At 34.0% G+C, this 52,500-nt stretch overlaps 3 protein-coding genes across 3 annotated transcripts in view; 1 reads left to right on the top strand and 2 right to left on the bottom strand.

Annotated features, from left to right (window-relative positions):
• LOC130220202 (cytohesin-2-like) overlaps positions 1–5,329 on the top strand; it is an 8,812-nt gene extending 3,483 nt beyond the window's left edge. The window contains exons 5-8 of the mRNA XM_056452579.1: positions 129–205; positions 1,080–1,151; positions 1,418–1,572; positions 4,599–5,329. Coding sequence (XP_056308554.1) covers positions 129–205; positions 1,080–1,151; positions 1,418–1,572; positions 4,599–4,683 — 389 coding nt within the window. The 3' untranslated portion in view covers positions 4,684–5,329. The remainder of the gene's footprint in view (positions 1–128; positions 206–1,079; positions 1,152–1,417; positions 1,573–4,598) is intronic.
• Positions 5,330–11,702: 6,373 nt separating this feature from the next.
• Positions 11,703–28,135, bottom strand: LOC130220204 (protein FAM83F-like). The gene is made up of 5 exons (XM_056452581.1): positions 27,593–28,135; positions 21,458–21,625; positions 15,329–15,450; positions 14,382–15,247; positions 11,703–12,271 (listed from the first exon to the last, which is right to left on the bottom strand). Exons 1-5 carry the CDS (start codon positions 28,052–28,054, stop codon positions 12,222–12,224), a joined length of 1,668 nt encoding a protein of 555 aa, XP_056308556.1. The 5' UTR covers positions 28,055–28,135; the 3' UTR covers positions 11,703–12,221.
• A 352-nt stretch (positions 28,136–28,487) lies between these two features.
• LOC130220203 (GRB2-related adapter protein-like) lies at positions 28,488–51,970 on the bottom strand. The gene is made up of 9 exons (XM_056452580.1): positions 51,920–51,970; positions 43,458–43,532; positions 39,512–39,624; positions 35,496–35,587; positions 35,250–35,369; positions 30,879–31,062; positions 30,515–30,619; positions 29,579–29,677; positions 28,488–29,343 (listed from the first exon to the last, which is right to left on the bottom strand). The coding sequence occupies exons 3-9, from the start codon at positions 39,587–39,589 to the stop codon at positions 29,167–29,169; spliced, it is 855 nt and encodes a 284-aa protein (XP_056308555.1). The 5' UTR covers positions 39,590–39,624; positions 43,458–43,532; positions 51,920–51,970; the 3' UTR covers positions 28,488–29,166.
• Positions 51,971–52,500: the final 530 nt, after the last annotated feature.

Below are 52,500 nucleotides of genomic sequence, written 5' to 3'. Positions count from 1 at the left end.
ATAACATTTCAAACAGTAAAACAGTCCAGTGCAGCTTGACCAATCAGATCAACTGACTGGAACTGCTGTATAGCTTTTATGCCATCTTTGTTTTTCTGAATGTTACTAAAATTCTGGTTAATCCACAGGTGGCAGAATAAAGACCTGGAAGAGGAGGTGGTTCATTCTGACTGATGGCTGCCTCTACTATTTCCAATACACCACTGTTAGTACTCTACAACATTTTCTAAATGGCTTTTACAAAAATGTCAATTTTAAAGACAACAAAAACAAAAAAAACTTTTTGACAATGCAGACAAAAACCAACTATTTGCTAATTTTTTGGTTCTTTGTGGTGTTTTTGTAAAATACATTTTAAAGTGTTTTTTGTTCACCCCATATCAATTTGTGTCTGTAAATTTCAATTACAATGCATATTTTAAGCTTCATATTTATATCTACATTGTTATATGATATGAATATACATATTTTGTCTGATTAAATGCAACATTTTATTCACAAATTTTCTTTTAAATTTTTATTTATTTATCTGACTGTTTACAGTATTTTCTAATAAACAAATAGATTGTAATCTATTTACAAGACTCTAATAAAACAAACTACTCAAACAATCAATTTTAACCTGACTTCATCCAATGTCTACACTGTTAAAAAGTCCTGGTTGCCTTTAATTTTAAACTGAATTAAATTAATCTTATGAGTCCATTGAACTTATATTATGTAAACCGACTTAAAACAGTTTGTTTAACTTATAAAATTAAGTTAGAACATAGTTTGATAAGTTACAAAGACCTAAAAACATTTGCTGTCAAGATTGAGCATATTTTTAACAGTGTATTTTTGCACAAATGAACAACAAATGAAAGCATATTTCAATTTTAAAAAGTGATTCATTTGAATATTTATAGGATTTTCTAATTAAATATAATAATAATAAATAAATAATAATATAATAATAAATAAATTTGTAATACAAAAAGTTAATTATTAACTTAATTAAAAAATGTTTTTCCCCCCATTTAAACTCTATTCGGCTGCAGTGTCTTTCCTTAAAGCATTTTTTTCAATTGAATCCTTAGGATAAAGAACCAAAAGGAATCATTCCCCTGGAGAACTTGTGTGTAAAAGAGGTGGATGATCCACATAAACAGGTACTTATCTCATGTTTTATTTCCATTCAACATCATCCAGTTGATAGTGTGACTCATAACCCCTTCACACCTGTGCGATGACAGCCATGAGTTATTTTGCTTATCATAGCTGAGTGATAACTACTTAGCTTTGCCCACAAAACTCTGATTTCTGTTTTCGAGTCACTTTGAATGTTTGCGATGTAACGCTCTCTTGTAACTATGGAATGTGACCTTTTGAAAATGACAGCATATGCGCTCTTCCTCTTTGCTGTGTGTGCGTTCAGTTCTGTCTGGAGGTGTATAGTCTTCATCAAAAAGGAGAGACGATAAAGGCCTGCAAGACAGAGACAGATGGCAGAGTCGTGATGGGCAAACATCACTCCTACAAACTCAGCACAGCTTCAGAAGAGGAACGTGCAGAATGGATACAAGCCATCAGGTACCACAGCCGACTACATCATACAGCAGATTCATGCTGTTCAACCTTAACAAAACACACTCGATTTATGTTCAGCGAAGCAGTGCATATGACACAACCCTACAAGATTTTGTCGTTTTTGATGACTTATGTTTAAAAAACAGATCAAATCAAAACTGTGTATGACTGGCAATGCTGGAGCGCGCTGTAGCTGTGATGCCGTTTTAGCTCAAGTTTGCCTTCTATAGGCTTTGGTGTGTGCAATGTTTTCTACTAGTGTTTATAAAGTGATATCGCCAACTACTGGCATGCCATGCACAATGCAGGGGATTTTTCACAAAACGCAAAAGGGAGGATTATCCTTTTTTAGTACATTGTTGATTTGTGAACCTACACTGAAGCACAATGCATGCATTTTAAAAGGTTAAATTGCGTTTAATGTGTAAATCAACAGCAGAAAGTATTCAAAGTTTGGCTCTTTTATGGTCCAATGAAATTAAAATAAAGTTGTTGTTTTTTTTAGATGTCAGTATCAGTATGTTAGTCTTCAAGGAACCTGTATCTATAAGCTACTGTGGTACAAAACAATGACAAAATTTGCATTCACAAGATATAAAACTGATTTAAACATGTAAAGCTTGCAGTTTGTCACTTCAGCCTAAATGTATCAACGTTTTTTTTTTTTCATGTCACCTCATACTTTCTCATTGAATCTTTACCAATCAAATGCTCTCTAGTGTCTGACATGCCCCGCCCCTTCAAGATTCTTTCTATTTGCTTCTCTTTTGATGTGTATTAGCTCAACCACTCTGACTGGCAGAGCTTTGATGAAAACTATATGCTATTGGCTGCTTTTTTTTTTTAAAGGGGAGGAGCTACACTATGTCCCACCCTCTCTTATTTTTCAGTTGAGATTGTCATTTTTAAATACGCTTACAGTGACTGTGGAAAATCATCATACCCTGTGAAAATCTATACCTTTACTCACATTACACCCTGCTTTCAGTAGACCTTCAGCATAAAGTTGTAGAAGGCTACAAAAACATTTTATAGGCTGGAGAAGTTATTGGGAATGCGATTTGATTTCAGGCTGTATGACGAATAAAGTCATTATTTCAAAGGGGTATACAGTATGATGATTTTCTATAGGCACTGTAACTTCAAATACATTTACTTGAGAAGCAGAATTACATGTTTTTTGTTGTTGTTCTTTAAATAAATAAATATCTGGCAATACGGCAAAAATCAAAAATCTGTTTGAACTGAAAGAACTGAAAGAAGGAAAAAAACAACAACAACATCAACAACAATAAAAATATAAAAAGATAAAAAAGTAAGAAAAATAACCTTTTTTCCCTTCCATTTATTTTTAAAACAAAATGGCATATATTGGCATATATTCTTTTATTAAATTTAAAGTTGATCAACTATTCTTAAAATTCTAGTTTTAAATATAAAGTTACTTCATTTTGGATAAATTATTATTATTATTTCAGAAAACAAGACTTTTATTTATGGCATGTTGCTTAACAACATGTACTGTAGGGCTGAACAATATATCGTTTGTGATAACGCAATGGATGCATCTACAATAGTCACATCACAGGATTAGATTATTTGATGAAGATTAAAAGACATTATTAAATATTATTGCATAAAATGATTTATTCAACGATGACCATGTTATTTTATGATTGATTGTTCAATTTCTATATTTGAATACTGTTAAGACTCCTCAGAAAACCATAAAGCACTGTTTATTTAAGTTTTATTTTCGCTGTATTTATATATGCTTGTAATTTATTATATTTTATGTAAATGCACTACATAGAAAAAAAATGTGATCATCCTAAATTAAAGAAATAACTGACAATAAAGCTCTATTCAAATCGTCTGATAAAAATTAATGTCCATATCTCAATATATATCACAGCAATTCAAAAAATCACGATGTCAAATTTTTCCAATTTCACGCAGCCATAATGTACTGTATTTTAAAGAACACTTAAATGTTCCTTCTGCTAAAATAAAAAAAGGGAAAAAGGCGTTTTTCCAGCATTTAAACGCATGAAACCCACTGGTCCTACTAAACCCAAACCGATCTGAGCTGGGATCGAACCGGCGATTCTTTGTATGGCAGGTGGTTGCACTAACAAGGAGGCTAAAGACCATAGCCTCTAGCATCTATACCTAGAGCACCTTTAGAAATCAGAGTGAGGTTTACCTGCACAGCCCTTCCCTAGCTGGCCTCCGTTACACTTACCCCTTATAAACCTCACTCCCATCCCGGACGAGCCCCCACATGTAACCCACCGGTCGTACTGCACCCAACCTGATCTGAGCTGGGATTGAACCGGCGATTCTTTGTATGGGAGCTGGTTGCTCTAACAAGGAGGCTAAAAACCATAGCCTCTACTTCTTCGCTAGCTGGAAAAAATTAACATGACTTTCAGGCTTACATACAGTATATGAGGTTGTTATAAGATTTAAAACCTTAGCTAATTTTTTTTCATCATTTGGGACATCACTCTTATATGTAACAACACTAAGTGCAATGCTGTCTGAATGGTATCTCTTTTTAAAGTAGTGAACAAGTTCACAAGTCAACACTTCAAACCTCTTTCAATTGAAAAGAGACAACATTTCCTGTTCTCTGCCTTATTAATGCATGCATTGATAGCTACGGATGTCAGCAATATGATTTACATAAACTATATCTTAAACTAATTATGAAAACATTCGAAGAAGAAATGATCAAAATTGAGCATTGAACACAAAACTGGAGTTGTCAGTGGACTAGATTTGGTCATTAAAAAAAAAAAAAAAAAAAAAACAGCTCTTGGTCTAGATTTTATCAAACAAATCATTTTCAAGAGTTCAGTGATGTATAGGTCATGGGAAAGAAGAAGTCAGTTATGTTTAGAAATGTTCACACATGCACTCATAAATATAAATAAATAAATATATATATATTAGCTTTAAGAGAGGAAGTGAAAGCAAACTGTGCCTCTGAGTGTAACTGTTTCCTCTCTCTCTCTCTTTTGTAGAGCCTGTATCACAAAAGACCCTTTCTATGACCTGGTCTCTGCACGCAAAAAGAAAATTACCAACCACAATGAACCCCACGACTGAGTTTACAAACTCTCATCTAATCTTTCTAAATCACCTGCACACAGACTGAAGAACCAGTGGGATGTTGGTGGGACTCTGGAAATGTTGTATGTGGTTTTCAAGGTGCTTATTCTCAGCATACAGGGGTCATCACAACTAACTGGAGGTGTTGTGGTCAAAAGCTTAAAGAATCGCTAAATGAACAGCTTCCTATTTATTTAAAGCTTGTGAGAGACCACACGCTATAAAAAAAGCCATGAAATGATTGTGACTTTATTTGTAAAATATTGTGGAATAGACATTAGTTGAAATGGTTTGTACTGTGGGATTGTTTTTAGTTTATTGACAATTAAAATAATTTCAATCGAAAGCTACATTTCAAAACCTTTACGTTTTTAAGTAGTCTTTGTGTAGTTCTCCATTTGACTAACTTTAAGTAGTATTCAGAAGTAAATCTAATGAATGTGTCTTGTAAATAGTCTTGTAAATATTCTAATAGCCCGTTAGCATTAATGCTTAGCAGGTTGACATTGTCCATATTTTGTACAAATGAAAGGATCTATTTAAAGAATGTATCGTTATTTAGTTATAAGCTTTCTTTACACTGAATAATCAAATAAACTTGTGAATATGTTAAGAGCATGTTGTTCAAACGATGACTGACTGTACCTAAGCTTTTCTGATTGGTAATCTGTACTAAATGAGCCCCATTTAAAAAAAGTGATGAGCAGATTTGTGCAGAAGAGGGCACTGTTGTGTGTATTTTGTTTTTTTCACGATTATATTAACAGTCGATGAAGGTACTTATTTTTTTTATTGTCTTTTTCTCTCTTACTTTCTTTCTTTCATTTGAACTCTGTGATGCTTCCTTTACTGCACTTGTGGTCTACATAAGCGGCAACTATATCCTCTTCCGGTGTATCATTTCCTTTATCTCTTGAGTCATGTGCAAGCACAGCTGAAAACTAACGTATTGCATGCCCTGTAAAATATAATAATGTTGAATATAAGATAATTCCCCAAGTGCTGTTTAATAGAGTCAGCACATATTTAAACTTAAAAGTTTTGAATAACTAATTTCTAACAACTATTTCTTTTTGTCTGTGCTATGTTAATAGTAGTATTTGACATAATACTTGTCTTTTTTTTTTTTTTGCAAGATGCTAGTAGAGTTTAAAGTGCAGTTTAACCCTTTAACTGCCCCACCAACAACAACAAAAAATTGGATTGCATTTCTTAACTCCTAATGTCGCTTATTAAAACACTCAAAGCCTTTTTTCAACACATCCAATAATTTTTTAAAATATCAACCATTTGGTTGAAGTTTAAGACCAATTTATTTTTTTAAATATTCAAAATAAAACATTTTTGAATACTAAATCATCTCTATTTTTTTAAATATGCCATAAAATATTTCAGATTCTCATTTAACATGTTTTCTTGATTTTCTTTTATGATAAAACCAAAATCAAGTGTAGTAGTGCAACAGGAATATGTTTATTTGATTTATTTTTTTGTAAAGCAACAATGGTGTGTGCGTTAAGCATTATTTACAACAGTCATTCTTTAAATGACTGGAATCTTAAGGGGGTATTCTTAAAATAATTGTTTAAAAAAATTAATTCTTTAAAAAATTACATTACAAAATAATCATTAAAAATATCTCTTGTGAAATAGGTTAACAAAGAATTAAAATGTTACATGTTATATGTGTTTTTTTTAAGTCTCTTGACCAAGCCTGTTTTCATTTGTTAAGCAAAAACAATACAATTTTTAAATGTTTTTTCCATTTGGATTAACTACTTTCATATATTATGAAATCTCATTTATTCCACTGATTTCAATGATGGATTTTTGTTTATGATTTCATCTTTACTCCAGTCATATGATTTTTCAAACCATCCTATTAAAATATTTTGCTGCTCAAAAACATTATTATGTTGAATACAGCCTTTAAAAACAATTGTATGACTAGGAAGTTAAAAAGAATTGCATTTATTCAAAATAGATTATTTTGTTTTAATTTTACTGTTATACTACAACAGTACAATATACTGTATTATATAATATATTCTCTATATAAACACGCACACACAAACTTTATATGTACTTATATAAGTGGTGATCAACAATATTTGAATGTGTGGTATTTAAAGTTTTTCAGTTGTGTGTTGAATTGGCAAGTACAGTGCCCATAAAACAAATATAGCTAGTAAAAGGAGATTTAGGCAAAAAGAAAAAAAAAAGCTAGGCCTATATCGCTGTCTAATGTCACACACTGTAATCAGATTCCTTCACAGAATTCAAAGGAAAGCCTCTGGTTTCAGTTGCAGAAGGAATGTGGGGGAATATTGAAATTCTCAGGAAATATTTGACACTGTGACTGCAGCTGTAAATAAATACAGCAAAGGAGAAATTACCAAATATTAATATCTATATACATTTACTTTACTGAAATTGTCATTATTTATGTTGTTCCATTTTTGCTTTGGATTTTGTCAGTTACTTAAAAAAAATAATAATAATAATTATATATATATATATATATATATATATATATATATATATATATATATATATATATATACATATATATATATATATATATATATATATATATATATATATATATATATATATATATATATATATATATATATGAATTCAGAATTATTAAACCCCCTTTGAATTTTATTTTTTAAATATTTCCCAAATTATGTTTAACAGAGCAAGTAAATGTTCACAGTATGTCTAATAATATTTTTTCTTCTTGAGAAAGTCTTATTTGTTTTATTTCGGCTAGAATAAAAGCAGTTTTTAATTTTTAAAAGCCATTTTAAGCACAAATTATTAGCCCCATTAAGCTACATATTTTTTCGACTGTCTACAGAACAAACCATCATTATACAATGACCTGCTTAATTACCCTAACCTGCCTAGTTAACCTAGTTAAGCCTTTAAATGTCAGTATAGCTGTATAAAAGTGTACTGAAAAACATCTAGTCAAATATTATTTACTGTCATCATAGCAAAGATAAAATAAATCAGTTATTAGAAATGAGTTATTAAAACTATTATGTTTAGAAATGTTATATTTAGAAAAAAATCTCTGTTAAACAGAAATTGGGGGAAAAATAAACAGGGGGGCTAATAATTCAGGGGGGTTAATAATTCTGACTTTAACTGTATATAAAATGAAATAATAGAAATTAGATTAACTACATAATGTACAAAACAGTTGATCTATAATTAGTATAATAAAACGTGTATAAATATTACTTCTTAACATAAAACTACATTTGTGCATACATATGCAACTCAAAAACATCACAATAATTGTAATAGATTCAACTGCATGCTATCCATAATAATGGTGCTGCTGTGTAGCAGACCTTATAGCCTGTAGTAGGTTCTAGCCTTGGCCTACAACTTTAATTTTATAACAGCATAACATTATTTATAAACCGATATCATGACATTAAAACTTGTATTAGAAAACAACCCGCGCCAAAAATGTGTTCACACAAACTAGCCAAATGCGGTTAGACATATGAACGCACCACAACCAAAAACATCTCAGCATGCATTCGTAAAAGGAACAGAGACCCCAGCCTACCTGTGTTTCCACGTCATAGTCGTATAATGTTCCACATCTACGGACGCAGGCGTCGAAAACGCGCCTTCTTGTAACAGATCTTCATTTTTGTGAGAAGCTTCCTTGTGAGACGGAATTCCTGAGGGCGTTTTGACTCTTTAAAGCATTTAGAAACTTTTTTGGAATTCCCATCTGATGCCAAACAAAGACCCCACACTCATTGGGCCAACACATACATTAGAAGAAGCCCTGTAAACTTGCGCAGCATGCAAAATATAGGCTTACGTCATAAAAGCCATTTATCTTACGGTAGGTCTAAAAATGACAGGGTGAATCTAAAGTGAACCAGGTCTTCTTTTTTGGTCTGGAACATGCTAATACAAACTGACAGAAATCAGAGATGGATTTTTGTCTGATCTCAGCTGACTAAACCGAGAAACGATGACATTTATTAAGAGCTGCTTGTGGTGCTGCTACACATTCTCAAACATGCTAATAGGACTTTTAATTTGCCAGTAACCTGGGTTAATCGTTTCCGGTGATGTGTATGCCAATGCAAAATCGGCGCGTTTAAGGTCTGTTTTCTTTAAAAATCAGTGATCTCCACTGGCTGAGTGATATCCGATATAAATTGGGTCTCAGTTTGTACAAGAAGCACTGCATTAAATTACATTTTCCCCCGCCATGTTTATAATATGAGCATTTATTTTACCCCAGTATAATCAATGGAGCTTCTGCGCTAGCCTGCCGATTCTGACGGGCTCGTGCGAGCAAATGGGTTTTTGTCTCGTTTTACGCTTGAGCAACTAAAAGAATGCCAAAGTCTGTTTAACTGATTGTATTTGAATTACATTACAACATCGATGCCGTAAAATGAACCGTATAAAAAAAAAAAACTTACAATAACCGGTCACCGGAAGTTTATCAGTATGGGAAACACACTAGCTCGGCCCTACTTATTTAAAAAAGGTCAACTGAGCACTATTTGGTTTCCCACAAAGACTGGCGCAAGTTAAAAACGATTTAACTCATGCTTTCGCAACACACACAATACCATTAACAAACAAGAGAAGACAAATTTCACACCCATGTTAGCCTAACTCTGTTGACGTAGCTATCGATGCTGTTTGTATATGGCCGGTTAATGAGGACGTCACTGTAAGCACGCCGACACAGCTGTGTTTCTGCCGTTTTAGGATGTCTTCTAATTTGTATTATCTGTCACCTCAATCTGTACAAAACAACCAACCATTGTATACAGACCATTCAGCCTGTCCACGAATAACCTAAGAGGTTGAGATAATGGCGGCTGTGTTTTCAGTGGTCAAACCTGTCCTTTAAGCTGAACAGAAAAAAAATGTAAATAGTGAGAGTTTGGGTGACCTGAGGCACTTATTAACGCTTAGATGACAAAAAATTCATTGTAATTTACCAGAATTCTCACTATTTTAACTCAACCTATGAATCCTCTTTATTTAATAAAAACAAAACTTTTTATTCAAGACTAAATCCATAACTTTGAGCATGACAGAAATAAACAGTGATATAAAAACATAATTCCGCAAATGATCAAGCAGTTTTTTTTCTATATCTCATTGGTGTCCACATAATTGCTTCATTAATCAAAGATGAGTTGTGTTAATACAGGTTTTTCAGCAGGTGTCATTTTCTAAAAATATCAACCTGTAATGAGGTTTGATGATCTACAATAATTATACTAATACTCTGTGAGAAAGTACCTTTTAGCCATTAGACAATTAAGCCTGATTAAACTCATATATAGTCATTTAAGCCTATTGTCTTTCTGCCATCACAGTGCAAGGCCACATAATCTTAAGTTAAATTAAACCAGGCTCCTTTGTTTAATAGCATTCATGATCAAAAAATCTATTGTGTCCTATCCTGTATTCTTTCCAAACCACATAAGTTCACTTCTTTTGCAGGTGTTTCAATGCACTGCATGGTAAAGTTTTAAATGAAACTAGATGTCCATTTTGGATGTCAAAGTAAAATTTAGTTTATAGGAACTCTTCTTAATACATCTCATTCAGCCACAGTGTTGCATTTGGTGTCTTTAAACACAATAAAACATTTGTATTGATTCATTGAATTCACAAGAAACACAAAATCATACCATATGTTCTATAAAATAATTCACATTTTATAACTTAATTAAAAATAGTTTAAACACAGGTACTGTACAAACAATGTGAATATGTATTTTAATTCCCCTCATTCAAAAACAAATCCTTTCAATTATAGTGGGATTCACTATAATGTGTATTAAAAATGACAAGCCCAAGCAAATGTTTTTAAAGTGAAACTAGTGGGAAATGCTCTAAACAAGCACTTCTGTGTCAGTCATCCGACACTAATTTAAAGTGTGCGTGCTTTGGTGCATGGTTTGCTTGCTTGCTGTTAAATGAATTATAAAAGGCATTCGGGAATACAAGTTATAGCATGTAAAAAATTTAAATATTGTTATTGAAAAAATTGTTAGTACTAATCATTCAAATATAACACCATAAGTATTTAGTTTTTTTTTACAGACTTCACATTAGCGAAATTTCTAAAGCAAGCAAAAAAAAAAAAAAAAAAGCCATTGCTCACTGCTCACACAAAACTTTTAAAGCGTGATTGAAAAGAGCAATATTACATGACCAACTTAAATCTCCGTGTTCGTTTGTTCGTTCTCACTGAAATGACTGGATCTCATTTATATATTTTTATATATTTTTATATATTTATATAAAATATATATACACACATACACACATATACATACATACATACATACATACATACATACAGTTGAATTATCAGAATTACTAAATCTCCTTTGATTTCTTTTTTCTTCTTTTTAAAAATTTTTAAATTGTTTAACAGAGCAAGGAAATTTTCACAGTATGTCTGATCATATTTTTTCTTCTGGAGAAAGTCTTATTTGTTTTATTTTGGCTAGAATAAAAGCAGATTTTATTTTTTATAATCCATTTTAAGTTAGCCCCTTTAAGCTATATATTGTTTTTCGATAGTCTACAGAACAAACCATCGTTATACAATAACTTGCCTATTTACCCTAACCTGCCTAGTTAACCTAATTAACCTAGTTAGGACTTTAAATGTCACTGTAAGCTGTATAGAAGTGTCTTGAAAAATATCTAGTCAAATATGATTTACTGTCATCATGGCAAAGATAAAATAAATCAGTTATTAGAACAGTGTTATTAAAACTATTATGTTTAGAAATGTGCTGAATTTTTTTTTCTCTCCGTTAAAGAAAAATTGGGGAAAAAATAAACAGGGGGGGTCTAATAATTCTGACTTCAACTGTATGTGTGTGTGTGTATATATGTATATGTATATATATATATATATATATATATATATATATATATATATATATATATATATATATATATATATATATATATATATATATATATATATATATATAAGGGACCTTTTTTATTAGTCATCTTTGTTGTGGACCTTTTACCTTCTTCATTTATGAAAGAGGATTGAGTAAGTGGAACTGATAGGGGAAAATATGCAGGGTAGAGATCAGCTGAACTAAAAACATAACATGCTACTTTCAGACCCTTACTTTCAAAGCTTTAAAGGTAACAGGGAGAAGGCCACATGATCTCTGCAAATTATATTAGTCATTTGGTTTCTGGCAGCAGATTGCTGAATCAGCAACAATTTGGAGATTGTCCAAACCACCTCACATCCCTTGAAAAATACAGCACCGATACTTTATCAGCAGGCAGCTGAATCAGTATTATTGTAGCAAGAATCACTGTTCATATATTGTCCAAACTGTACAGAATAAAGAATTTATCGTCTTTTTTTTCCATTCGCATATTATTAGTGTTCTTGTTAAAACCTGTTCTGGTATCCAAAATGCTGATCTGTAAGCACACATGCAGATGTTGATTGATTCCTCCTGCAGAAATACAAATCAGGACTGAATACAGTTCTTCTTCTGGTTACGCCTCCGTCCTCTTGGACCTGAAAGCATAACAAAATTAAAAAATTATACTTATCACACACACACACAGCTTAGTGTGATAATGTGAATCAAATATAAATGGCTGTAATTTGATGAAATAAATAGTATGTTTAAAATGAAGTGCAACACTACGCAAATTTTCATCCCAGATATGACCAAAACATTTGTAATAATTTTTAAATGTTGAGAAAAGGGTATTGTGATATGAAAGGTGTTTTAATTAGCTAATGTTATGAAATTAAATCATCATTTTGTCCTTATGACCTGTCATTTAAAAAAATCATGACGATAGACGTTGGTAGGTTTACTGCAGCAACAGTACTAGCCATTTTTTTTACTCAAAGGACTAGTATGTAGGCATGTTATTCATGCATTAATAAGAAAAGTTCCATATGCATGCAGTGGTATTTAAGCTACAGAAATTCTGGATCAACAGATAAACCTTTTTTGAGCTGTGCAATATAATAGGGCCTCTTATGGCCCCTGCTACATCATGAACTAGAAAGGCAATTTCAACAAATGCATAGCCATGTCTTTAAGAAATGGTTATGTGACTTTTACATCCTTTTAATGCATTTGCACTGCAAATTTGCTTAATATTGCTTTTTAAAATTGCCTGAAAAAACACCTCAAAATTGTTTGTTATTCATGGAAGTTTCTGCAAAATTAAAGTTTCTATCAATTTTTCAGTGAACAGCTAAAATCTGTGCAATTTGAAGGCTTGTGGACATGTCAATACTTTAATCATACACATGAGCAGGTCATTACAACTCTCAGGGCCAGTATAAGATTCTGACGGTATGATAACCTTGGATAAAAATATCACGGTTTCGCGGTATTGTGATTACTGCTCTAAAATATATTCTTCTTTAATGTCTTGGTAAAAAATAAATAAATAAATAAATCGTACATATACCTTAGGAACAGTATTGCAGAAAATTTTGACAGTTTTAAAACCTTGACTTTTCCAAACCGAGGTATACCTTGAAAACGGTTATCATTCCATGCCTAGTACACAGTACATGATAGTGATGGCTACTTTCAAAGCACTGTTTCATGTAGCTTCGAAACTTTTACAAGACTTTTGTTTTGAATCAGTGGTTCGAAGTGTGCATCAAATTGGCAAGGTCATGTGATTTCAGTTCTTCACTACATCATAACTGTTTTGAAACATTCTAAAATTTAATGGTTCTCCTCTCCCCATGAATCACGTGGCTTCATTCAGATCACTGAACAGGGTTCATAGTTTTTACATGATCTCAGATCAGTTTTACAAGTTTGTAAATGTTGATAAATGTAAAGGAAAAATATACAATAGTTAATAATCTTTTGTTGGCCTGTTGAGCAGAGCACACAATAGAACAAAAAATATATTAAAGATTTAGAATATATTAAATAAACACACATTTTACACAATGTTAGGTTTGCAATACATTTAAAAAAAGTATGCATTAGAATTTTCAAAACATTTTGCAGAGCAATTGATTCAATAGTTTGAAACCTTTGAAAAGCTTTTACCGTAAGCGTTCTCCTAACACTACTACTGTATGATGTCCAGACTAGGCATGGGATGATAACCGCTTTCAAGGTATATCGTTTTAAAACCGCCACCATTTTCTGCTAGACCGTTCCTATGGTACATGTAAGATTTTTTATTTAAGTATTTACTATTTTTTTTTTTATGACAACAGTATCCCCAGCAGAAACGATCTCCAAAAATGTCATTGTAAGAAAAAAAAATTGTAAGGAAATCTGTGTTTTTGAAACTAATAAAGACAGCAAAAGTCAATGATTCATTTTAATTATGTAGCCTGATGTGTTAACTGTAACAAAATATTTTAAATGTTTCTCAAAATGAAATATATTGTGTTCAAAGGAGAAAAATATTTAATTTTTTTTACCCACACATTTAAAAAGAATATATTTTAGAGCAGTAATCACAACACTGACAAACCATGATATTTTTGTTTAAGATTATCATGCCGTCAGAATCTTTTACTGGCCCATGCCTACATCAGCTCCAACACAATCACAATATTAATCTGAAAAATGACATCCTAACCTTCATAATTAATCCCCAATCAAAACAGTGCTGCACAGTATACGTACCATCCTCCCCATCTGTGGCAATAGTCTGAAGAGAAACGCTCCTGGGACCCAGTCTGTTCTTTTTGAGCTTAAACTTCACCTGCGGTGGATTCTCTATGAACTCAAAGGTGTCCTCAACCTCATCGGTGCTGTCAGCATCTGAAATCTTTCGAGGAGCAGGACTCATGTGTCTGGATGGCTCTTCTTTCTCCCTAACATGATTGTCCAACCACTGCGCTTCCTTGGAGTGGCTGGTAGGCTTAAAGTCTTTAGGACTGTTCTGTTTAGCGTCTGTGTTTTGATGGGTTGTTTTAGTAAGAGTGCCTGGACTCTGGTTGTTAGCTCTGCCTTTCAAGTAATTCCTGAAGGAAGAGCGTTGCTTTTTAGAACCAAATGGCGAGGGCTTCTTCCCTTCACCTTTTGTGTCCTCCGTCCCATCTGGGGACGCAGGAGACTGTGGATGTAAACTTTCCCCATTGGTGTAGATTAATTTTTCCATGTTACTCACAGAGGCATGGTCAACATAGTCCCTCAGCTTAGAAAGATCCTGCAGGGATCCAGTCACGCCTAGGCTATTGCCAACAACTAAAGAGTACTTAGGATTATGGTATTTATGTGCAGGCACCTTTAGGTCCACTGGTTTGGTGTCTCCTACAGAGATCTGGAAGCGCGACATGGACACGGGAACTGTGAGTTTGATGGGTTCCGATGGCGTTTTCAACACAGGAACTTGCATTGCAGGCTTGCTGATGTGAAACTCACGATACAAGTCCACTTTATCAGACACAGCATATAGTTCTCTGAAGTCGTTGTCAAAAAAGTCGATAATTTGTCCTGACATCACAGTGATTGTATTACGGTTCATCCTAGAGGAACTCCATGTAAAGCTATAATTGAAAGTGAAGAATATTACTGCATGCCAATAATGAACAAAGTAGTAAGGTTTACTGATTGGTCTACATTCTAACCTGTATGATCCAAACATTACTTTCTCTCCATCAACCAACATATACTTTGAACACAGCGATCCTGGCAGACGCCCAAAGGACAGCGGCATGCCTGAGCCCCTCACAGTTTGCACCCGCAGGTTCTAAAAGAGCAGAAGAGGAAAGAACATTTTAAGCTGACTTGGCTCTGCAATATATCTGTCATCAAAACCTTTCTGGGACTGGAGATTATTTCTTTAGAAGCTCTATTTCCATGTATTTTCAAGCAAATTTGGAGAATATAAAATCCTAAACTGTGCAACTATGATGGAAACATGTATTGCCTAATTTTCTGAATGGTAAACAGAAGCTCATTTTGCTACAACAAACCAGCGGTTTGAATCTCATCTAAAACACTTCTGAAAATTCAATGTGATTCTACAGAACCGTCTTATATGGTTGACTTCTCAAAATCTGCTATTAAAGCACAAGATGACAGGATTTTTTAGTAGGCTATGTAAATTTAAAAAGGTCAAGGGTTTCTCTGGTTGAATAAACCTTTCAATATTTAATTAATAACTCTTTAAACAAGTTTCCAACCTACAGTAGGATATGAAATATAGTTTTCTTGAACCCGAGATTCTTTTATTTCTAATTTAAATTTAAAAACAGCTAATGCCAAATTGCCAGTTTTGAACGACAATTAAAAAAAAACTGTAGTTAAATGTTAATAATTTTGTTTTATTGGATCATTAAATAGAAGGGGAATTACCTATTACCTATTAATTACCTATTAAGTGTCATATAGCCTAGGGAAAAATGAATAGGTCTCTCCCGAGCATTTAGGCAAGGATGTTATAAAATACGTTGTTATTACTGGAGAAATTCTGTGATTTTATATTATGGATGGTGCGCTGGGTCATCCCTCTGTTTGTGGCGAGACCACTCAATGTACAATGCCAACAGTTGATCAGTGAGTAAAGAAATATAATTAATGAAAATACAAAGGCCTCTGCGTATAGACATATAATGTAATGCTGTACAGTAACGTGTAATTTGCTGGTTTCGGTTGTCTACGTTTCATGATGATAATTATAAGTACTTTCTCTGCCTGATTCTATTTTGACTTTCTTATTCTTGCTGAACTGGGTGGTTTGTGTGATGTTTGTTTCGGGGGGCTTTCTGGGGGAAGGGTTTGCGTGCTGCACTACGAGCTATTGGCCTTTGGAAATGTGACATGATTTTGGCCTCACTGCTCAAGCTCTCGGGCTATTAGTCTGGCACGATAAAAGCCCTGGCTCGCACTGGGACGTCAGTGTAAATGCAGCGAGCAGCCCAGCAACTGTAACAACAACATTGGTACATGGGACACGGCTAAAAATATTACTATTTAGTTATGATTAGAATTACCCCATCGTGGTCCTTTTAAAAATCAATAAAATAGGCACATTTTGTCAAGCCCCGACAAACTTACTAATTTTAATTAATGGAAAACAAGCACAAGATCTCGCCATCCACAATTGCTTTTCAATTATGTGTGTGCAATATGCAACATGAAGTTGCAGTGACAAAAACTGACATAGACCAGTTAAACACCCAATCAATCATGGCCAGAGATGTGTATCACACGATCTATCAGCACACTTTAAAAAAAAAAAACTCACAATCTGCTGTAACATTTACCCTGAACTGTGAACTCAAAAACTAAATGTAGCACAAAAAAAGGTCATTAAATGCCAGTAAATTCTTGTTCACACCGAAAAAAAGTAGGATAAGAAAATCTGTTTCTGAACAGCTCTCCGTCCACACTATACTACTGAAAACGAACATCTCGTCTTTGGTATTTTGAATCTATTAATTGTTCTCAGGGAACGTGTTTTGGCTAAGTGCAAAGATAATTTAATATATTAATGTAACCACGTACACGGATTCTGCAAATTTGACTGATTGCTTGTGTTTATTTCCTATATTGTATACATTTATTGTATCTTATACTTTTATTATGGCCATTATTGATTATTAAAACTGATATTCAGCAAAAGAGAGGGTATGTTTCGTATTTTTCTCTGAAAATGAAAGGAGGCAGTTATGTTATAGACTCCTTTTTGTTAGAAATATGCATACAGTGCAGATGACAGTCATATAAATATGTAGCTACACAACGCTTCAACATTTTTAGTGTCTGTTAAGTTAATATCAAAATAAAAATTGACAGTTACTCATATTATGTTTTCATTTTATTGTTAAGAGTGACGCGAATGACATTATAAAGTACACTGTTCCCTTTGAAGATTTACCCAACGTGTCCTCAGGAGTTTGTTTTCCATAACAAACTAGCGAATCTGAACTTACAATGAAAGGATGTAAGACTAAACTTTGTGTAGGCTATATCTGAGGAAAAAAGCCTCAATCATGTAGCGAATGTCTGCAGCCACACGGACACGGACCAGTAGTGTTTTAAAATGAAAACGGCCTCTTCAGCGTTTCCAAAATGCTCCGTTTTCTGTGCTCAAATCTCCGACGTAGTCTGGACAGATGGTGTAACCATAGCAAAACGTATGCGTTTTAAAATGAAACGTATTATTGTAAAAAGGGCCTTAGTGTGGATGCTCATACAGTTATCATTACAGTTGCGCTCTTAGTGTGAATGTGCCTTTACTCTTGGTATAAAGTGGGAGATCTGGATTTGACAAAAGGCGTGAGGTGTCAGAGAAACACCCCTGACCTGGGCAAATATCCAAGTGAAGCCGGTGCAGTGAGGTTAAGGAAAAAGAAATCCTTGCACACAGAGGTGTGGCCATTTCATTTGCACACCGAGGCCTTGAAAGAAAGGAATACTGTAGCTTCAAAAGCGCCTTGAGTACATGGCTGGCATGGATGAGGAAAAAGCAGAAGCGTGAGAGATGAGAGTGCTCCACAATTCCCCAAAATGAGATCAGGTTGCCTCTTTTTTTTCCTAGTTCAGCTGAAATCTGCAGATCTCTTTCAGGAAATAACAATGCTGAATTATCTAACTCTATTGCTGTCAGATGAAAAGCCCTAGTGTCCTATATAAAACAATCCTCGCAGATAAGGGTTGCTGGCAGAGTATCTGAAAGAGATTGGCAAGTATTTAGGGCAGTCTTGCAGAAAGTGCTGGTTTTCATTCTGTCGTGCGGTTATGCGTGTGCACGGTGGACCAGAAAGTCAGTTGAACCCTGTGGCAACAGCTCCAGAATCATCCTGAGTTTCAAGTTCACACAAGATCTCTTCTAGGTCAGCTGACAAATCTGTTAATGTGCGTTTATATATGACATGGCAAGTCACATGTTCAAGTTTGACTTCTTTTACAGCAAAGCTTGATAAGGCACGTCTGACTGTTGTTAATATACACACTTTATGATGTTTTGATAGCACATGTCTTCATTTTAACATTTTCTGTTCACACACAGTTTAGAATAAAAGGGCTAAAAGGATCCTGTTGGTTTACTAATGACAAAACCACGCAGAAACCAGCAGATTTATTTTTATTTCTATTTATTTAATTCTGTAAATGTTTTTAAATATATGTTTATTCACTTTTTATATTATTTCCAGTAATATTTTTAATAATATGCAAATGTTTATATAATTAATTTACAATAAAGTTTGTAAAGTATTATTTCTTGTCTTTTCACCAAACAACACTGAAACAATTCAGCAAAATTGTTGCAAACAATTTATATGGGCTAAATTTAAACAAATAAATTACATTTTGTAATGTTTAACTTAATTTGTTTGTTTAAATTCAGCCCAAATAAATTGGTTACAACCACTTACCTTTTTGAAATTACCTTAAATTGAAAATCCAATGAATCATCTTTAAATATTTTTTTGAATATAAGTGGATTTGCATTGTACACCTTAAATACAAGTTAAATGTTATTATTTTTTATTTCATGTGGTAAGTTTTAGTTACTTTCAAAATTATTCTGCATATTTTTTCAAGATTTTTTACAAAATTTTGTGCAGAAATAGCAAAAAATTACTGGCTTTTAGGAATAAAACTCAATGGGATCACTGGGTTTTTTGTTCCATCATGGCAGAAGTTAAAAGTTTATATAGTGTTGTTAGTTTAATAATGTTTGCCTTACAACAGGATAGTCTTAACCGTCAGGTTTAGCAGAATTCCTTGGTAGTGAAATGATACAATACCAATATTACTTCAATAGTAATTTGAATAATGATATATTTAATTAAATAATAAAATTTGCATTTTTTTTGCAGTTTTGTTAATGGAATAAGAACTTCAATTTTTTGCTTTTTTAAAATATGATACATCAAACATTATTTAAAAGAATATAATACCATTATTAAAAAATATATATAAAAAATAATTAAACATACTTCCAATCAGCATCATCACAATGCTTTGTGCTGCTATCTTAGTTGTTCTATTCCTTTTGTTTTAGAAATGATATTATAAGTACATTCAGGGTTCCTAAATAGTCAAATTCAAGCACTTTTTCAGATGCATTGCAAGTGTGGTAAATTACATATGTACCTACATATACATGATCACATAATGTTGTTTACTCTCTTAAATGTCATTCACTCACATTTACAATTTACAAACAGCTAGATCATGCTTCAGGCATATGCATAGACTTCATTTTCATTCCATTTTATGTATATATACATTTTTTTTAAATAGTGAATTAGTATTACCCACTTTCAGCAGTACCAAATTAGGATGAAAGCAACACAATTACATTTTCAAGCACTTAATTCGAGATCTAAACACTTTTCAAACCTTGAAAACATTTCCAACACCCATAAGAACCCTGTAAATAGTTATAAAATGCTTTCATGACATTTTAGTATTATTTATAATACATTTGTTTCTTTTATATTACCATAATGAAAATCAGTTTTGGTTTGTTTTATGCATCATACAATTTCAATTTCCCTCCTTTGATTTTATGGTAAAGTATGCACATCTTCCAATTATCCTCACTCACAGGGTGTCAATGGATTCGTAAAAAGTCTTAAATTCTATGATATAGAAATAAGGCTTCAATAAGTCTTTAAATGTCTTTCCTTCCTAAAAATCTGTTTCAGGGGTCTTAAATTGCAATCAAACCGACCCAGAAAGAAGTTTTGAAATCTAGTTAAATCTCTTTGTCTATCATCAAGCAGAACAGCATAGGCAGAACCAAAGATCGAGTGTGTTACACAACATGAAAGTGCGCCATGTTATTAATACGATCAATAAATGCTATAAAATGTGATTTGAGTCATATTAAACCAGCCTGATCTCACGAGAAAACGTAAGTATTTTATGTTTTGTCAGTTTAGTGGCTAATTCGTACAAATTTGTACGAGTTCAGTCCTACGAAATTGTTCAAATTTTGCACCTAACCCCACCCCTAAACCAAACCGTCATTGGGGGATGAGCAAATCATACTAAATCATACGAATTCATACGAATTAGCCACTAAATCAAAAAGTTACAAATTGCCGTGAGATTGTGTTGATTAAATTTGTTTTCTTTTAATGTATATTTGAGATGTTTGCTGTGTGTCAGTGCAATAGCCCAGTGGTTAGTGTGCTGACATATCGTGTGGAAGCGCTCCGGGCGTGCCGAGTTCGAATCCTGGCTTGTGAACCTTTCCCAATCCTATCCCCCTCTCTCCCCCACTTCACCTCCTGTCAAAACTACTGTCCTGTCAAATAGAGGCAAAAATGCTAAAAATAAATCTTAAAACAAAACAAAACAAAACATGTTTTCTGCGTGATTAAAAATAATTCTGCCAGACTAAACTATTAAAAGAGAGAAAACATCTGTCACGCTGAAGTTGTCAGCAAATGCTTTACCAGAACAAGATCAAACTAAATCAGAAAAAAGCATCAATAAAACCATAATAAAAAGCTATACTATATAAAATACTCTTATGTTTTGTTAGAGTTATTAATGTAGTTTGGGGGAACAGATGTAAAATTTGTTTTATAATTTGTATTATTTTTTTATTTTATTATTATTATAATAATAATAATTTGAGGTTAACAGTGTTAAGGATGGTCATTAGTTGTGTTGCATGCTTATTTATTTTTGCATATTCTGTATTATACAATTGGTCTTAAAATTCATTCTTATTGATATTAAACAGTCTTAAATATAACTCTTTGAAACCTGCAGATACCCTGACTCACCCTTAGGTGCTGTGCAGAAATCTGCAGCCTGCTGCTCATGTCCAGGAAATGTGGCAGGCCGTTCTCCTCCAGCAGCAAATACACCGCCACCCCTCTCTTACTTGCAGCGTCCAGGAGATCCTGTAGGATCAGCAGGTCCGTCACCAGGTCCATGACCACTGCAATCAACTAAAAATCAGCCAGTGGTTAGAGCTTCACTTACTTACTGTGCGAATCACAACATCTGGTGTGTATAGTGTATTAGCCACACTGTGTGAGCCTTGCTGATGACTCTAGACCTTTTTTGTCTCAGCTTGAATGAACATGTGAACTCTAATACAGGTAAATGAAGTACACAGAGAGCTATATTTCACCAAACCCATTAAAAGACAAGCTGATACTTTGGGGATTAAGACCTAAAGTTCAATCTGAACTGAAGTCACAAGCTACTGTACCTGTAAAACAATCTGGTTCAAAGGGCACATGTGTGTTTATATTGTTTTTCAACAGATACAATGCAAACTAGGTCAGCATAAAACTCATAATGATGTAGAAAAATCAAAATCGCTCAATTCAAAGCTTGTTTAAAGGTTTTAAGGTCATGCCTCATATTTTTATCCTTTTTCAACTCGCACATGAAACTCATGTAAATAAGAACAAAGCAATTTGCATTGAAGAGAGCAGCAGAATCAGTTTTGATAACTCAGCTTCTGCTTTCAGAATATTTTTTCAGGTCTGTCATATAGGAATTGATTCATTTCAAACAAGGAACTAATGACTTTTTTAACATCCTGCCCGAGTTACAGTATGAGGAAATTATTTTTAACATTCTGGCACGTGCATGTTTCTTACCAGATCCTCAAATGGAGGTGGCACATGCTTCAGATGAAGGCATGGCATCAAATATATGTATGCGCGTCAGGATCGACCTCAATAAAATGTCAACACAATGTAATGTGTACACAGTCTAATGCTAACATTGACACATTTACTGAAACTAAAACGTCACACTAGCCAGCAATTAGATCTTAACTCAAAACATGCCTAAATATCATCCAACTACAGATTACATGTTAAAAGTCAAAATATCTTGAGGTTTTTACAAGGATATAGACATGAGAGTGCATATAATGTCTGTATTAGCACCATACACCAAGAATATTACGAAGGTGTGCTTGCAGATGAACTGTATAATTCACAATCAAGTGTCTAAACACCATTTCAGGTGCTGTATGAAAGCATATCTACTTGAACTGAGCTGCAAAACTCAAGCCAACAAGGGCAGCACCTGCCAGAATGACATTAACTCGGTTTGACTAGTGCATTTGAATAGGTTTCACCACCACCCACAAACATTAAGGCTTGTTTGTGTACTTGTGCTGCATAGAGATGTGATCATAGTAAACTAGGACAGGCACAGAGTAAAATACTTACATATCCTCAATATAAATGATCAAGCTATATTCTTACCGTTTATGGCTACAATAAGAAATGGCCCGATAAAATCAGGTCCAAAGATTGCAGTGAGCCTGAGATTGCAATGTTTTTGTATAAATGTATTAGTGTTAAACATTTGTAAGAGGAAATGTATGGTGAAGTGACAACAGAATGTAGTTGGACTTAAATTTTACACAAACCTTTATTATGAAGTTTGTATTAACTGGGGGTTAATGTACAGTAAACACTGTAAAAAAATAAATCCGTAAAATTTACAGTAAAAAAATGGCAGCTGTGGTTGCCAGTACTTTACTGTTAAAAATACAGTACAAACCGTAAAAGTAATTTCTAATTTTTACGGTAAACTACCACATTTTATTAATTTATAGAGGTAATATGTCTGTATTTTGAATTACCAACATCTACCCATCTTTTGTTACACAGATAGACACGTTAAAACAGTCATAGGCAGGTGCTGATGAGTAAGTTACATAATGAACCAATGCTCATCACAAACAACTTTTACCACAAGCAGAAAGTGTATCAGTATATAGAAGGTGCTTAGTGTCATTCACACAGCTACTAAACACCAGTATGGTAACACGCATAAAATTAAAGTCATGAAATAAACATTGTTTATCAACATTAGATGTAACATAAATCTCTAATGTACATAACTGATAGGAAACAACTAAGAAGATCCATAGTAATGTCAACAAAAAGCATAAAAAGTGATGTGCCATGCAGGGAATTCTGGGAAAGTCAATTTACGGTTATTCGCCGTATATATTAAGGAAACATACCGTTAACCAGGTTACGGATTTGTACTGTAGCATTTTTAGTTTTTTACCATTGAAATCACGGCCATATTTAACAGTGAAGAAAGATATATTAAAGGCAGTTGCCTTTTTGCTTAACTTAAATGTGTCATAAAAAGGAACTGGCAGAATCTGAATATCTTTACTGGAAAAAAAAAAATCTGTGGATTTTAGGCTTGGACGGTATCCAAATTTTGATACCTTCAAACCTCCACCCTATTTTACCTTGGTATACGGTATTACCGTGCATTATAAAAAAATTATGAGGCTCAGACAACATCATGAAACTGTTGGCTTGTGCCTAAACCATTTACAAATTGAATACCGTATATACCGTATATGCGACCTTAGGTTTGAGGTACTTCTATCTCTCGCTGTCACCTTTTTGTTTCCTCTGTATTTACCGCCTCTCCCTTCTCATTCGGTCGAAACCTGAAATACTGCCAAACTGTAGAAGTTGTGTTTTTTTTCGAGGCCAGGTCACTTGGTGCGCGGCTTGCCATCTTTCCCCAGATTTTTCTCCTCCACACCCTCCCATTATCACAACCACGCATATACACATTTTTAGGCATTAAATAAATTATATTTAATATTTAATCCTTGTCTCCTATATAAGTGCATTGTTTTTATGACGGTATAACAGTATTTAAACCGTATCACCGCCCAAACCTAGTGGATTTATGAGAAATGGTTTTGAGAGCATAAAAGCTAAAAACTTTAAAGGGTAGTTCACTAAAATATAGATTTAATTCTGTTGAACCACAAAAGATGTTGAAGAATTATGAAAAAAAAAATGTTTTGAAACCTATAACCATACATCCATAGCAGGATGGAACTAATAAAACTAATTTTATGATCGTCAATGGTTATAGGTTTCCAACATTCTTCAAAATATCTTCTTTTGGATAAAACAGTTTGGTAAAAAAAAAAGTTGACAACTCAAAATCGTAAGGTAACTTGCTGCAGTTTTCTTTTTATTAAAAAAAATTAGTTGAGTCAACTTTTTTTTACAGTGAAGTTAAGAGTAGGTAAATGATGGTAGAAATTTTCATTTGTAAGTGAACTATCCCTTTATAAAATAATTTCTCAACTTTTATTTAAGGTTTATATTGCAAATCCATTTATATATTCACTTGTTTGGTCCAGTAGGCCTCTCGTATATTACATCCACTACAAAAAAAAATATTACTTTACAAATAGTATATGAATAAATCATCTAAACATTGACATATTACTCCAAAATATTATAGAATAAAAACATAATATAATTTATAATATTATATATTGAAATTTATACAATTTTACATAAGGCTTACCATTTTTTGTGTAATTTTCTGTGGGCCTGATTTCGTGTGCAAAGTCATAGCTCATTTATAACTGTTAAGGAAGCCACTTTATGTATGCGTGTAAATGTGTGTAAACCTGGTAGCAAATAAGCAAGTCTTAAAGCCTCCGGCACTCTTAATGACAAAGAATGCACTTACAGACAAAGCCCAACGCTAGAGAGGTTATTCCTTGACTGATTATCATTTCATTCTTTTCACGAAAACTCATTCACAGTGACACACATTGTACTTTACAATAGGTTGGAGATAATTCTTTAAATGCCACCTGATCTTTCATCTAGCAGTAAAATCCTCTCATTTAATGAATTTATTATTTTAATAACATCATCGCTAAGTTATCGCTTCAAATCAACATAGACATTTATCCACATACAGTAATAGTAAAGGAATGTAGCAGCTTTTTCCAAATCAAATATAATTGTTAAATATTATCAGGTTTGTAATTGTAATTTAATGTTGTTTTCCTTTTCGGTCTTAATTTCATCATAATTTTAATTCTGCTTTGAGTTCAAATGAATTATGATGTTCCTGTTACATATCATGATGAAAGATCGTTGTTCAAACACTGTGGGTGATTTCCACATAAGAGCTCAAAGCTGTTTCTTAAATTGACAACACTCCTCTAAAATACCCACAGCCTTGTCTGTTTCCAAGAAATTTGACTTTCTTACAGCAAATAAAGCTACTAAACTCAGTTATTAATCCATTGTTGTTTATTCTGCTTTCCCAAAACTTCATGGTAGGTTTCAGAGTTAAATAAATGTTAATTCTGAAAAATGATCTCATCCGCAGATGAAATTATAAAACCACATGACTTACAATTACTTCAAAACATAATTACAGACCCATATAAACTAGTAAAACTGGTTGTGGCCACATGCTTCGTCATCATGTTAATGATACAAACTAAATGAATATCAACAAATAACATGTACAGAAGTACATGATCTATTAACAACTAAAACTAACGGTGTATTTCCTTCACTACTTTTGCATTTTGTTTCCAAGTGCTTAATACAATAGTGACTTGTACATTTTTGTTTTTCATTATACTATTCATTACATTTTAGCATGTTAATCTGTAGATTAAATAAATTTTATTTGCTTCCAGATATTAGTATTTCCCCCCTTTTAAGCTACTAGTAGCAAGTTATATACCAGTGTGTGTGTGCGTAATGTGGTAGAACTACATTTTGGTACAACATTATTTTACAGTACTGTTTTACAGTTCAAAATCATTACATAAACGGGGTAATAACTACCATAACTAAACCTAAATCTAACCTTAACTTTCTTTGGTAAATGTTAAGTACACATATGTAAAATGCAAACGTCCTTTCTTATGTCACTGGTTACCCAACTAACTTGGTCTTGTTTAATAACAGGATAGAATGCCCACTTCCTATAGGTTTAAAATTTTGCTAATGAGTTTAAATTTTTTTATTAAAAAATGCTAGAGTGGCATTTAGAACTAGTGAAACTAGATATTAATGAATAACACTGAACTAACTGAAAACTGAATACAATAACTGAACTAGTATGATATACTACACTGTAAAACCCAACAATCAACTTTATCAAATGGAATGAGTGTAGTTAACTCAAAATGTACTGAAAGATAATTCAACTCATTTGAATAAGTTTTGAACTCAGTGTTGAAGGTAATGAGTTAATTAAATACTCATTACTTCAACTTAAATGGAGTAAGTTCACATTACTCATGTAGAATATTTTTTAACTCAAATGGTTTGTAGCAATTGGTTTCCTCAAACAGATTAAGTTGCCTTAACTTATTGGGTTTTACAGTACTCAGTTGGTTTGAGTTCTCTTCATTTATCGGGGTTTACTGTGCTCAAATTGCTTCATTTACTCAAATGGATTAAGTTCACAGTACGAAGTAAAACGTCCAGCTACTGTTAAACAAACTGTTAATGTCTGAATCACAAACCACCATAGAACCGAAAGGCATATTGATAATAGCAAGCAGTAGAAATGGCAATAGATGTTTTCGGATATTAGGACGGCAGCTATAAGGAACAAATGAGGAAAAAAATCAAATTAAATAAATAACTTAATTTTAAGGCATCTTTGTTGCATGTTCAATCAACTTACTATAGTAATTACAATTAATCATGCATAATTACATGACACTAAACCTAACCACCATTCTAAACCAAACAATACATTAAGTGCATGTAATTAATTAATACTTAGTAATTCAATGGATTGCACACACTGTAACAGGGCCACCTTTAAAATTAAGCGCTACCAACATTTATTTCTGAAGGCAATGAATAGTCCTAGCGGAACTGATCACATGCCATTTTCTAGGAACATTGTGAACACCAACCAGTAACAATGTAAAACTGTATTGGAATACTATAGCAGAAATGTAAATATTACCAGGTTTGGAACTCAAACAGGTTTGGAACAAGTAAAGAGTGAGTAGATGATTGTCATTTTGGGTGAAAATGAAAATCATTTAACTAGGAAAATAAATATATTGTTTTTTGTTGTTGTTTTGGAATAAATTATAAAATGTCATAGTCTCTTACCTTTGTAGATTCTTGAATGAGTTTGCGCACCACCTCTTTAATATGCGGGCTGTTGGATTTCGGTGGGTGGGTGTAAACCGACACCCGAGTCACCCCTTTGTAATGGCCGTTGCTGGGCCAACCGATGTCCAGCGGAGGGATCTCCGTGTCAGACATGGTGGGCCAGTATGTAGAGTGGACGCCCGAGTCCTCGCTCGTATCATGGGGCGACCGTGAACAGCAGGTGTCCGAGTCGCTTTCATATTCCTGGAAGGTCTCCCGCATCCACTTTATCTCCCTGGCCGACAGAAAGTCTTTAACGCTATCCTCTTTGAGGCGCATCTTGAACGCGCCATCCCCGTTCCTGAGGAGCTGCTCGAGCGCGGCCCGCTGCTCCTCGCTGTAATAAAACTCCGGTTTGGACTCCGGTATTTTCACGTTTACATGTTCATCGTCCATGCATACTAGTTGAGACTCAGCCATGGCAGCTGCGCTCCCGGAAACAACGGGTTCACCTGTGTGGCTTCTTCGGGCAGCCCGCTCTACCCACCTTTACCTGTTTGAGTGGTTTGCTGGAGGTGATTCAGTGCTGAAGAGAGTGGGTGGGCGGGGATTCGGAGCCGATGGGTGGGACTTCAGAAAGGTTATTGGGAATTGACATGACGACACTTGTTTAACTTACAACAGAAGACGGATGAACCTGTCACGGTAATTTCCCTGTCTGACGACAACTTTTTGTTTCAAGATAACTGACAAGAGTCGGGAAAGTAAACAAAGAAACGGACACGAATACAGCTGCCAACAAGAAAAAGCTAAACTAAAAAAGTTTAACATTATTTACACGGAAAAAAACAAAGAAAGTTTGGGAACAAAGTGTTTTTGGTTTTAAGTATGCCGCTAAAAATAACACTTGCTGTATTTTTGAAAGCACTTTTATTCAAGTTCTGTATAACACTGTTGTTATCATGTTTGAGTCTGACATCTTTTCCATCCCGAAGAACAAAACAACACACTTTGTGATAGGCCTGTTTTGACAAATTGTTCGAACTGGTAAAACATCTAATTCAATACAAAACGGTATAGTAAGAAAACCTTGCTAACGGTAAGAGCTCCTGTGTTAGTGTGTCCTTTTGAAAACCTAATATAAAATGCTTATATAATGATCAAGGTGACGGCAAGTGTCCCAGCAAACACCGAACACTGCCCAAACGTACTCACTAGGCCATAATAACAATTTCTCTGTGGGTTACAAAACCAAACCAACAAAGAATGTTTCGAGAATGTTCTGGCCAACTTTTCCACTATCTGTAAACTGGGGACATTGTGTATAGATGTAATGTATAATTCAGTAATCTGTATCTGGGAGAGTTTGACTAAAAGGGAATGGTATAATTCTTTCTTCGTACCTTATTTTTAAAATAAAAAAAGGTTATATTTATGAAAAAGAGAAGCATGAAAGACTTTGATGAGAAATGTCTTTTTCTCAGTTGTCTTCAACAGTTCTGCAGCAGTCTATATGATTTGAAATTAATCGACCAGTCCATACACTGTACATGTATTTGACTCTTGGTATGGTGATTTCACACCTTTGAGTATTAGATCTGTTCTGTGTAATTGGCAGGGAAAAGACCATTCCTGCCCCGCAATCGGCCTTTCCACCATGATGCATCCGAACGGTCCAGTACTTCAATGATGTCACCACTATTGAAACCCAATTCATCGTCTTCCTCTGCTGTGAAGTCATATATTGCTCTCACCTGTATGGTTGATCTCTGACACACACACACACACACACACACAAAAACAAACAGTGTCAGTACCATAAAAGGTACCAATATACTTCTGAACTTTGTTCTTCAATAGTTTTTCTTTTTTTTTTTTTGTCTCAGCTTATTTTCTGCTACAAGAATATATTTAAACACTGAAATTATAGCACACATGACCTTTACAAAAAAAGTTTACACAAGATCCACACATATAGTTTTATCAAACTGTCTGGCATCATACCGGAGCAGGTGCAGTTTCAGAGGTTCGTCGAGGGGCCGGGCTGTTCTTCCCTTGGTGACCCAGAGTGTTAGATTTCTCTTCAACACTTCCTCTCTTACCCTGAGAAAAGAGCAGAACTTTATTCATTAGAAAACTCTTTTTTTTTTCTTGTTAAATATGCATAATAATTTAAATTATACACAGAAAAATCCTTTTTTTTACTCAGTTTAGCTAGTATTTGGTCCCTCTCTAAATTCAGTTAAAGTTAAGCTGCGGTCACACTAGAGTTTGTGCGTGCGAAATTCTGTTGTACGGCCCTGCGAAAAGGGGCAGGATTAAACAAGATGATTAGACATTTTAAAAAGCGGTCCATGTTTTAAATTTCTGTCCAGAGAGGTCATGTTTTGATCTTCGATTGGTCTCACGCAATCATGTGATGCGATTTCGCAGGTCAGAGTTCACCAAGCTTGAACTTTTCAACGCAGCGAACTGTGAAACTTGTAGCACGAGCTTGTGTTTCCGGTCTGATGCATTCACGTGCGTATGAATGGAAGTCTATGGGGAGAAAAGTGCAGCGGACCGCAGCTTTAGATGAAATCAGCTTAAATATGATACATTGAATCTCTCAAAATCTCAGCAGAGGATCATTAAGCAACTCCACAAACAGCAGTTTTACTTTTTACCAACCTGTTTGCCCTTATTTAAAGAGGGACCAAAACTCTCTTAACTGAGAAAATTTTACCCAGAGGATTTTGCGGTGTATATTTATCTTAATGTCACACTCACGCAGACACACACATTAAGCTTAAAATGTTTTAATGAACAGTTGGTTTACTGAATGGAGAGAGGCTTCTGTAATTCAGTGTGAATGGAAACATATTAATAATTCAACAAGCATTTTCAGTTTTTAAATGCAAGGCAAGATGGGGCTGAATTTCCCTGCTGACACATGTCTACCTTTTGGTTATGAGTTGGATCTGTTGTGCTGCGGTGTTGTGATGAGGTTTGTGGACTGCCATAACCACCACCTGGGGGAGGCCGAACATCTGGCTGACTCTTTATCTAAAAACGAGGACAATTTATTGATTTTAATCAATTCAAAGTGAAAAATATCCATTATAGCATTACCATTCTCTTACATCAGCTATTCCTTGAAAAGCAAAAGAGAAATCAGCAGATTCATCAGCGCAAAGACGGAAAACTATTTAATTATTAAGCTTGAGTTCACTGAGTTTGTGCATGAAGTTCTGCATAAACAACAACCTAGAATATTAACAGCAAACCTGCTGTGTTTATTGGTTTAAATCGAGAGATTATTTACAGGCGGGGGTGCTCTTGGCTCATCTCCACTTCCATCCCTAAGAAAGATCTCCTTCTGCTTGGATATGGAGGTGGTCTTGTAGAAGTCCACAAGCTTGTTTAGAGAGGTAAACTTCTCTGTCCACAAATAATAGTGGCCCGATTTGTCCTTCATGACTTTAAAATGCTGCACATCATAGTCGTGTCTATGAACAGAGAGGGGAAAAAACAAAACACGAAGTGAGATATAAATAAGTGAATGTGAGAGATTTATTTATGTATTTATTTGACACATTTATTTCAGGGTGCTTTTGGTCATATGATGGCCTAACATAAAAATAAATTGACTTATAACAACAGGGTGGCTGCTGCAGGATGTTTTAAAAGCCAGCCGATTCTAATGTTATTACTCGATTGAATGGGCAATATCAGTTGTTATTAGCTGATAGATATGGGCCAGTAGGGGCCTTCTGTGCCTACCCGTAGGCTACACAGCAAGAAGGTCGCTAGTTCAAGCCTCGGCTGGGTCAGTTGGCATTTCTGTGTGGAGTTTGCCCCGTGTTCATGTGGGTTTCTTCTGGGTGCTCTGGTTTCCCCCACAAGTCCAAAGACATGTGGTACAGGTGAATTGGGTATGCTAAAATTGACCGCAGTGTATGAGTGTTTGTGTGAATGAGTGTGTATGGATGTTTCCCAGTGATGGATTGCAGCTGGAAGGGCATCTGCTGCGTAAAACATATGCTGGATAAATTGGCGGTTCATTCCGCTGTGGCGACCCCAGATTAATAAAGGGACTAAGCCAAAAAAAAAATAATGATTGAATCTACCGTTACCCCAACCCTAAACTGTCACAGTAATGTAAAAACAGATCTGGATCTGGAGTCTTCCCTATTAGTATAGCTGATTAACCATGTGGATGGATGATAACAGCCTTCTGAGCCTACCAGTAGGCGCAGAAGGCCCTAATGGCCCATATCTGACACTGATACCACCCATTTAATCAAGTGATAACATTTGAAGCGGGTGCAAAAAACAGTGTTCACAATTTAATGCTTGAAAAATAATAAGAATAGATTCAAATTTGATCAGTTTTACATAATTTCGTTCGCATTTCAAAAACATTTCCTTGTGCTTTCATATTGAGCTACCAAAAAGAGAAAGAGAATAGAGTTAAATGCAGTTATATAAACATTAATTTAGTGAGATACATCCCTGCAGGTACAGGTCATCAACATGACGTACCCCATTGTTGTGGGGACATTGGATTTTGTTTAAAAATGAAAATAGGGTTGACATCAGAACCCAACATCAGGTCGATGTCAATGTCCAACGTCCAACATAAAATCAACCTAAAAATCAACCAAATATCAACATCTAATGTTACACCTTGAGGTTGTGTGGACGTTACCACTATGACATCTATCAGACGTTGAATTTTGGTCACTTTCCAACACAACCTAAAATCAACCAAATATCAACGTAGCATCTCCAAGAAATCATCATTTTGTTGATGGATGAATCAGTTTTTGATCATTTAATGAGACAAACAAAGTTTTCTAGAGCTTTACATATGATGGATAATTGATTAAGAAATAATTTTGATTGTTACAAAGAACTCAATAAAGCAATAATATACTTAAAAAAAATTTAAGATATGTTCTGCCTACTTTTGCTTTATTGTCATTCAATTCAAGTTAACTTGTATAGTGCTTTTCGCAATAAAAAAAGTGCATGTTATTACATTGCATTGTTATTCAGAGCAGCAAACAGTTAATGTGTTGTGTACATGGCGGACAGTACAGAATGATTATTTTTATTGGATGTGTATTTTTTTTAAATTCAGATTCCTTCATTTCATGTTCAGTTTCAGTCCAGAATTTTCATTTCATTCTGGTAATATTTAATTTGAAATGTTTTTGACTCCTAAAAATTGAATTTTTCTTATTCCAGTTAAGCCTCGGGCTACCAAATCAATTCTGGAAAACTGTTACCGATATGAAAAGTTCACTGTAAAGTGTAATAAACAAATGTGTATTTTCCATCGCAGGCTAAGCCTTAAATATCATATGGTGGTATTAAAACAGGCTTTCATTCATCTTGTTTACATGTAGACAATTAAAAAGTAGCAATTCAGCCAAAGCCTTTATCCAAAGCAGGTTATTCAAGTTTAATCACGAGTCCTGATGTATTGAATTCCAGCAGGTTTGAATAAACCAGTTAACTAAACCTGCATGACCCCCTCTCTGCACTAGAGGGAACCCTCTCTCATTCTCTCTCTCTCTCTCTCTCTCTCTCTCTCTCAGTCTTACAGTGTGACCTACTGTATCGCTGATTTATGAGAGGACGGCTAAAACAAATGGACTGTCTGACCGCTGTAATAAGATGGATGTTATTGATGCATTATTGATGGGGTTTTTCCACAGGCTAGATTCAGTCTGTGTGTGTGGGGTGTGGGCAGAGGCTCTCATGTGTGAAAGTTTTTCAGTCTCGTGGTCTTAGTGGCAAGAAGACTGACATTAATATTTGTGGGGTTATGGCTTTATAGCAATGAGTGGCCTTCACGAGCTAGCTGAAATATTAGTATTAGGCTAACAAGTCACTTTATATAATTCTTTTTATTTTGATGTAATATTATTATAATAGGTGCTTAAGGAAAAGACGAACAGACTCCAGACTTCTGTGCCTCCCCCCGGTCATAAACAATATCACAATATCATTTTTAAAGGGGTATTTGAAAATTAATTTCTTGTTTTTTCATCTGTTTATTAAATTTTACAGATATAAGAAAGTAATTTTGCAGAGAAATTTAAACAAATATTATTCCCACCCCTACCATAAACAAGATGAAATTACATTTACCAAAGAGAGAAAATAAAATAAAAAATAATAATATAAATAATAAAAACAAATTTAAATAAATTCTAAAATTCTAAATTTATAAATGTTAAAAAAATCTAATAAATAAAAAATAAAAAACCTGTTCAGAATACACATGTACTTTGATAACCCAATATTACAAACATTAATCAGGTATTTATACAATGTACTTAAGTAATTTTTGTTTTGCAAATCGACAAAACTAAAGTTTAAACAATATGATGGTGATCTTACTAAGCATGCGTAACTTTGCAATTAAAAGACCCTAAGATTTAGATTGACAGCTTGTAGAGATACTGACATGCTCAGAAAAGAACATTCTAAATGGGTCCCATGTTTCAGAAAAAGCCTTAGTATTGCCGTTTATTGTAAACCTAATTTTTTTCCAAACGGATGAAGCTCATTGCATCTTTCAACCAGATGTCAAAACTTGGGGGACATTTTTTTCCATAATAAAAGAACACACCGTCTTGCTAACAGTGTCAAAAATACAAGGATGTTTGCAGTACAACTCGATAACCCTGCTATGTTCTGAGAAAGTCCAAAAAGTTCAATAAGAGGACACGGTTCAATGTGCATCTTCGTCACAGAAGAGAAACACTTGAAAATTGATAACCAAAAAGAAGTGATTGATGGACTAAGCCAAAGCATATGTATTAAGTCAAATCTAATCTCTTCATCCTCTAATTGTTCTACGTATATACCTGTTTGAGTTTCTTTTTTCTTTTGAACACAAAAGAAGATATTTTGGAGAATGTTGGAAACTGATAGTAACAAAATAGATGCAGTGCTCAGCATAAATACTGTAGGTACATCCCATTTTGAACAAAACAGAATTATTAAACAGAAATATTTATTAAAATAATATTTTAGTCACCGAATATCTTTATAAATGGAAAGATAATACATTTCAATTAATGCAAAATATTTCAAACAATACAAACTACAAAATTTCAACAAAATTTTTAGTTTCTCTTGATTTTTGCTCTTTTTTTAAATTTGTATTTAATATTTTTTCTAACATATAAATTTGGGCTATCAGTTTAGACCGATATCATAAGTTATTTTTATCTAATGTATACGCACACATATAATATTATAAAGCATTCTATAGAAAATATTAATTTAAATGATGGATTTGTGAGGGGATTCCTAGTACTGAGTTGCGGCTGGAAAGGCATTCGCTCTGTAAAACATATGCTGGAATAGTTGGCGGTTCATTACTCTGTGGCGATCTCTGATAAATAAGGGACTAAGCCGAAGGAAAATGAATGAATGCATGAATGAACATATGAATGATTTGTGAGGGATGTACTCATATACTGTATGCTGAGAACTGTATATATATTATTCAATGGCTACTGGATTCCATCATCCTTTGTGTTCAATAAAAAACAGAAACTCATAAAGATTTGAAAACTCAAGGGTGAATAAATGTGAATTTTCTTCTTCATCTCTTTAAATTCACATTGAACTATGAAGTAATTTTGTGACCCTAATAATAATTCTGAGTCACCTGACAGAGATGGAGAAATCTCCAGGAGAACTCTGGCTTCCCCGGATCAGGAAAGCGCCCACCTCTCGGGACATGAGCGTCTCCTCGGCTGATCCGCGACTGGCGTTCTCTTTAAACCAGCTGCAAAACAACACATTACATTGTTCATTATGATCTATTTACAGATCCCACTATATTAACTACTGCACGTTCAAAGATTATTTGCATGTGGTTTGCAAAGATTATTATAATAGTATTGTAGCTTACCCCGGTGTCTGCCTGTCAACATAGTTTTTCGGAACATAACCTTCGTGGCCATGTAACTCTGCTTTGAACCAATCATCCTGAGACCCCAGAATCTGTCAAATTTGATCAAATGAATGGAAGCACACTTTTCTCACAAACAGAAAATAATGCTTTTAAAAAAATTAAGATTAGGATATGAATAAAATCAAAATTTTGTCATTATAAGTCATAATTAAAAGATTTAAAAACATTATTAATAATAATAATAATAATAATATCAGTTGAAGTCAGAATTATTAGCCCCCCTGAACAATTTTTTTTCGAAATAACTCATTTCTAAAAATGGATTTATTTATCTTTGCCACAATGACAGTAAATAATAATAGACTAGATATTTCTCAACACACTTTTATACAGCTTAAAGTGACATTTAAAGGCTTCACTGGGTTAATTAAGTTAACTAGGCAGGTTAGGGTAATTAGGCAATTTATTGTGTAATGATGGTTTGTTCTGTAGACTATAGAAAAAAATTATCTTAATGGGGCTAAAAATTTGACCTTAAAATGTTTTTTAAAAAATTTTAAACTGCTTTTATCCTAGCTGAAATAAACAAATAGACTTTCTACAGAAAGAAAAATAATGTGAAAAAATATTGACATACTGTGAAAATTTCATTGCACTGTTAAATAATTTGGGAAATATTTGAAAAGAAAAACAAATCATAACAAAGACAATAAAAAGTTTAAATTACTATATTAAACATTTGAAGTCAGAATAAAGTGTCATATTTAAGTCATAAAGCCACAGTCATTTTTGTGTCCTGACTTTTATCACCAATTATGACTTTTGTCATACTGTAGTCCATGTAACTGTACAAATGTGACCAGGCAGTTAAGTCAAAACACCTAATATAGCATAAAGAAGATGGTTGTTATCTAATCATTTTAATTCATAACTGTGACGCATGACTTTGTACCCTATAACATGCATTATTATGACTTTTCATGTCATAAGCAATCATTCACATGTCAAAGATAAGCTTCCATACAAATGTGGCATAACTGAACAGATTTAGAGATTTATTATTTAAAAGTGCAGTAGGTGGTCTGCCAAAATGCTAATCGTTAGCATAATAGCTTTGATAAAACAGTCCCTCCCCGACCGTTCAAGCCACGCCTTCTAAAATCACAACGCACACCTTAAAGTCCCCAAGAAATCAAATATGATTTTGAAATGATTTTGTCAGCTCACATTGCTAGTTTTGTTGTGAACAATTCATCTGTGCATGTCATTAAGAAAAAATAATAGTTTGTTCTTCTAATCTTTAATTAAAATCCGAAAATGCACTTCCTTTTTGATTTCAGTTTTTTTCTCAGAGTACATGATTTTGAGATAATGGGCATGGCTAACATGCTTAACCAAGCTGGTTCAACTGTAAGTTTTGACAACAAACAGAAATGGTGGGCAGGGGGTGTCTGTTAGGTTGAAATAACTCTTTTAAAACCCCTTTCCTAATCTTTCTTAATGAAATGACTAAAAAATACACAAGACATGTCACTTGTATCTTTTTGAATGGGGAAAAGTGTAACGGTCAATGTGATGAATAAAGCCCTGCCTACTAGTACAGGAGCCAATCATTGATCACTATATGGCAAATAAAGCCCGCCTTCTAGTACAGGAGCCAATCATTGATTGCTATAGGCTGACAATACTCCGGAGGAGGGTCTCAGAGCAGACGTGAGTTTCTGCAGATTTTGTGTGATTTAGATGTTTAGAAATTAAACTAAAGACACAGCTGTTATTTAATTTTACTGGTGATCCCTAATATGAAATTTATAGGCAAGCAGTTTTGGAACGTTTGATGTTTCCCCATTCAGACAGAATGCCCGAGCATACTGCCGGTGAGGTGTTTCAAGGATGGCCGCCTAGTGAAAAGTCTTGCCTTAAAGGGACTTTGGCCAAAGAGTATAGAATCACCAAGGCAACACTCTAGTGCGATTTGGGAAACAGCCACCAGATGCAGCTAGTTGCAGCCATTTTGGAATGAAAACTCCAATATAACAACAGCAAATCCTAAGTCTGTAAAATAAACTATTAAAAACTGCTGATGATTGTGATAGTAAGTGTTGTATTGTCGTCTTTCAGGTTGTATCTCAGCTTTAATGGGCTTTTTACATAAATAAATCAAAATCAAAGCAGCTGCTTGCCATCTCAACAGCAATAAGATCCGATGGACGGCCGATCGCTTTCACTCCAGAATGGCGGAATCACAAGGCAACATGTTGCTGGGCGCTGCTGTTGCAATGGAACGCTCTATTGAGTGTCGCCTCTTGGTCATTCTAAGCTCTTTGCTTTGGCTTTGCGTGACTAAAAGAGTTTTAATAAAACATAACATTACGCAGTACTAAAAGAAACACTTAAGCTATGGTGTCATCCTTCCTCCAGCGTGCAAAGTGGACTCCAATAATGATTCGGAATTTTAAAAAAGTTTTGAATTAGCATTTGTTTTTACCGTTGACAGACAATTTGGCTACTTATCAGAATTATGGAAAATTGTCAGCCTGACAAGATTGTAATTGGATGAACTTTTTTTAGTCTTATGCCTTACCCAGAATATAAAAATATTTATACACATTTAGATTATTTAATTTGATCATTACTATTGTAATATGAAGAGACCCAGGAGCGTTGCTAGACATAAAGCTGTACTGGGGGCACGTACCCCCCCCTCATATATATATATAGTATATATATATATAGTATATACACACATATACACATATATATATTATATTATATTTACTATAAGATAAAAGTATTCTTCTTATTATACAATATTCTTCTAAATAATCTTAAATGTAAAAAAAACAATGTTAAGACAACTGGAGTGATATGCTAAGATCATTTAAGAAATTACTTTTACATAAATATTAATTTCATTTGAATGAAATTCTATAGACAATTCAATAAAATACAAAAAAAAATTGTTGTTATAGAATTATCTGTTGTAGACTTGACACATGGCAGATAATAGGTTTATTAAGTCTTACCTCCCTGACTCGTCATCCCTCCTTTTTGCTTCATACAAAAAAATCTATCAGGACGCATGCTTAGTAAGATCACCGTCATATTGTTTAAACTTAGTTTTGTCGATTTGCAAAACAAAAAGGCTGTTACGCTGGTTTTACAATGCATGAGCAGCGCGTAACAAGCAGGTAGGGCTGCTTTTTTGGCGTGCATGTTGACTACCGGGACTCGCACTGGCAGAAGAGGCAGCAACGTGTTCTCTGCGCACATGTGGAGATGCGTCAGTTGCTTTTTGATTACATTGCTTTCACCATCATTGGTTCGGTTGCACACAGAGAATAACTATCTTTATTTCGGAATTACCACTCTTAATAAATACACTTGCATATGAAGTAAATCATATCTCAATGCATTTACTGGGGCACTGGAGATTTTTACTGGGACACGTGCCCCAGTGAATTGGGTCTAGCGACGCCCCTAAAAGAGACTTTCAACCAGCACAACAAAATGTTTCTGAAGACAATCACCTGCTGCACCTTTATTATGTATAATGAATAGATTGTTTTCTGTACTGTAGTTACTGTACAGTAACTATGCCCATAATGCATTGCCACTGGTTTAGCAAAACTGAGCACCACTTAAAAATGGTTTCAACTTTAGTCCCACTGGCATACCAACATTTACTAGACAGGTCACATGACATCTGTCTGGTCAGCTCCAACTTTATACCTGTACATATGTGTTTAAAAAGTCTCTAAAATATTTATGAAGAGATCTAGAGTGCCTCGTCCTTTTTACTCCTTGAGCATCCTAAGATAAATATTTAAGCAAGTCATCCTTTTCCATTATGTACAAAAGCAATAACCTCAAACAAAAATGTTTTCGCAGTACATTTCTTTCCTGTGGTGGTCAATGCAACGGCTGCCTCTAACAATAAAGCCTTGATTTGACGACCTTACAACTGAAGTAAAAGCTTTTTGGTTTGTGCATTTAGGTCATCAGTCACTGACCTTCAGAGTGTCTCCTTTCCTGAAGCTGAGCTCGTCTTCTGCCGTGCCATTGAAGTCATACTTTCCTCTAGCCTCCATTGTGAAAAACAGAGAGGCTGAGCAGAGGACAGGGTCTGCAATTAAGAGATTGAGAGAGGCTGCATGTTAGAAAAACCATGATGTCGGTAGAAGCAGAAAATGAACAGAAATGTGTTAACCTCAGGCTTGTGAGAGGGAAGACAGGTCAAACGACGCTGATGTTCTTGCTAAGCAAATGTGTGCAGCTGTGGTTAGCAAGCTAGTCACAATTGTACGCAATGCAAATGTGCTCAAAGCTGAGCATGTTGGCTATTAAAAGGATCCTCTGTGTTTATTCTGTTTTAAGATTTGGTTAAATACTGAAGTTTTTAATGGGGTCAAGATTAAATTAGGCATAAAATCAGTGGTGGAAAGAATAGAGAAAAATCTAGCTCAAGTAAGGGCAGCAAATAACGTAGTAAAAGTATTCATATAATTCATACTACTGTTACAAATACTACTCAAAATATTAATACAAATATGCCTTTCTAGCACTCAAGTATATATTGTGAAAATGATTGCATCCTAAACAAATGTAGCTTACATCAGTGCCATTTTCTTTTAAGGGTGTTAAGTTAAATTATTTGCCAATCATGGACTATAGATTTAAAATGTGCACTGTAAACCCTAATGCTGTCTTTACTTAAACAATTAAGTAAAGTTGACTGAACGTAACTTAAAATTTAGCATTTTGGTCCTATCACTTAAAAATATGAGTTAATTTAACTTATGTACCATGAAAATGCATAAACTTAAGATTCAAGTGTAGTGAGCTCAAAATCATAATTAATCCTCTGAAAAAATAGGTCATTTTCACAAATGTAGTCTAGACTGAAAATTCGAATATGTGCAACCTTTTTAAGTGCAAGATCTTTTTATAAATCAGAAAACAAATGGCTTCAGGTATAATTATTCATCATAATGTGAATAAATGGCTACTTTTTTGTCTAAAATTTATTTAGAATTTTTTCATAGTATATTATTACACACACTGAAAACCCTAATAAGTTGACTGAACTAAATTAATTGAGTAAACTCGTTGCCTCAATTTAATTAAGTAATGGATTCTCCCAAAACTTGCATATTTAAGTTTATTTAACCCGGTTTGTAGACTATACTTTTTTCGTAATAAGTTTGTGTGAACTGAACAATTTAAGTATAATCTACTTAAGTACTAAGTTTTGTGAACTGAACAATTTACGTATAGTCTACAAATCGCCAAGTTAAATAAACTTAAATATGCAAGTTTGGGAGAATCCATTACTCAATAAATTGACGGCAACGAGGTTTACTCAACTAATTTAGTTTAGTCAACTTATTAGGGTTTTCAGTGTGGGATTAATTTAATGTGAGAACACATTATATTAATATATGCATCTATAATAAGCTGACAGTAAGCTGACTGGTGCATTTACATTCGGAGCTAAATATGTGTAACCTACTGTATAAGGCAAAAATCTAGCGGTGACCAATTGTTAACGCTTGTGTTATGCAATTTGAACTCCGACTAACAATCTACTGTACAAGTGTCCAGCAGTTCCTGGTTCAAAACAAGCTTGTGCAACATGGATAGAACACATACAATTTGTGCATTTATCTGAAAACGTAACATTCTGTAGTGCATTGAGTTATTGTTTAAGACCTTTTGTTGATTATTGTCATCATCCAGTAGGCTCATCTGTGATATGCATACTAAACACTCTCTCTGCCATTGCATGTAATGATTTTGCATCTTCTCCGACACTTATTACTTCTGAACTCTACATGCGTGCTGCATTTATAAAGCATCTAGGTCTTGAGGTCAGTGTTTCTGTTATGCGGTTTTTCTATGCACATCACAGATTATAATATTTAGCTAGATATTGTCGACGAGACAAAATAAACTAATTAAATAATGTCAGCAGGTAGAAGGAAAAAAAGAGCAGTAAAAGTAATGATACAGCACTACAAATGTACGCAAGGGAAGGTAAATGAACACATTTTTAAAGGGGTGGTCCACTATGATATCATATTTTAAACTTTAGTTGATGTGTAATGTAGCTAAATGAAAATAAACAACATCTCTGAATATAATACGCTCAAAGTTCAATGCAAAGGGAGATGTTAGGCGTGGCTACAGAAGAGCTGTAATGTTATAGCAGAGAACGCTAAACTGCTGCCCAAATGCTGCTATTTCCACAGAGCTTGTTCTGTTTCTGTATTTGGGCTTCCAAAGGAAATGACAGAAGTGCTTACAGAAGAGAGAAGTGCTCACAATTTAATGTAAATTATGTTACATTCATTTATTCATTTTCTTTTCGGCTTAGTCCCTTTAATAATCAGGTGTCGCCACAGTGGAATGAACCGCCAACTTATCCAGCATATGTTTTACACAGCTGATGCCCTTCCAGCTGCAACCCATCACTGGGAAGCATCTATGCACATTCATTCACACACATAAACTATGGCCAACTTTAGCTTACCCAATTCACCTGTACATGTCTTTGGACTTGTTGGGGAAACCGGAGCACTCGGAGGAAACCCACACAAATATGAGGAGAACATGCAAACTCCACACAGAAATGCCAACTGACCCAGCCAAGGCTTGAACCAGCAACCTACTTGTTGTGAGACAAAAGCGCTACCCACTGCGCCACCGCGTCACCTGATTATGTTCCAGAGAATTATACAAAATATATAGCTCTAGCATTTGACAAAGGACAGCTTCCAGAATCTCTCTCAGTTCAGTGCTGGATTCGGCTAAAAACTCCTCAAAGAAGGAGCCGCTTCAACCAGAATAGACGAAGCTGTGGATTGTGAGCCACAACCTGTAAGTTTATTTATTTGTTAAAATTGATCTATTACATGCATAGATTCTAGCATTAATGGTACGTTGTAGCAAGAACGTAATCAAGGATGTTAACAACGGGAAATGCTGTTTGGCTTTAATAATTTAGCTACAAACTTTAATAATTTAGCTACAAATGAATATTTATCAGTCAAACCGCTGTAAACAGCCACAGTCTTCAGCAGCGCTTGCAGTTTGTCTCTATATGCAGCTGCTTCCCCTGCGTTCTACCATCTCAACAAATTCGCAAAAGATATGTGACCGTTTCATATTACTTACACTGCTTATAATTCGAATATATAAGAAAGACACAGTCAGATTTTATTTTAGAGAGCAGGCGTGAGGTTCAGCTGTGTCCTTTTAATGTTCTGTCTAATTCAGGCTCGCACTGACACTGCTACACTGACCGACAGTGTATTTACACAACGGCGAAATGCATGACAGTAGAGGCATGACGCTTCCCCTGGTGACATGGAGCGGATCCGCAAATCACAGCACATTATGTTAGCTGACCAATCAGAGCCTTTTGAGCGTGGGCTTTCGAAGGAACTAGGAAATATGACAGTCATTTTTATCTTAGCTGAGTAGCTGTATATAATTAAAGATATGTGAAAAAATAAGGTGATTTTTTTACAAATGAAGCACAAACACACATTGCTTTGCATCTTATAAACATAACCAAGTCCAAGACCACCCGTACTCAGAAAATCTACTCAGTAAAAGTAATTTGAGTATTTGTGATTTGTTACGTTACACTACAGCATAACATACACAGTCAAGCCCGAAATGATTCATACCCTGGCAAATTCAGATTTAAAGTTATGTTCATTCAGCAAGCAAGTATTTTTTTTGACCGGAAATGACACAGACTTCTCCCAAAACATCATAAGATGATTTACAAGAGGCATCATTGTATTTACGTTTACATTACATTATATTTTCTTTTTCTTTTTTTTACATTTTAATGGAAACTTTATCAGAATTTGCAAGGGCATGAATAATTTCAGGCTTGACTGTATATTGTTTCAACTCATAATTATGAATCAAAAGGACAAGTCTTACTATAAAACACTGCTTGTGATCAGAGGATGTCGAGACACTTGTTTAACTGGTTTCAAGAGGCCATCACAGCAGCACCTGGAGAACATATGGATATAGGTATTATTATACATAAAAAATTGTTAGAAATTTCAATACATATGGTAAAACATGTGGTATCTCATAGATGTGGTTTAAAAATCTAAACTATTATATTACTGTAGTTGTAAACAAATTACTTGAAAAACAAAGTGATAACCTCCTTAATAAGACCCTCGTAAACAAAACTGCCATTCATATTTACAATGGGTTCATAGGGAATTTAATTAAATAACAGAATGTTTTTAACAAAGTTTTTTGATCCTCTTTTTAACCAGATTGGTTGAGCAGTTTCAAATGTCTTCTCTGGTTCTCTTCTGAATGGGCTTTTCAGAGTGAAGAGAAGAGGAAAGGAAAGGATGCTGGTAATGAGGATCATTTCCATCAGGATCAGGAGGAAGGAGAGCGGCACAAACAGAAGAGGAGGAAACGCAGATTCAATTATATTTAATTACTACAGTATGATGCGTGTCCTTGCCCAAGATGGTGATGGTGGTAGAAGACAAGCACGTGAGTGAGAAAGAAAAGTGGTTTTGGCTTACAGGAAAAGAGGAACTTTGTAGAATACACTTGAACGATTTGCAATATACTGTTCTGGGCTAAAGGGTTTAAGGCAAACTTATGCTATATTTAAAAGTCATCTTATTTGCTGTAACTATGAGTTGTATGAATGACAGTTGTGATGCTCTTGCTGTATGATCCTTGTAGTCTTTAAAGCCCATAGTCATTGATTTATACAGTGGAGTTTTAATGCTTTTTATTTAAGAAAGGGCCCTGAATTGTTAACACATAAGAATTATACAATTTTTAAATGTATTACTAACATTTTGTTTACTCTTTGTATTCTTATTTTATAACAGTAAAATTACAAAGCTACCATTTAATTGTTTGTTTACCATAGAACTTCTATTCTGGTGATGAACTTCAGGGAAACTCAATTCAATTCATATTTAGTTATATGGCGCTTTTACAATGTAGATTGTGTAAAATGCTTCCAATATATTGAGTGTGGAGAACAGATTTATGAATAATTTTTGTAAGATGGTTGGTACATTTTCAAAAGTGACAAAAATGTACTCAATCAGAGAACGTGCTCCCCTGAAGGAATAGACAGAAACGAAAATGGCTCTAGCTTACATTTCTGTCAAGGAAGTGGTCTCATTATTTTGAACACATTGAAGTACAGGAAAAGGGGAAATTCTCAATGGAGAGTGATTTTACTTAACTATATGATGTAAAGTACAAAAGTAGTAAACACAATGCTTTACACCTTTTTTATTAATCGATACATATGGCATGTATACAGTAGCTCTGGGGTCAGGAAGTTCTCAAAAGATAACATTATCCTAATATTTGTGTGTGTGTGTGTGTGTGTGTGTGTGTGTGTGTGTGTGTGTGGTGTGTGTGCGTGTGCGTGTGTGCGTGTGTGTGTGTGTGTGTGTGTGTGTGTGTGTTAAATGAAGGTATTCGCAATGAAGCGTGTTGTTAATTGCAGAGCTCATCTTTTTAAAACAGAAGGAAATAACCCTATAAGTTTTGAAAGAGATCAAGCCTTAGCAAAGGAAGAAAAAGTAACACAAAAGTAACTCAAAAGTAACATAGCGCATTACTTACAATAAAAAGTAATCAAGTAAAGCAACTAGTTACTTTTTTGAGGAGTAACTTAATAAGCTAATAAGTGAATAAGGATCATACAAGTAACTCAAGCTAATGCATTACTGTCAAAAGTAACCTTCCTCAACACGGATCATGTAATGTCATGTGTATTTACACAGCACATTTATTGTGTATTGTATGACCATACACACAATGCACTTCACATTCATTTGGGGTCCTCTCCACACCACCACCAGTGTGCAGCATCCACAGGACAAGGACGCCAATGCACTCATCACACACCAGCTATATGTGGATTGGAGAGACAGTGATACAGCCAATTTGGAGGATGGGGATGATTGGGAGGGTCGATGGAGGGAATTTGGCCAGGACACCAAGATTACACCCCTTCTTTTAATGAGAAATGACATGGGATTTTAATGACCAAAGAGTCAGGACCTCAGTTTAAAAAAGATGGTCATGAGCTGCTCACATAAAGTCATTGGAAAGCTTTGTATAGATCGCATAATTATATAATCAAAAGTTAACAATGTTTTTGTGTTATAAGACTAAAACTAAAGAAGAAGAAAATGTTAACAGCCAACTGGTAAATAATGTAACTATATTGCTATATAAACTATATAATACTATATAATGCTATTCAAATACTTCAACATTTTTAATGAAATTATGTTTGTCTAACTTAAAAAAGATCAGTCCAAAACTTTTACTTATGAGCTTCTGTGTACAACGGTTGATTGCTCATCCAAAATTTCAAGGGTTATCATATCAGTCATACTCTTTGTAATTTTTGTAAAGCCATTTTTTCAGTTCCATTTCTTAGTTCTCAACCAAGATTGCAGCTACCACCAGTGGGCCTTAAATGGAAGTTCTAAGGGGACTGCAGGAGGTACAGGATAGACAATTTCTCCAGATCTATTGATTAATTTGATGTTTGTGTTAAACTTAGATTTTACTAGTTCAATGCTATTTGAATAATGCTGTAGTTAAAGTTGACTAGTTTAACACTTTTAAAAATAAAGGTTTATTTACAGCATTGCTGTTCCATGAATAACTTCTAACATTCATCCCACAAATATGTTCAGATTAGATTATTTTTACACCAGATACATTTTATAATTTTATTATCTCTCCTCTTGTTAAAATCGTTCCTCTATGGCAACACTAAAAAACCTTTCAAGGTCAAAAAATGTAAATCTTGAAATGCTTACATGACCTTCCTTTATTAAGGAATGTATAAGTTCTTGAAACTTCTGAAATTCACAAAATCGATGATGGTTGGTTTATATAATTACTAATTTTGTTAAAACAAATAAAGTTTGAGAACAAGCAACTTTGTAATAATTACAGCTTACAGTAAATACTGGTAATATTTCAGGCTTTATGGGGGAACAAGGATATTTGGACAACTTATGTCCTTCAAGTCAAAAAAAAGTTTCATTTTCACTTCCCCATTGTTAAGAAACACACATTTCACGACTCAGTCACTGAAAAGTTAATGTGGACAGGAACATGTCCATGCATGAATCTCTGCAGCATCACATTATACATGCAGCCGTTTTATCATAAAAAAATCAATAAGGACAAACAGACTGCTCAAAATATTTCTTAAGAACCGCTAAAGATAAAATGATCACTTTTGCAGCTACCATTGTGTCCCATCCTTTATAAACTTTATTCTTGTAACTGCATATATTACTGCATGTGAAATTGTTATCGTTTCATAATAGACAAGATAAATGTGAACCTGGGCCACAAAACCAGTCATAAATATTTTTATTGAGATTTATCTATCATCTGAACAAATAGCTTTCCATCAATGCATGATTTATTACGATAGGGTAATATCTGGCTGAAAGACACTTCTGATGGTTAAAATAAAAATGTAAATAGAAAAATTGCCTTTGAAGTTGTGAGAATTAAGTTCCTAGCAGTAAATATTGCCAAGCAAAATGTAAGTTTTGAGACATTTACAGTAGAAATGTATAGGATGTTTTCATGGAACAGAATTTTTACTTGATGTTCTAATGTTTTTTGGCATAAAAGTACATTTTTTGTCTTATGCAATGTATTTTGGGCTATTCCTACAAACATAACCGTATAATTTAGTTTATTTTATTTTAGATTTGGTGAAAAAACACACACAAAATGATGTATTTTCAATATAAAAAGTAGTTGTGGATTGGATTTTTTACCTTTTATCACAGTCTTGGATGTGAACAATTAGTAACAACATTGGCTTTGATGCATTGTTAGATTCTTTCTCCCTAATTTACTGTTGGTGGTTGTTTTTGCCCCATTGACTTCCATTATAACCACCTTTGAAGGTGCATAAATACACAGTCTTTGTTTTTGTTTACTCCATGTAGTTCTGAGCTGAGATGCATATTTTGATTTTCTCATAAACATCAAGCTAAGTGCGCAAAGGTCACTTTTACACACTCACAGACACACACTTTAATTTGCTGTTATACTCCATATAAAATCCAGTTTAATTTAGTGGATGTTTTCATCCCTAACATAACAAAAGGCTAGTAAATATACCCAAGTGTATTGTTAAGTTTTTTTTTTATCAAAGCATTTTCTCAAAATATGTGTCAAAATAAGATTTGTCACCAAAATCATTCTGCTAGCTGAAACACAGAAAAAGTTATGGCCAAATTAAGACACAATCACCCCAGAGTGGATGAAAACATCCCCAACAGTACATAAGGGTTAAGACTATTTTTGTGGTTAACAGTGTTTTAGTTCTATACAACTGTAGGAATAAAGTACTTGATGTTAAAATCAATTACATGTACATCATGCCTCCTGGATTAATAATAAAATCTCCAATCATGAGCAGAAAAAACTGTCAATGTTTAATTCTATCAGTCAATCTCAATTGCTATTTGTGGCATTTTACTGTACATGCTATTTTAGGCCATTCATGCACTGGTATGCAGTGTCCTACTCTTCTGACTTAGCTTTTGGTGTCATCTATTTCAATTTGTCACCTCTAGATTACACTGAGCGGCATCTGAGACACAGATCTGAAGTCATCCTTTCCTCCCTCTCCCCCTCTGGCCTTGAAAAAAGAAAATGTTTCTCAGATGAGCAGCGATTTGATCTGTCAGTCATGCTAATGTGCTCTGTCACTTCCACAGTGCTCAGTTATCTCTCCCTAAATTGAGCTCCCCCTGCTGTACCCCACACTGAGACAGCGAGAAACACAAAGACACAGTTCAAAAAGCAACACATTCCCATTAAATTGAGTGCTAAGTGTGAAATCCATTATAATTAGCAACCCAATTTATTCCCTGACTGCAAACACTACAGAAACACTATCTGTTCACTGTTCGGTGACACACAATTAGCCAAGTTTATGCGGAGGAAAGCTGTCTTGTTTTTGGTTTTGTGGATTAATCTGACCTAATTTGACTATGGAAAAAAATCAGAGTGATTGCATTTAATGAATGCGTCAGAATGCCTTCTTTGCAGAAATACTCAATAAAGTTGATCAAAAGTCTGTCCCAAAAAAGTCAATTCAAAACCTACTTTAAATATATTTTAAGAAAAACTACAAGGTAAAATAAATAGAATGCTAGAGACTTGCTAGATCCCAGCAAACAATTTTGTGTTTAATAGATGTCTAATAGACATCTAAATGTTGACAGCTTGGCTAAAACAAGGCTAAACTTGGGCTGTCAGTAAAAATCGAATAGACGTCTAAGAATAGCCCAAAACTAGACTAGACAGATTAGACAGACTTTATGTGTAGTCATTCATTTCTGATTATTTGACAACTAGTCTAGTGTTGGCCTATTCTAAGACGTCTATTAGACTTTCACTGACAGACAAATTTAGCCTTGTTTTAGCCAAGGCGACTATGTTTAGACGACTATTAGACATCTATTAGACATCTTTTAAAAATAAAAAATGCTTGCTGGGTATTTGCCTGATGTCAGTAAAGCCATATTTGATCCTTGAACTAATGTGCGTGTTTTAGCCAAGATGACTATGTTTAGACGTCTATTAGACATCTTTTAAAAATGCTTGCTGGGATGTCATTATTCCGAAAAGTATATTAGCAAAAAAAAAGACTCTTTCTACTGATGGTCAAATGTTCTTGCTTCATTGATTAACAGTATGCTTCTTGCATCAAATCTAATCATACTGGAGAGCTTGAACATACACTCAAAAAACTAACTGTAAAAAAATCCGCTATTTTATGGTTTTTCCAGCAGCTGGGTGCCGGAAAAATTAAACTTGAGAACATTTCTGTAATTTAATGTCTGTTATTTTATGGTCAATGTCTGTAATTTAACGGCTGTTTTATCGGCACCCCTCCTGCCAGAAAAAAAGTAAAATAACAGATTTTTTTTACAGTGTACTTAGAAAAATGAGTCAAAACAACACAATACTAAAGTTTTTTGGGGACAACTTAAATGTTTTATGTTCAATCAACTTAAGTTTGTTAAAATGATCAAGTTAACTTAATTGATTTGTATTGGGGCAACATTAAGGAATTTTGTGAAACCCAGACGTTTTTACAGTGTAGAGTTTATTTAGTTTAAGCTTCTGTTGTTAAAATAAATACAACATTTTGTAATTAAATGTCATTAATAATATAACAAATAAATAAATAATAGTATTTATTCTCTACTACTTCACTTTATCTGTACTCTGCACTGTAAAAAATATCTGTTAATTACCAGTTTCTGTATTTTCCGTTTATTTACGGTTGTGAATTGCATTATGGGATCTTGATCTCCGCTCTATCGACTTTTGATGTTGAAAATTCAACTTAGTTTAACAAAGTGACTTTTATTGACATTTTAATAGTTTGAGACAAGATTTTGTTTAAGAAGTATATATATAGAACTAAGTTTGTAAAATAACAGAAAAGGCCCTGGCAGTTTATTACAACATAATATACAACACCAACTCAGACAATATATCACTTAAAATTATAAAAAATATTTATAAAAGTCACCTTTTCCAACTTTTCAAGGTTAAAAGTTGTTGGCAGATAGACCAAGGTCCCATAGTGCAATTCAAAAGCATAAATAAGTGGGAGAAAAAAAAAAAAAAAACATGAATCATAAAATATGGAAAAACTATCAATTTACAGTGTGTACTTTCTATAATCTATACATTTACTGTACAAATATGCGCTCTCTATTATACACTATACTCTGTCAAACCCATATATAATATCATGGCTGAAATAATATGAAAATATGAATTATTAAAAATGCAAATGAAATGATTGCATTTGTTATCATTTCTAAGAAGTGAATGTCCTTGAAATGCTGGCCTTTGGGTTCATGCAAATATTAGCAAATCGATTCAGGCATTACAAGGAAGACAGAAAAGCCATTTTACACAAAGCTGATTTGACTGCTGTGACAGAGGGAAGCTGTTTCTTGAATAAACACTGAGCTTTAGTCTCATTCCCTCGATAGATAGTCTCTTTGTGTTACTGTATGTGCAGAGGCTCAGTGCTTTTGCAAATGTAAGCTTTGGGAAGGATTGCTTTGACTACAACTGAACATTTAAGCAAAGCACATTTAAATGTAGCAATTTGCACTGTGCTTTGAGATTTAATACTGATATTTTAATGACATTACGATTATAACTTTGAATTGTTAGAAATGGGGAAACTGGAAACTGAAGTGGGAAAGGGCGTCTGTCGTATGCTAAACATCCAATATCAGACCATCCTTTACTTTAAAAAATGCTGGGTTCCACCACACAATCCCTTTATGTCATCACAAAGCAAATTGATTAAGCTAACTCAATGGTTTTTACAACTTTAAGTTGAAACATAAAGCAATTAAGTTGTTTTAGCTCATTTTAAATAAGTAGTTTGAAGAAGCAGCAAAAAATATTCTTGAGTGTTGTTTTGGATAGAGTAACCTATATATCTATGTACCAATCTACAGTATCTATCTATCTATCTATCTATCTATCTATCTATCTATCTAACAGACTACAGACAACGACAGGACAGACAGACAGACAGACAGACAGACAGACAGACAGATAGACAGACAGAGAGATAGATAGATAGATAGATAGATAGATAGATAGATAGATAGATAGATAGATTGCATTCACCCACTTTAATATTAATATAAAAAATACATGGTTGAGTTGTATTACAGTATTACGTTAAATCAAATTAACCTTGTAATTTTAACTTAAATTACCTTAAATTAGTTAAAACAGCTTATTTATCCATATAAAGCTGAAAGATGATTAAGCTAGTCTATCAATTTATTATTAAAATTAAAACATGTTTTCATAATAGATCATATAGATAAGCTTGTGTGTGTGTGTGTGTATTTGTTCAATATTCCCAAAGTATGCCTAAAAAAGTCATAAAAACAAGGAACTACAGATAACTGAAGATTATGTAGCAAGAAAAAAATCTATTTAGTAATTTGTATAAAATATAAGCTGTTTCTTTCACCATCCATTAATTAACGTTTAACACTAATGTGTAGGCTGATGTTTATTTGATACCTAAAGTACCCTACGCAAATCGCAAAGTTCACACATTAAATCACAAATTCACATTAAATCAGGAGTTTTAAACCAGCTGGAAACATGAATTGATTATGGCTGAAGAGCTGAAGCGGACGATGATTGAACGAGCCCCCGAGTGTTACGGCGCGCATACGCGATGTGAACCAACTGTTAAACAACTTCACACATCTATTTCTGGTCTCAGCAGTGTTCAGTCTTTTGAAAAAACTATGAGGGAAAAAATCTAATTACTTTACCTGTTACCGCTGTTTCACTGTCCAGCAACGAAGATTAGAAACCTCTTGCAGAAACTGCCACCTCCTTGGTGTCTCAGTCACCCTCTATTCTTCTACCGGTACCTGCATGCGCGTGCCCGTGTCTAGCTGCTATGCATGGCACACACCAACACACAAGAGGAGGGAAAATGAGCATAACTTTGACTCCACCCTGAAGTAGGCTGAAGAAGGAGTCTGCAGAGCACACTTGTGTCTGTGTCAGTTTTTGAAATATTCATTGTTAAGTGGGGTTATTAATTTTTATTATTATTTTAATATTGCAGCATTATTTCGTTCTGCACAACCAAACCGTGTTTTGGTGCCACGATGTTTTAAACATTTTACGTTTTAATTATATGTATATATATATATATATATATATATATATATATATATATATTATATAATATATATATATATATATATTAATAAATAAATATATATATATATATATATACATATAATTAAAACGTATTAAAATGTTTAAAACATCGTGGCACCAAAACACGGTTTGGGTTGTGTTTGGGTGTGAGTTAAATAAATAAATATATATATATATATAT

The sequence above is a fragment of the Danio aesculapii genome, unplaced genomic scaffold (genome assembly GCF_903798145.1).
Source record: "Danio aesculapii unplaced genomic scaffold, fDanAes4.1, whole genome shotgun sequence".
NCBI lineage: Eukaryota > Metazoa > Chordata > Actinopteri > Cypriniformes > Danionidae > Danio > Danio aesculapii.
The sequence above is the reverse complement of the archived record's forward strand: the minus strand, read 5'-3'. Positions and strand labels throughout refer to the sequence as shown.

Excerpts from the sequence above, each read along its gene's own strand:
- LOC130220204 (XM_056452581.1), bottom strand. The coding sequence starts at position 28,054 with ATGGCTGAGTCTCAACTAGTATGCATGGACGATGAACATGTAAACGTG. Across the intron at positions 21,626-27,592 it reads TCATTCAAGAATCTACAAAG|TTGATTGCAGTGGTCATGGA; the intron begins GTAAGAGACTAT and ends GCTGATTTTTAG. Across the intron at positions 15,451-21,457 it reads TTTCTGCACAGCACCTAAGG|AACCTGCGGGTGCAAACTGT; the intron begins GTGAGTCAGGGT and ends CTGCTCTTTTAG.
- LOC130220203 (XM_056452580.1), bottom strand. The coding sequence starts at position 39,589 with ATGGAGGCTAGAGGAAAGTATGACTTCAATGGCACGGCAGAAGACGAG. Across the intron at positions 29,678-30,514 it reads ATCCAACTCATAACCAAAAG|GGTAAGAGAGGAAGTGTTGA; the intron begins GTAGACATGTGT and ends CTCTTTTCTCAG. Across the intron at positions 29,344-29,578 it reads CTGAAACTGCACCTGCTCCG|AGATCAACCATACAGGTGAG; the intron begins GTATGATGCCAG and ends TGTGTGTGTCAG.